We start from the raw sequence: 71773 nt of genomic DNA on the forward strand, positions 1-71773 counted from the left end.
CTGTTATGTATTACTGTACATTACAAGTACGTCATGCTAAGTATGTCATCTATTACATGTAAGTCAAGTCATGTAATATTCACTGTTGCAAGTATGTCATGTTAAATATGTTGTCTATTATATGTTATGCCATGTTACGAAATGTTTCTATCTCAAGTTGGTCATGTATTCTAAGTTATGTTCAAGTCACGTTATGTTACGTCAGGACTTCAGTCCTTTCGTATTCCAGTCACATTTCATCTTGAGTACATTATGATGTGTAGAATACATGGGGCCACAACAACTGTGGAGTATGTATTTAACTACAATTGTGATGCGTAAAATACATGGGGCCACAACAATTGTGGAGTATGTATTTTTCATGTTAAGTCAAGTTTGTGTAGAATACATGGGGCCACAACAACTGTGGAGTATGTATTTTTAAATGTTAAGTCAAGTTTGTGTAGAATACATGGGGCCACAACAACTGTGGAGTATGTATTTAACTACAATTGTGATGCGTAAAATACATGGAGCCACAACAACTGTGGAGTATGTATTTTTCATGTTAAGTCAAGTTTGTGTAGAATACATGGGGCCACAACAACTGTGGAGTATGTAGTTTTAATGTTAAGTCAAGTTTGTGTAGAATACATGGGGCCACAACAACTGTGGAGTATGTATTTACACGTAGAATACATGGGGCCACAACAACTGTGGAGTATGTATTTTTCATGTTAATTCAAGTTTCAGAGCAAGTTCATGCTAAGTCAAGTTTCAGATCAAGTTCATGTCAAGTCAAGTTCAGTTCATGATTCAATTTAAGCTATGTCAATTATGCTATGTTGTACGCTAAGTTATGCTTTAATTACTTATGAATTTGATTATGCATTTATGCTTTTACTGTCATACATGCATCATTAGTCTGTATGGAAGTTTTTTGTTAACTTGCTAAGATTTGTAATCAAATCTCACTGTGGTAGTCCCAACTACCATTCCCCCCGAATGGTAGATCTTGTTACAGGACCTGAAGGAAGATCAGGAGCTGACCAACTAGACACAGTCGACTGAATGACGGTGTGTCGTTAATGTTAATATAGTAGTTAAATTACTATTTGTACGATGGAATTGCATCTCCAGTACTTTTGGATCATAACTATTTTGGAATAGTGCTGTGATCTTAGTTATTCAATGGATCTTTATGTATGAAGTATGTTTTAAGTATTGGGATATTTTCAGTTTGGTGCATAGTATTGCTAAAAAAAAAAATTATCCGCTGCGAATATTGCATAATGTTAGATGCATGTTAGGATTATTGCATCTTATATGTCATGAACGGGGGCAGGTAACCTTGTGTTGCATGTCTTGACGCTTCAAATGTCCGTCCAATCCCAAACGGAATTTGGGGGCGTCACAGGTTTCTCCTATATATTGTCTTTCCTTTTATAATAAAGAGTGAGTTTTCTCATTTTATAAAAGAGAGTATTGTCAATTGTGCTCTTCTTATTCAAGAGAGAAATTCTTGTAATCCTTTTGCTATAAGTAAAATTTTTCTACAATTAGAGTTCTTTATTATTTCTTTTATTCTTTCTCATTTCTACTTCAGTTGTAATTGTATGCCCCGTACCACAAGCGCCTAACAGATTGTAAAGTTAATTGAAACAATATTGAGGTGGCACGTTAGAAACAAAAGACATTGTTTTGAAAATTATATAGGCAATAGAAACAAAAGACATTTGTTTGATGAATAATGATTCAATGATTAGTTGGGAATAGGGTTGTTAGCAAAGTCAAACAAGAAGCTGAATGAATTCGGGGATGTTCCATAGTTGCTCCACCCTTACTAAATGCTCGATATCAAAAGAATATTTTTTTAGCTGAACATGATTGAATACGTGGTGGGCATGGATTTACATTGAAATACCTAGTTCATCCAAATATTGTAGAAGATTGAGGCTTGTGAAGTTGGAATATATCAAGGAACTCCTATTCCATTTTGTTAAAGGATTTCTTCTCCCCCGAATTATTTTTTATTGCCATTTTGATTGAATTATCTTGTGCTAAATGGCAATAATGAAGGTAGATTGCAATGGGAATATGGTTTTGTGGACTATTATTCACAGTAGACTGGCTAAATAGTAGGATTGGGCGGTAAGGTAATGCCTCCCCACCCAATACTTTCCAACATCCACCTAACTAGGGCGGGGGATCCTGTTCGCAGATGAGGGCCTATGGGCAAACGGCTGCACATAGTTCAGAGCCAGGAGGGCCCAGGCTAGAACTAAGCTCGACGAGGGTTTACCCCATCCACCCAACCTTATCCATATATATATACACATGTATGTATGCAAATATGATTTTTTTTTTAATAAAACGACGTTCTTGTATCGTAAATTTTATTTTTTTAAAAATAAAATGATGTAAATGATATCATTTCAAACCTAACCGTCTCCTCTCGCCCCCGTCTCTTTCTTTACTCTCTCCCTAGCTCTCTCAGTCTCTCTTCCTTCTCTCGTCGCTATCTCTCTTTCTTTTTCTCATCGACACAACAACACACCTATCCCATTCTCCTCCTCCTTTACTTTTTCTTCTCCTCCTTCTTGAAGCAATATTGGTAGTAGAACTATGGTCACAAATGGTTGTGAGTTTGCAAAGGAACTAGCCATGAGTGACTATGGGTTTGTGAGGACCAACAACCACTCATGGCTTTTTTTATTTTTTAGATTTGCTGTGTTTTGGATTTTTTTTTTATTTGTTCTCCGATTTGTTGTGAATTGTTGTTATTTTGAATTTTTTAGTGTTTTTTGATTATTTTTCATGGTGGGCAGGCGGGGTGGAGAGGTCTATCATGGGGGCTAATCCTCTCACCGGCATTCGGATGGGGGTTACTACTTGCCTATTGGAGGTAGTGCTAGAGTACGGGGCTCAAACTGTCCTACCACTCATGCGGGGCGGGGGAGGGACAGGTGGCACCTTATGGGGGGTGCGGGTAGCATCTGTACAGGATAGATGACAAGGTCCTTTCACACATCTTGAGTTGCACATTTGGATGGGGGGCGGTACGATAAATGACATTCCAAAGGCAACGAGTTGGTAATTGAAGACCTATTGTTGGGCTAGTGAGGTTGGGAATTATGAGGACAACGTTGTTGTACATAGTTAGGTCCTTTAAAAGAAAATAGAAAAAATCTATAATAATGAAAATTTTATTCTTGTTGTAAAATAACATTGTAAAATTGTATGACCACCTTGAGCTAGAAGTCAAACGCACAGTATGCATAGTGCCAGCATAGTACTGCATAGTAACTAGCATAGTAAATGGCCGACATCGCACAGTGCGCATAGTGTCAGCATAGTACTGCATAGTAACTGGCATAGTAAATGGCCGACATCGCACAGTGCATAGTGCCAGCATAGTACTGCATAGTAACTGGCATAGTACATATGCATAGTACTACATAGTAACTGGCATAGTTCCCTTTGTACGCCTATATATATCGTTGAATTCTTTAAGAAATTCATAAGTTTCATAACTTCTCTGAGTTCTATCTCTCTCTCTCTCTCTCCTTTCGATAGTTTTATAACACGTTATCAGCACGAAAGTTCTGACAATCTTGAAGCTAATAGTCCTCTACTTCAAGTAAGTTTTTCAATATATTTTTATATTCTTGATTTATATATGTAAAAAATGTCAAATCTTACAAAATTAGAATTCGTTGCTCTTGACATTTCTGGGAAAAATTATTTATCTTGGATCCTTGATGCTGAGATCCATCTGGATGCGATGAACCTGGGAGATACAATTAAAGAAGGAAATCAAGGGTCCCTGCAGGACCGTGCTAAGGCAATGATTTTCCTTCGGCACCATCTTCATGAAGAATTAAAAACTGAGTATTTAACGGTGAAAGATCCACTTATTTTGTGGAATGATTTAAGGGAGAGATATGAACACCAGAAAACTGTAATCCTCCCAAAAACTCGTCATGATTGGATGCACCTGAGGTTGCAAGACTTCAAGAGTGTTAGTGAGTATAACTCTGCACTCTTTAAAATTAGCTCACTATTGAAATTATGTGGTGAAAAGGTCACTGATGATGACTTGTTAGAGAAGACATATACTACTTTTCATGCCTCGAATGTGCTCCTGCAGCAGCAGTATCGAGAGCGAAAGTTCAAGAAATATTTTGAACTTATATCTTGTCTTCTATTAGCTGAGCAAAATAATGAGCTTTTATTAAGAAATCACCAGTCACGTCCTACTGGTTCTATATCATTTCCTGAAGTGAATGGTATTAGATTTACATCATTCCCAGAAGCGAATGGTGCATCTTTTCAAAGAAAAAGAGGACGTGGACGTGGTAAGAAAAACTATAGAAGTGGAGGTCCTAGAAGTGACCACACTAAAAGGGATAATAATAGATATACACCGTACCACCAGAAGTGGTTCAACTCAGAGAAGGGCAAAGGTCCTCAAAACAAATTTTTAAAGAAAGATGAAGATGGATGCCATAGATGTGGTATGAATGGACATTGGGCTCGTACCTGTCGTACAGCCAAGCACTTGGTTGACTTATACCAATCTTCTATAAAAGAAAAAATAAAGAAATTTGAAACAAATTTTGTTGAACCATCATATACTTTAAATTCTATAAATGGAGAAGATATTACAAGTCTTGATATTTCTGATTTCTTTGAGGATTCTAGTGGTAGAGTTGATCATGAAAGTGTTCCTTTTTAATTAATGTATTTCCTTTATCTTATTATAAAATATTTTTATATTCTGCAATATTTTGTAGTAATGAAAGTTTTATTTATTCTTTTATACTTGTTATAAATTATTGATGATATGATTTATCTGAGAATGGAAATGGAGCATCCCTGAAGGATCGCCCTAAATCAATAATTTTATTGAGTATCTCATATGAGTGATACTTGTACCAAAAACTCATTATGATTTATGCACCTGAAGTTGCATAATTGAAATTGTGGAAAGAATATATATTTGAATGAACGTCTCGAATGTGCTCCTGAAGTAGCAATATCGAGTATGCTCCTGAAGTAGTAATATGAAATGCAAACGTTCACAATATATTCTAAATTTGTGTCAGGTATTTCAGTGACTGAGCAAAATAATGAGTTTTTGATAAGAATCATTAATCACGTCTTACTAGATCTATATCATTCCCTGAAGTGAATGATAATGAATTTATATCATTCTATTCCCTGAAGTAAAAAGAATGATTCGTTTCATTCAAAGAAACTAAGAGATTGGACGTGATAATGAATATCTTTTTGGGCCAGAAACTCGTATTGGAAAAGCTGTAAGCTTTCTCTTTGAGATGATATTATACAAATTATTGAATCAAATATTATGATGCATCAAAAGATGATATGATTCAAAATATTTGTATCTTTTCATGGTTATCTTGATCATCCAAAATCAATTATGATAAGTCGAATGATTTTCATATGGACGTCCATAAAAGAACCAGAAGATTCTTTTACTATAAAGTCTTACCACCAGAAGTGAAAAGAAAAATTTGCTTGAAGCAAATAAGATGAAATTATTCAACATTATCTTGATTATCATATGTGAACCAGAAGTTCAGATGATAATTAAATTTTGGATGCAATAAGATAAAAATGTCTCATATTCTAACTGCTAAAATCCCAGCGAGGATTGAAGTCCCTGTAGGACAATTAAGAAATTCAGCAGTCTAAAAACATGTATAAAGGCATGTGAGACTTATCGATACAAAAGATAGAGTATCTCAAAAGAGAAAGGCACAAATAATTTGGTGCTCCTGAAGAGACCATACCCACAAAACAAGCAATAAAGTCCATCCAAATTCTTTGTATAAAATTCTCCTATATAAACTCTTGAAGAGTGCCTCCTGAAGAGGTTTTTCATGAAAATGTCTTCCCTTGAAGAGGGACAGGTACCTGAAAATAACGAGATCTCGAATAATGGAGAAATTATGGATAGACATAAAATCGTTGTCGACAACGTATTTCCATATGAGATGGCAATTGACATTACCAGAAATAATGGAGAAAGTGAATCAAGAACCGTCGAAGAAGACCGACGTAAAATATTGGCCAATATTTGAAAGAAACAATTCCTACAGAATTGATTCACTAGTAAAATATGATGCATCGGGACTTATAGTCCAAACACCTAAAGAGGTGATGCTTGTTGAATGTCAGTGGGTATTTATGGAAAGGAAATAAAAATGTGATATATAAATCACGAGTCAGTTTCTCAATTCCTACAGAATTGATATCACTAAGTAAAATGTGATAAATATGGACTTGAAGTCCAAACACAAATGAAACAATATTGATATGATTTTAAAGTGGTTAAATCATATTAAGATTTTTATTAGCTTGAAAGTTATCGAAAGTTTGGATATGCATGATTAACTGCATATTTATATGGATCATTGGATCATGATATATATATGAAAATCCCTGAAGGATAGGAAATGTCTGAAGCTTCTAATATGAATACATCTGGAAATATGTATTCTATCAAGTTTCAAAGATCCTTATATAATCTAAAGCAATCCAAACGCAAATGAAAACAAGCTATTATTGCAGTTTATATATATGATTTAAATGTCATTGAGGCTCCAGAAGAGCTCATAAAAACTGCACATATTTGAAATATAAATCTGAAACCCTTGCGGCTTCAAGGGGAAGATGGATGATGTTATTAGTCATGAAATACCATCTTTTAATACAATTAGTATTTCAGATTCATATTATGTGTTTGATATGAAATGTGCATTATTAAAGAAGAAATAAAGCACACAGAACATTTACCAAAAGATAGAAACACAAATATGAATATTTGTGAAATATTATTTTATTATCTTGAAACAAGAATTACAGAAATTTAAGGCATTTTGCCTCATTCTTCAAATGCTCTTGTTCTTCAAGAATCTGCATGGCATCCCTATCTAAAGCGGTGGGCAATCGAAAAGAAGACTTAAGCAAGGATTTTAAATTCCTATTCTCTTGCTTTATTGATTCTATCTTCATGTTGGACTCCAGAAGAAGTCGCTGAAGTATAGCAATATTCTCATGGAGATCGTCAACTCCACAAGTTCTGGATTGCAGTCGCTGAGAAAATGCGACAATGGATGATGAGTATCGGATACCGAGACTCACAAGCTCATAGATAGCTTCATTATCTGCCCTACGAGTCAGATCATTATATTGCATGATAGCACCTGTGGTAGAGGCAGGAACAGCTGATGAACGAGGTGCAGAGTACCTCATATATTGGCTATGAGAAGATCGCTGAGCCATTGCAGAGTAAAAATGCAGAAAGAGATTGCAGAGTAAAAATGCAGTATGATTACAAAAAAGTGAAGAAGATGAGATGTGAATGAAAATGAGCTGAATATCTCTTTTATAGAGAAAATTATGATACAACATCTCTCGTGAAGCAAGAGAAAAGAGACGAAATATAGCTTCATAGCTCTGCGGCGCTTGACAGCATGTCTGACAGCTGCGATGCCTGACAGCACGCCTGACACCTACAGAGGAGTTGAAAATCCGCGGTGCTTGTCTGATCTTAAAAGGCTGGCCACCGTTTTTATTAAAAAATGAGGTTAGCGGTTTAATGTTGATGAATTCTCCACTAACTGTGTTATTTACAAGAACTCCAGAAGAGTACAACTCCAGAAGAGTAGTGATGAGCAGAAAGATCTAGTTGTGATTATTTTATCAACATGGATCAAGTCCACAGTTAGTTGGATGTACAGATGCGAGTTATCTTTCAGATACACACAAGAAGATCATTGCAATTCATGAGAAGAAAGTTGAAATTGATATCAAGAAGGTACGGTCAAGTGATAATTTGGCAGATTTATTCACAAAAGCATTACCAACTGCAACATTTAAGAAGATTGTACAGAACATTGGAATGCGGAGACTTGAAGACCTTTTATCATGCACTTTTCAGGGGGAGTAACGTCTTAAAGACTTATGCTGATTGTACTCTTTTTCCTTCGCTAAGGTTTTATCCCACTGGGTTTTCCTTCGCAAGGTTTTAATGAGGCAATCTTAAAGCATTTTACGGTACACATGAATATTGTACTCTTTTTCCTTCGCCATTGATTTTTTCCCACAGGGTTTTTCCTTGGCAAGGTTTTAACGAGGCATATTCATTATATGTGGTCATCCAAATGGGGAGTGTTGTAAAATAACATTGTAAAATTGTATGACCACCTTGAGCTAGAAGTCAAACGCACAGTATGCATAGTGCCAGCATAGTACTGCATAGTAACTAGCATAGTAAATGGCCGACATCGCACAGTGCGCATAGTGTCAGCATAGTACTGCATAGTAACTGGCATAGTAAATGGCCGACATCGCACAGTGCATAGTGCCAGTATAGTACTGCATAGTAACTGGCATAGTACATATGCATAGTATTGCATAGTAACTGGCATAGTTCCCTTTGTACGCCTATATATATCGTTGAATTCTTTAAGAAATTTATAAGTTTCATAACTTCTCTGAGTTCTATCTCTCTCTCCTTTCGATAGTTTTATAACAATTCTTATTATTTTATGAAAAAAGTAACTTTTTTCCCATGCTGAACGGAGACACATCTTGAGACAGCAACCATATCATGGTTTTGATATAGATTATGACGTACAAAGGAAGTGGATGGAGGACGGTGTTCTGGTCGGAGTTTGGGTACGTTCTATAATTGGTAATTACACGTGGATTCATCTGAACAACAGCTTCTGTCGACAACACTGCTGCTTCTGACTTGTGAAACTTCGTGCGCCGACAATCTTGGATACTGTTATTAGTTGTTATTATTTATTTCCTCCGAATTTTAAGGAATAAAGACATAAATTATAAAAAAATTCATTAGAATAAAGACATAAATTGGATATTTTTATAAAAACCGTTACTCATAATCTAAATAATAAGTGCAAACAACCCATCTTAATTAAATTCAAAGATAATTTCTTTCTTTTATTGCATCATTCACAAATACGGAAATACCGTTTCTTTACCCATATTTGTTACACCTGAAATTAGCTCAAGACCTTACATCCATGGAGGACCCGACGGCGGCGGCGGCGGCGGCGGCTTCGACGAAGCTGAGCATCTACAAAGCAGCGAGGACAATAAAGCGGAGAGAGAACACGCTCTACAACGCCTTGAGATCCATCTACGATGACTCCATCTTTGTGGGTGAGATCTCCCAGCTATGGCCCGACCTCCCTCTCCTCGCCAACCTCCGCTGTGGCCTCTGGTACTCTCCCAACTTCCACTCCACCTGTTACTTCAAATCCACCGACGGTCACGCCAACAACTGGTCCTTCAGCACCTCCCGACTCAACCTTCACGTAGCTCAACTCGCCGGTATAACTTAGCTACCTTGTTCCGCACCACTCTCTTCCCTATTTGGTGGTTGAGAGGTCGGTGGAAAAGAAAAATTATTTGGGAAAGTGAGGGATTTTACACTTTTTGTGTGTATTAGAATCAATTGGGTTTGAAGTTTCCATTCTTTTTGGCTTGATTATGTGTTGTTGTTACTCATTTATTTATTTTTGTTGGTGTTGGGAAATTGAGATGTTTTAAATGCTTGCTTTTTTGATGGGTAGGACAGAAGGGAGGGTGCATTATAGTTGATTCCACTAGAAGAGGGAAACGGTTTCCAGACAGCATGTCAAAGACAATACCCATTTGGACTTGTGTTTTGAATCGGTCCATTCGCAATTATTTGAACAAGATGCTTGATAGTACGGTGCCAGGGAACCGGGTGAGTGCTGCTATATATAGTTCATGCACGATAAGTTTGGATCTAGAGTTCTGAAATTCTCTTTCACAGTCTTGCTTGACGCAGAAGGGCGATGCCCACTGTGTTAAATAATGCCTCAATGATGCCTTAGTTCAATGAAAGTGTGAAATTTGGGCTTGTGTTCTTCCTTTTTGGTTTGTGTCTAGTTCTGGCTGATTTGTGTTTTATTTTCTCTGAGCATGGTGATTTTGCATTATTGTTTTGTGATCAAGTTATTGAATTCTTTTATATGACTCTGTATATTTGCGCGTGTTGTTCATTTATTCATCTAACATCATCTCCTTCTACTTAAGTTGGCAGTAATGCTCGTATGTCTTAAAGGTCTTCACATTTCTCCATGAACTGACCTGATTTTGAGCAGGAGTCAACTATTTCTGATCAAGATGATGACAGTAAAAGACAGGACTCTCTTGAATGGGATTCCTCGCTGCACCTTCCCCTCTGGGTTTCTGAAACAGAGAAGGCCAATATTGAGGGTCGCTTAGAAGAATGGACTAAACAACTAGATGCTAGTGGTGCTGATATTGCCTCTCTAGCATTGTGCTTGAAAAAGCCCCTACGTCCTCTATGGATTTCGCAAAAAACTGTCATCTGGTTAAATGAAGTGCCTGATCATGATTCATGGGATTTCACACCCATCATACTTCTCTCTGCCTCTTCCTCAAACGGAATAATTCAACACAGGTCTATCTCAGAGTTTAGCTGGAATTATATAGCAGGAGCAGGAGACGATGAAGAAAGCTGGGCAAGAGGTTTATCACCTAATCTTTTCTGGGGTCATGCCTATGATCTTATAAGTGCAGGGCCTGATTTATGTAATCAGAAGGTGGCAGATATAGTTGAAAAGGATAGAGTTTATCGTTCACAAAGGGGACAAAATGTGCCTCAGGTCACAGTAAAGGCTTCAAAAAGCTTAGTTCATCTTTCACAAGGAGAAGTTCCAGAATCGTTGGATATTCCAAACATTGGAATTGACATGAAGTCTTATGATGAAGATTGTGGAATTTCCTGGTTGGGTTCAGCAAATCTTGCAGTTGGCAGATCCCAACTTGGTATGCTAAATAGCAATTATCTATTTTACTTTTAGTTCTGTCTTTTTTTTTTTTATCCACTAGGGCTGGTTATTTAGATTTCTGAAACTTCTTTTCAATTTATATATAGTCACTCTGCTAGTGGGAGTTCATATCTTTGACAATCAATGCTTTGTTACATACTTAAAAAGGGGAAACTAGTTTCAACTATAAATAAATAAATACAAAACATGAAAGAACGTTGACCTAGGACAAAGTGCTTTGACAACAATTCTGATGTAAGAGATGGGGGACATCAGGCATCATATCTAAGGTCAGGGGTCAAATAGGTTCATGAAAGTTTGAATCTTGACAGGGTTAAAGACATTAGGAAAAAAACAAAAAACAAAAGTCTTGACAGGGTTGAAGGAGCTGGAAGAAGAAAGCAAAGTTGTTGGTTCTTCTGGACAGCAACTTGTTGTAGAGTTTAGGAAGAGCTAGGGTTTGTTTATGGTGGTACAGAGAGGTAAAAAGTTAGGCAAGATGTGGTTTGTAGTAAAGCAGGGGGGTAGGACAGGGTTTGGAGGTAAAACGGCCAGGAAAACTCCATTTTAAGCTGCTGTTCTGGGTGCTGTGGACAGTCGCTGAGAATGGTAGAATTGAATTCTTGGGTAGCTTTAGAATCTATTCTTGGGTAGCTAGAATCTAAACAAGAAGAATTTTAGGAAAATAATAGGCGCAGAACCAAAAAGTCTTTGGTCAGAATTTGATGGGAAATTTATGGCATCTTGAAAGGAATATGTGAAGAAGTTATGTTTAGGCAATCACACCTAATTAATTAAACCCAGGCATTGCACCCTGTTTCCCTCAGATCACAACTTGGAGAAAGAACCACAGAGAAATGCCAAGCATAATTGCTTAAAGTTCTCATAAACTTATTCTCTGTTGGACAGAAAATGTTAAATCAAGTTTTATAGAAAACTATCTCTAACCATTATAGTGTAGTAAAACCAACAAATAAGACCTAAGTTACAACACATTCTAGAAATATATAAACTATGGGAATACACCTGACTCACACAATTAAATAAAAACCATTCAAAACCAGAAATGAGAAGAATATACAGCTTTACCTTGCATCTCCCAAGTCTCTCGGCATGGCCATATGGGCACGTTCACGTTCTTCTGTCCAGTTAGATATCTACCAGTATTTTCTTTGCTTGACTGGAATTATTGGACTTACACTGGCATCATTATAGTGGTTTTAGACCTGGATATAATATTTGAGGTGGAAACGAGTCAACACTATCCCCCCCCCCCCCCCCCCCCCCCCCCCCCCCCAACCCGCAACCCGCGGCCTTCTTCTGAAAACAAAGAAAAAGGTTTGGAAGTCCCATCTAATAAAGTGACTTATAAGTCAAAAGTTGATAATGCCACCTCACAGATCAAAATTGATTTGGATTTATGTAGTTTATTTATTTTGCTAGGCATTAAATGTTAGTTGAGGGGCCTCATCCCCAGATTTCTATGCTTATGAAAAGGATCATTTATGTTGGGTTTCTCTTCATCCTTTTGTTTGGGTTTTTTGGGTCTCTAAATGCAGGTGTTGCACTTATTGTTAGTCCTATATCATCATATCCACTTATTTTCTCTCTTTCCTATCTTAGTTCTGCCAGCAACATTATTCAATCTGTAATTCATAATCTCAAATGTTTCACTTGGCTCACCTGCAAATTTTCATGCTTTTGTGCAGCTTCAAAGATATCTAATGTTGATTGCGTATTGAATTGTGACCAAGAGTCTATCTTTCTCTGTCTTCCCGATTCTGAAGCACATTTGCATCTTCCCATGGTGGTGAGTCCAATAGAAATTAAAAGATGACACTTTTTATTATTATTTTGTTTTCATTTTTGGAAATTATTCTGCTTACTTTGTCTCTTATTGACCAGACGTCAAAATTGGACCGATTTTCCTTATTAAGCAATCTTCCTTCTGCGGTAAACTTTGCAAAGTTGAAACTTAGTAAAGGGAAGACACTTCTCGTTTGTTGCCATAATGGTAAAGATTCTAAGTTCTCTTTCAATAGTGGTAATACATATTTATTAACTTGTTGGGATTAGATGTGCCAAGTTATGGACTGATATCCATGGACATGAAATCATTTGATTTAGCTCGAATGTGTTTTTATCATATCATTTCAGTTGGTCTTTGTATTCATGTTTCGTACAGGATTCATCCTCGAGTTAAAGAACATTTTTCTCTTGTTTCTGGAATTATGAGTATTGTTGTATTAAATTTTAATTGTTACTATCTGGTCCAGAACTGATTTTCTGCAGACCCTCTTGTTTTTAACCCTGCTTTTTCTGAACTCGGTGGCCGTCTGCATGGTCAAAACCTAAGAAAATGAAAGGGAGCCATTTTCTTTACAGAAGCTTCTCAAAATTTTGCTAAAGGTGTCTGCTAATGTATTTGTGCGTCTTCTATTTCCAGGGGAAGATATAAGTGTGTGCGTTTGTCTTGCTATCTTGACATCATTATTCAATGAGGAAGGTGCGTGGCCTTGTTCTGCATTTGTTTTCCCTCACTTTTCCCTTCACTAAATTTTGATAGAAGTTAAAGCCATAACTTTCTCTTACCTTGAACTACTGTATCAATATGTTCAGAACTGCAACATACTGCATATATTTTCTTAGGACGTATCATATGTAATGACCAACGAGTTCTAACGAAGCTGTATTCTGTAGCATATACGAAGTAACTGCTATTATAGTCTGTCTATGCTTATATTCTGTATTGAAAGTTGAAACTTTCATTAGGAACATTTGACCATGGGAAATCCTTCAATGAGACACGGATAACTAAATGGGATTTGCGACGCCGACTTGTATATCTATGTAAATTTGCAACAAATGCTCGGCCATCGAGAGGCAATTTGAAGCAAGTTTTTGGTTTTCTAAATGGTGGAAGCATCGGTTCAGTTTGATGGCATGCCAACGGAAAAGGATGCATGTTTCAATGCCTCTCCAAAGCTTACAGAATTTGTAGCCCATTTATTTATGAAAATATTTTCTGAAATATTGTAACTGGCAGCAATATTTCATGTATATGAGCTTGGACTGCAAACTGTGCCGAGTCTCTAAAGATAACATATGCAGATTTTGCCGTTGAGATATATATTAAATGCTCAATAAATATTGTAGGACTTATTTTATTAGTTTATCTCTCTTTTCCGCTCTAAACTTTAGGGTTTGGGCAAATACCGCTAGGGATCTCTAAATCCATATTGTTTTGTCCAGTGGGGGAAGACTCGGTATTTTTTTTCTGAACAATACAATCACCACAAGAAAATTGCCTATATGTGGCTAGTGATTTTCTGGTAAAATTATTATTTTTTGTTAAAATGGGTTTATTTTTATCACAAATTACTCGTCATAAATACTCTTTTTCTCGTAGTGAATATTGATGTTTAGTATGCATACTGTCAACATATATATAAGAACCTTTATTACAGACTAAACAAAGAAATAGTTTCCCAAGCTAGGAGTAGGAGACATTAAGGACCAGATCTTAAAACATATATATGTAGCAATAGCAAGTACGCATGCAGAGAAAAAATGGCTGACTATATATAGTATTCATTATTATTTCCAGGGACTCAAAAATCATATAGTACTACTCCCTCCTGCACTTGAGCGCTTAGATAACCCTGCAATCTGAGCTCGATGCGTCAGCTGCAAAAATAATAAACCCACAAAATAAATAAATAAATCAGCCTACATGCAGCAATATATCACTTAATACTTAAGGGAACCAAAAAAAAAAAAAAGAAAGAAAGAAGGAAAATGGTCTGTATGTGAGCGGCGTGTGTGAGACATGAGAGAGATCAAGTACCTCTATATAGGCGTCCAGTCTGTCCTTCAAAGTGGTGTACTCCTCCTTTACCATCTGGAATGCAGCCTTACTCCTGCTATGACCTCAAGGTGTTACTTCAATCTCGAGCATAATGACTAATCTTTTTAAGTATAATTTCTTACATCTGAAATAAAGATAATTAAACCGAAGCTTGGGGGGATGGAGAGGGGGTGGTTAAGTCATGAAAACATTACCCTTCCTTGTCGTTTGCGTTGCAACATTCCAGAACTTTATTAATCTCAATGGGCAACCTTTGAGCACCAAATCTGCAGATAAAACAGATAAACCAGTTAACGCTAGCTGTAAATTAGCAAAGAAAACAGAGAAAAATTAACCTGGAGCAGCGTTTGAGCAGATTTAGAAACTCATCCAGCTTGGCTAGATCGAGTGGGGCTTCCTCCCTACGTACACAAATATATAAAGCATGCTGTTATTACAACTATTTTCAACTCATCATGCAGATCAAGATCTCTACATGAATTCCTCAGTAAATATTCTACACATCAATTCCTAATTATATTATCAATCATTAATATTTTCAAACTGATTAGCTAGTAAGAATTTTGCCTCATAATTAAATAATGTTTATAAAATTCTTATAAATGTAAATTAATGTTATTTATTAATCTGTTTTTCAATTAAGTGTGGAATATTTTCGCAGAAAGTATATAAAGAAAATGAAAAAATTAAGAACAAATTATACATTATTATATATTGATGATCGATCTACTCACATAAGTGCTTGTTCTATGATATCGATATATTTTGACGAGTCATCAAAATACACGATGATAATCGTCTCAACAAAGTAGGGCGTGAAAATCTCCTCCACAAGACTGAACTCGTCATTTAAGATTTGCTGCAATAACATTCATCATGAATTCGATGTTAAGATCAGTATATATTTTTTGGTTACAGATATTCCAATATTGCGTGTTCACATATACAGCTAGCTAGCCGCCCTTGTGCTCGGTTTTTGACAATAGAAAACATGAAAAAAATACGAAGTGAAAGATGAAAAAATAAAAAAGGAAGAGGAAAATTAACCTCATCAAAGAGGGATTTCTTCACGGAGGCAATCTGTTGTGCCAAGGAATTAACATCCATTCTCACAAACACACATGCAGGGAGAATTAAAATGAAAAATAGTAACTAAGATCATTGCAAATGAACACCTCGATTGGAACCAATAAATTAGGAGTGCGTACGTATATACACATTAAAAAAGTATGACCACGACATAGAAAGCATGTGATAAAACAATGATTTTGATAATTCCAGACATTAACATTTGATTAATTATAAGTATTCATCTAGGAAATATGAGGGAGCTGGTTGCATGACAAGCTGCATGCGTGTATGTCCTCTTTATTTGATTCTTTGTCTCACTTGCAGTGGTTGCATGGAGGATAATAATGAGTAATGTTATAACCACAAAGAGATTACAAGAAAGTAAACACACAAACTTTTATGATGGTTTCATATGATACATTAGATCCACTTTATAATAAAAGTAACTTTACAATTTAATGTACTATGTTGAATCACTTCAATTTATAAGTTTACTTTTGCACATAAGATCTTTTTGTAAGTAAAACATTTATCTTTCAGCTTATATATCAATTAATTTTCAACAAACACCTATTAGAGAAAGATCAATGCTACTCATAATCCATTTTGTTATCATTCTCTCATCATCCCGTAACGTAGCATTAAATAATTAGAAATTATTTACTATGCTTCACTAGTGGGCCTATTATTTAATACCATATCAAAGAATGCTGGGAAGATAATGATCAAAAGAATGGTAAATAGAAAGGAAAAAACTCAAGGCCGCATGGGTGACTTTTCAATTTTTACACCCACTAATAATGTGCTGCCACGTAGGAAATGCAAGAAACTCTATTCTACACTCACATGCATAATAAAAAAATATTCATTTCTTGCCCCTCCCTCAAGCAGTATCCCCTCCTTTCTCCTCTGCCCGTGCCAATTTCCTCTCCCCAGCGGCCATTTCCCCTTTCTCCCTTTCCCCAGCACCAATTTCCTCTCTTCAGAAGCCATTTCTGCTCCCCTTCTCCATTTCGTTTTCTCCCAAACGCTCCCACAATAAGATGTGAAACATTTTGATAGAAATTGTTTTGATGCTTTTTGTTAGTAGAAAACGATGAGAAAAATTCAAACTAAAAGCAATTAGTGAAATATTGCTTGTAGAATTGCAATTAGAAACTACAATAAGTTTCAACTGAGTTACATCAAGAGGTCATTACATATGTATATAATTTTGCAAGCTAAAAATCCAAAGAGCAAAAATCCACATCATAGAGTGATCATGGGATGTGCAGGTTCTAGAACTCAAATAAAAAGTGAGTCTAATCTTACATAATGTTATTTATATGAATGAGACTGAATGTCAGCCGTGGAAAAGGGAAAAACAACGAATACAGCTACAACAAAGGAAGTCGCAACAGTCCAAAAAAATCCCACATTTTCTAAGCAGCCAAACAGAAATCCTCTTTTACTCAACACCCAAACAAAAAATAAAAGGCAACAAAATCAAAAGACAAAAAGGCTAAACCGAGTATATTCTCTGAGAGAGAGAGGGAGAGAGAGAGAGAGAGCATGTGACTGGGGTGTTTGAGGTGGGGGGAAGGGAGGTCGACCCAATGCTGCCTGTAAACTTTTTCAAAATTGAGACGTGAACCTTGGGTCCCGATCCGACACATTACTCTTCGGTATGCCGTACAGCCGCACTATGTCTTTTATGTACAAGCGTGTCAACTTACCCAATGAATCAGTGTTATTGACAGGTAAGAAATGAGCACTCTTTGTTAACTGGTCAACAATCACCCAAACAGAATTCTTCCCACTAGTCCTCGGCAAGCCCACTACAAAATCCATCATGATGTTGTCCCACTTCCACTCAAGAATAGGGAGAGGTTGGAACATACTGGCGGGTCTTTAATGCTCGGCCTTGACTTGACGGCATGTGTGGCATTTCTCGATATACAAGGCAATATCCTTCTTCATTCCAAAAACGTATCACTTTCCAAAACTCGCCAAAAGTCTCATTTGGCCCAAAACCAACTCAATCCAATATCCAATTAATCCGTATGCACCATGACCTCCCATAGGGGTCATCCGCACACCCTGGCTTCTGTGCCACACTACAGGTAATGACCACGCGTGTGACACCTAAACGATACGATATCGAATAGTCTTCCCTTTGCCCTCATGTCATTCAACTTTGGTTGAACCGTTTTCCCATTAATGCCTCTGTAGACCGTATTAATCATGGTCATAGACAGCATGCCAAAGTAGCAGATATTACAACCTCCATTTTATGACTTAGTCAAAGGTAAATAAAGGACATTTAAAATATGATACTCACACAGTGAGAAAGTAAGGAACTATTTACTCATTTACTCATAAGGTCGAATAAACACATATAGTATTAGACACATGCTACAGTGGATTTCTCTTTCTCAAAAAGCATGTCTATATCAACACCATACGGATCTTATTCTAGCTACTCCTTACGCATCTAATCCAAGTTCTTCTATTTGCTCACCTCCAAGGTGTCAAAGAGGATCTCGCATCTAGCTAACTACATGCTACATAGATTGTAGGGTAACCCATGCATAGTCTTCTCAATAGACCTTATTTTAGCTCCTACTAAGGCAACATATCTTTGTGTCAACCAAATTATCCCTTTGGACAATTACCTAAGGACACAAGGTCTCATCTCTACTCGCTACCCAAGCGCTAGAGGCGATTGCTTGTGTGAGTGAGTCGATCTAAGCCTGTTGACATATGTTGTATGTGTGTATTAGAAAAACAATACGATAAAAACAAGAATTAAATCATATTGTATTAATATCCTAAAGGAAAGGTTACATCTCAATGTTATTTGAAACACAAATTACATTTACAATCTATGTAGTCCTAGATTCCTAACATGAGCCTCAAAGACATCTCTTACTATAGGCTTCGTTAAGGGATCAGCAACCATGCGACTTGTAAAAATGTGTTTCAGAACTACTTCCTTTTGCGCTACTATGCCTCTGATGTAGTATATCTGATATCTATGTGTTTGGTTCTTCTATGGTACTTATAAACCTTAGCATGTGCAAGAGCAGTCATGCTATTGCAGAATATTCTCACTAGATCTAAAGTATCCGTGCCAATGTCTAAATGCTTGAGGAACCTCCGTAACCAAACAGCTTCTTGAACTACTGCAGAACAAGCTATGTATTCTGACTTAATAGTGGATAAAGCTCTACAGGGTTGTTTCTTACTGCTCCATGTAATGGCCCCATTGTTGAGCAGAAAGACATACCCAATAGTTGATTTACGCTCATCTAGGTCACTACCCTAGTTTGCATCGCTGTAACCTCTTAGCTGTAAATCTGAACCCTGATAGCGCAACACATAGTCCGCAGTTCCCTTGAGATGTTGTAAAAATGTGTTTCAGAACTACTTCCTTTTGCGCTACTATGCCTCTGATGTAGTATATCTGATATCTATGTGTTTGGTTCTTCTATGGTACTTATAAACCTTAGCATGTGCAAGAGCAGCCATGCTATTGCAGAATATTCTCACTAGATCTAAAGTATCCGTGCCAATGTCTAAATGCTTGAGGAACCTCCATAACCAAACAGCTTCTTGAACTACTGCAGAACAAGCTATGTATTCTGACTCAATAGTGGATAAAGCTCTACAGGGTTGTTTCTTACTGCTCCATGTAATGGCCCCATTGTTGAGCAGAAAGACATACCCAATAGTTGATTTACGCTCATCTAGGTCACTACCCTAGTTTGCATCGCTGTAACCTCTTAGCTGTAAATCTGAACCCTGATAGCGCAACACATAGTCCGCAGTTCCCTTGAGATGTTGTATAATCCTCTTGACTACTTTCCAGTAAGCCAGTCCGAGGTTAGATTGGAATCTACTCACTAAGCCAACTTCATAGCATATGCCAGGCCTGGTACACATCATTGTGTACATCAGACTACCCATAGCATTAGCATAAGGGACACGGGCCATCTTTTCCTTTTCTCTTTGAGTATTAGGATACAACTCTTTAGATAAGTTTCCGTTTTTTGCAATAGAGATGTCAATAGGTTTACATCCACTTATTAGAAAGCGCTCGAGAACTTTCTTTATATAAGTCTGTTGGAACAAACAAAAAAGTCTATTTAAGTGATTCTTATAGATTTTAACTCCCAGAATGTATTCTGCCTCACCCATATCCTTTATCTCAAAATTGAAGGTAATCACTTTTTTGTGGCGATTATCAACCATTTATCATTTTCAGCTAGTAGTATGTCATCAACATATAATGACAACATAATGAAACTTTTATTGGACCTTTTGACATAAACACAATGGTTATCTGTGATCATCGTAAACCCATTTGAAAGAACGACTCGATGAAATCTGAGGTACCATTGTCTAGATGATTGCTTTAGGCCATATATAGATCGTTTGAACTTGCACAATTTGTTCTCTTGACCTTTGACCACAAAACTCATTGAGAAATGCTGTCTTAACATCCATTTGGTAGAGTTCCAAATCCATATTTGCTACTATAGTTAGGATTAGACGAATTGAAGCAAACCTCACCACTTGTGAAAATGTTTCCTCATAGTCTATACCCTCTTGTTGGGTATATCATTTCGCCACTAAGCTAACTTTGTACTTATTTATTGATCCATTTGACTTGCATTTGACTTTGAGAACCTATTTGTTCCCAATAGTCTTACACTATGTCGGTAGATCAACCAGATCTCATACCTGGTTAGTCTTCATAGACTTAATCTCATCATTAAGAGCTTTCATCTACTCATCTTTAGTAGAAGATGAGAGAGCCTCATGAATTGTCCTAGGCTCATCATTATCATGCAAAGCTACCATAAAAGCTTCCTCTTCAATCTCAAAACGACGATGGAAAATACTTTCACGTGTGATTCTACGCAACTGAGGTTATTGTGATTGATTGACAAGTGATGTGCTTCCACTCGGATTCAAGTCCTTTTTATTATTTATAGGAGTTTGAAGAATTTTTTCCTCATTCTCAACTAAATTCCTTGGAACACTTTCTTTTTGTTCCACAATCTCATGAAGTTCTAAACTCCTATCAACCTCACATTTACTTGGAAACTCATCTTCAATGAAATCCATATCTCGTGACTCAATCTCAATCACACTTCCATCAGATTGTTCACCAATTAACATATACTCTTTAGAGTGTTCTGAATACCTTATAAAGATACACTTCTTTCCTTTAGGGCCTATCTTCCCATACTTATGAGAAAGATCGTAAACAAAACCCATTGAACCTCATGGCCGCAAATTACTCGGTTTGAATTTCTCACTGGTCCATAGTTCATATGAGGTGGAAGTTACTAATTTAAATGACACTCTGTTAAGAATGTAGGCAGCAGTCAAAAGTGTATCCTAAAAAAAAAAATTGGTAGGTTTTCTTGCGCCATCATTGACCTAATTATCTCAAGTAGTGTTCAATTTCTCCTTTCTGCCACGACATTTTGCTCCTTTCAGCATCGTTAATTGTCTTTTGATTCCTTTTTCATCACAGAGTCTTTTAAATTGCTCAGAGAGATATTCTCGTCCTCAGTCAGTTCTTAGAGTTTTTAAACTCTTGTCTAACTGATTCTCAACCATTCTTAGATGTCGCCTAAAACACTCCTATGTTTCAGACTTATGGGAGATTAAGTAGACATGATCGTAACGTGAAAACTCATCTATAAATGTTATGAAGTAGACACCTCCGTGTCTAGCTCTCACACTCATTGGACCATATATGTCTGAGTGGACTAATTGCAGTGGAAAAGATGCCCTAATGGCTTTTTCAAACGGTTTTTTCTTAACTTTTCCCATTAGATAATGTTCACATATGGGCAAGATGACCCTAGCGACGTTGCCTATCAGGCATTCTGTAGCTAACCGAGCCATTATATCTTACCCTATATGGCCAAGCCTAGCATGCCATGTACATGAATCCAAATTATCAGCAAATGAAGAAAGAAAAGAAATAGATTCATTCATATTAGAATAATCCGAATCCAATATCATAAAACCGTCTTGCAGAAAAGCATTGCCATAAAACACATGACCCAAATAAAAGGAAACATAATTGTTTTAAAAAACAATTCGAAAACCAAGTTTTAACATAGTAACAACTGAAAGTAAGTTTCGTTAGATCTCGGATAGCACATTGTGGAGGAAAAGAGTGCAGCCACCCTGCAAGTCCAGCTTGTAGGTACCAAGTCTCAGTACCTCCACGCTAGCTCCATTCCCTACCTTGATATCACGACTCCCAGTTGGAATCCGGCGATACTCCACAAATCCGACTCTGTCTCATGCTATGTGCTCGGTCGCTCCTGAATCAACAACTCACACAGGATAGGAGTGAGCAACCATCACATGGCTAGTTACAAAAAAAAAATACGAGAACAGTTAGAGTGTAACTTCTTCGGCACAGTGCAATCACGAGCGAAGTGACCAATCTTTCTGCAGTTGAAACACTTTAATTTTGACTTATTCTTCCCACTCTTGGCCCTCTTGGTGCGCTGAGAAGTTCCTGACACATTTTTAATTTATCCAGCAACTATCCCATTCTTGGACTTCTTGCGCTTAAACCTTAATGCCTTGCGCGAACTAGAATTAGTCACACAGGCCGTATGATGGGGCTTAGCAGCCTCTATGCGCTCAGTCTTCAATTCCAAGTCATGCGAGACATCATCAAAGTCTTTGATATTCTCGTTATGCGTCAGGTTTTGGCTCATATTCTCCCAAGAATTTGGTAGTGATATTATCACTGCCTGCACTTGCTGTTCATCTGTCAGGTTGTTTCCTGCCGACCTAAGTGCGCGGATCATAGTTGACATAGCCCTAAGATGCTGCTTCATCGTATGGTCAGAGCGCATCTTATAGAAGTCAAACCTCATGGTTAATCCACGCAACCTATTGGCTGAAGTTCCACCAAATTTTAATTTCAAAACCTCCTGCATGCTTTGGGTAGTGTCATAGACCTGGAACTCACATATTAGATCATTGTGCATGCTGCTTAACATTATTATGCGCGCGCACCGATTTTTCTTAACCCATTGAGTATAGTTTAGTTGATCTATCTTGTATTGTTCCGATTTCCTTTCCCCAGGCACAGTAAGAGTGTGAGATAAAGCCTCCAAGACCTTTTACTCATCTAAGACATATTGGATCTTGTGATGCCAAATGTCATAGTTTTCCCCATCTAATTTCTCCCTTTTGTTTAAGTCAGCAACAATATTCTTGAATGTCATTTTACTACAATAACTAAAGAAAAAATATTACACACACCTAAGAAATCTGCCGCGTCCTTTTAAGCTAGAAAAGGAATAATGTAGACAGGTCGCAAGATCGAAAAATTCCTAGATTTCATAATCATTTCTTGTGCCACAATATCCAATTATTAAATTTCTAACCTAATTCCTGCACAAATTTAAAACAAAAATGGGAGAATTTATTATCATAAATTTCAACCATACTCCCACTATCTTAAGTAGTCTCCTAGTCCTAGTTATGCATAAAGACAAATCCTACTAAAATCGCAATAGCCTTTTGGACCAGTCTATAAGGACAGCTACCCAGACCATAGCAACCTGTTGGGCCAGTCTACAAAGATAGCTAGACTACAGCAACCTGTTGGGCTAGTCTACAAAGATGGTTCATATAAGACCATTACAGTCTATTTTTCTCGTTTCATAGTGCATTTACAGTTCTTACTGGGGTCACCATAGTCTTTTGGCTATACAGTGTATTTACAGTTCTTACTAGGGTCACTGCAATTCTTTCAGCCTATCATTCACACTTGACAATTCTAACTAAGACTACTTAATGGGAATTTTCTATTTTATCACTAAAAAAAAAAATATAGACTAATGTCTAAACATTTAAGCCTAACATTCATAGATAAAATAATCACATATCCACATGTTCGATACACACATACATGTAATCACGTTTAATCCAAAAAATTAAATAAAAGATCACATGTAATATAACATTATGAAATTAAAAATAGCATGAATATAACCATATATTCACATGTAATCACATTTAATCTAAAATATTAAATAAAAGATCACATGTAATATAACAATATATCTAAGCATATATTAAATCATGCAAAATATATATATATATATATATATTAAAAAAAATATATTATAAATACATTTAAAGCCCCCACCTAAACCAAGGGAAAATTGCAGCCCAGTGGTGTGCCCATCTCTTTGGTTTAGTAGGTGGTCTTGGGTTCAAAACCCTAATTTGCCATTTTATTGTCTCTTTTTATTGTGTGTTTTAAAATTATTATTATTATTTTTAAACAAAAACATAGTGGGCCGAAGGACCCAAGCCCAGTTTTTAAGCAAAAAACACAGTGGGCCAAAGGGCCCAAGTCCAACCCAGCCTATCCCAGATGACTATTTAGTCATCTTCAAGCTTATGCAGGGTACTGTTCACGTACCTCACATAGCAAAAAAAAAAAAAAAACAGCCACCTTTAGAGAGCCCACTGCCATCATAGTTTGCTGGAAATAGCTTCCAGAGGAAGCTGGGTGTTGCCGCAACACCTCTCTAGTGCGCACAGCACCGAGGTGGTGCTTGCAGCACCTCTCTGGTGCCACCATGGTGCACAGAGCATCATGGGCTGCCTATGGTGCGCGCAGCACCGAGGTGGTGCTCGCAACACCTCTCAGGTGCATGCACCACCTTCCACGGTGTGCAGTGCACCACCCAAAGCGAACCAATGTTTTTTTTTAAACCAAAAAAAAAAAAAAAACCCACAGAACTAGGATGGTGTTTTCAAAAAAAATTGCAACACTTCTTGTACGCGAACAACTTTAAAAATAAAAAGGCACGTTTATAGTTTACATGCATATGCAAATAAAAAAAAACTGGAAGCAACTATAAAAGTTCTGATACCAATATAAGAAAACACAGTAGAAAAATACATCAAGCTCAGCTTATAAAATTGTTCCACAAGTTTCTCCAAATCGACAAATCTTAAGCATTTCTTCTTAGTGGTGAAGTATATTATGTAGTATAAAACTAGAATAACACTTAATGAATTCATAGTCTAAATACTATTTCAAGAGAGAACAAAAAAGAGAGAGATTTCACTATTCAGATGGTCACCAAGAACCAAATGAGGGGGGCTATATATAGCCCACCCTACACGGCTGGCCTTAAAGGCTAATCTTTACTCTACAAGTAACATATGGCCTAAAAGCCACGCGTTAGACGTTACAAGCCGTGTAACGCATGGCCTTAAAGCCATGCATTACATGGGCTTGTAACGTACAGGAAGGGAGGGGTGTTGGGGACCTCGGTCTAGTCCCCAAACATTAAGGGTTCACGGGTCTCGCGTAGTCTTATGATGACCAATTGTTCCCCGTTGTCTTACTTGGTCTTAGCTAGGATATGGCAATGAGGGTTCCTAGGTTAATGAAGGTATGGTGTTTAGTGATAGATTTGATGGTGATGATGAGTTCGGGTGATCTAAGTGGTGAGTTTGTGTGTTTAATACAATGTGGAACGACTTGATGGTTGTCCTTGATGTTGGCGCCACTTGGATGATGCTTAGGGTTGGTATGGTGAAGTGTAGCTAGGGTTTTGAGTGGTGGCTAAAGGGGATTATGAAATTGGGAAGTGATGTATTAGGGTTGAGTTTAGGATGGGTTGCTAGGTTTTGGAAGGTGTTTCAAAGAGTTTAGGGTTGCTCCTTGACTTTATGGATTGGCTAAGGTAAGATGAAGAATATATGATTTGAATATGGTAAGAGGATGAAGTTGGATGTTGTTTGAATGAGTCTTTGGTAGTTCCTAGAGTGTAGGGATTTGGAGATGGAAGATAAGGTTCTTATGATGGATAAGGTGGCTAGGGTGTGATCCTAAATGATAAGATCGATGGGAGTTGTTTAAAACTTGAAGTTTGACTAAGGCAAAGGATATATTTCGAGTTTGGATGAATTGGAAGATGGAAGATGAGTTCCTAAAAGGTAGGAAATGATTGAGGGATTAGGGTAGGCAAGAGTGGAGAGAGGGATTTAAAATTTGAATGATTTTCAGGTAGTTCCTAGAATGAAGGGATTTAATATGGTAAGCGAATGAAGGTCTTTGGTAGGATTTGAAAAAATGGAGATGATTGAGGGAGTTGAGGGATTGTATTTCCTAAAATGTTGGGATTGGAATTTGAGTTTGAATTTGGGAAAGCGGTTGGCCGAAGATGGAGATGTCGGGATAGAATTTGATTTGGAAGATGAGATGAGGATTCCTAAAATGTATGAATTATCTTGTGGGAATCTAGGTAGTTTCGGCTAGGGTTTGTGAGGATGGAAGGAGGGCACTTTGGAAAGTGTTGGCCGAATATGGACTATGGGAAACAAGGTGGTGAGCGTGTAGTGTTTGGAAAATGGATTAAAGCTATAGAAATGATGAACATGATGGAAGGATATGAAGAACACGCATGAACAATATGAACAACTAGAAAGTATAAGAACATAAAAGTGTTTTTGGATTTTTGAATAGAGAATAGAAACATGCAAAAGATTGATAAATGGATGATATGATGATTGAAAAGAAAATAAACAAGAACAAAGATAGGTAATTGAATGAACAAAGGAAAATACTCATAAGATTGATAAATTAAATCAACACCGATTCACAAATTGCATGGTGATGATTCTCTCATTGGGATTCACGAATTGCACCCAAAAGAGCCCAAGTGCAAAAGCACTGAATGATAAATATAACCCTAAGGCCGGCCAAGCAAATGCTCCAAATGACAAATGATCAAAGATGCCAAATGAAATGCCTAAGGGTCCTATTTATAAAGCTTACAATTTGGAAACTCCCAAAAGGCCCATAGTACAATAAATTAAATAAATAAATAAACTAAAAGTAATAATAGAGTGATGGACGGGCCATGGTGGCTCATGGGGTGCATGACGTGGTGCCGTGTATGGCTTGATGGGTGGCACAGCTTGGGGCCGTGCATGGCTTGTTGCTGGGCGTGGCATGGTGCCACGCATGGGCTGCTGGATGGCACGACTGCATGGCATGGCATGGGCCATGCGTTGGTCTGGTGGTGGACACGACATGATGCTGTGCGTGGCCTGTTGATGGTGGGCATGGCATGGTGCCAAGCCTAGGCCTAGTGGTGGGCACAGGGTGGTGTTGTGCTGCTATTGTGAGACCCAGTCAAGTGTTTTGGGCGGTGGTCCTGCATGGCTCGGGCTGGTGGCCTGGGTGATGAGCATGCATGGCCCAAGCTGACCGTATGGGAGCTGAGACTGCAAGGCACAGGCTGGAGTCGTACGCTGGATGTCATGCCTGGTAGGCATGCCACTAGCCTTGCCTGCAAGGCACGGGTTGGAGTCGTGCACTGGGTGGCGTGCTTGTGAGGGCACCCCACTATTCTTGCTAAGTGGTGCTGGTGCTGGGACACGCATGCATGCGAGCAGGTGCACACTCAAGGGAATGCACATGCCTACATGCATGGTCTGCGAGCGGCCAGTAGTCTCTATAGGCGCCGGCTGCGTGTCAAGGCATGAGTCAAAGCATGCAAGCAAGCTAGCCATGTGAGTGTCCTGGGCGTGCCATGGTATGAGCCATGACATGTCTACGACATGTCTGTGCGGCTGACATGAGTGTGCCAAGGCAATGGGCCACGGCATGCTAGCGATGCTGTCAAGTGCATGCCATGGCAGGGGCCATGGCCTATCTGTGGGTCCGTCATGCACGTGCCATGGCAGGGGCCATAGCATGATGGTGGTGCTGTCAGGGGCGTGCTGAGGGGTGACTGGTGCTAGCCATGTTGGTGGCCCATGGAGCTATCAAGACATATCAGTGACAGTGTCAAGGCAAGGCCCGTGGGGCTGTCAAGGCATGTCAACAGGAGTGTCAATAGGCTATCAGGGCTGAGTCATGGCTTTGTCTAATGGAAAGATGTGAGCCATCTTCCAATTGACATGTGCCATTCCCGCACTCTCCCTAGGGCCTGCACTAGATCCTTAGAGAAGTCCTCCAAAGCTAGGCTCGACCTCATATGTGGCTCAATCTCGGATGTCTATGCATGTCTAGGAGCTTGTCCTAGGGCAATTTTTGTTAAGGTTCGACAAGGGGACTGCCTACATGGGCACCCCTTAGTCCAACAATAAGGAACCCAATGTCCAACAAGCTTTGCTAATTAAAAATCTTGGATTTCTTTTCAATATATATATATATATAAGAAAACTCTACAAATCACTCTTATCTCACTTTCATTTTATTATAATGAGGCGGCATTATCTATCAACATTTAATTTTATTATTTAAAAAAATAAATAATGATCCAAAAGTGATAAATTAAAATATTACATTTTATCTAATAAGATGAAAATAAGATAAAAATATGATTTATGACATTATTCTTATAATATATATTTAAACTTCTCGACCCCTCTTTTTTATTTATGGGACCAATCTCTTGGGGGGTGGCGTTCAAGTCATGTGTCGGCAGATCTAGCATGACGTTGTCGCAACTGCAAAACACCCAAACACGGAAAAAATAAAATGTCAATTTTTAACCTACCTAGATCATCATCAACCTGAGTATTTTCTGTGTGTATGTATGCATTTTGAAGAGAGAGTGGAGACCTGCAAATAAGCTTGGAGTCTGTTCTTCAGGGCGTTGTAGTCTTCTTTCAATATCTCAACTTCCGCCTTACATCTAGTACTCCATGAAAAAATGTCTCTTGAGTATGTGAAAAGGAAGTATATATATATTTTTTTTAATAATGGGATATATGAAACACAGTTTAGGATAAAATTCTATCCTGTCTAGAAAAATTATTAACTTTGGAATAAAAAAAAAAAAATAGATAAGATCGAGAGTTATATATTTGGAAACTCATACAATTAATAGAGTAAATAGAAACTTAATTACCCTTCCACATCACCCTTCTTGCAACATTCCAATGCTTTATTGACACTTTTCAACACCTTATTAGCACCAACGCTGAGAATTATAACAATAATATAAAATTCTTTAAAACATTATATATAAGGAATATTAATGAAGAATCGTGATTTCTATTTAATTAATTAGAAGCTTAATTTAATATATAATTAATTTACCTGGCACTGCTGCCTTTTAGCCGATGAAGCTTTATGTCCAGCTTGTTGAAATCCACGAGTACTTCTTCACTCGGCCTACATTCAAATTACATATAATCCAATTGTAAAATAATATAAATGATATTTACAATTATAAAATGCGTAAATGTCATATAATTTTTTTAAAAAAATGAGTATATAAATAAGAGATTTACATGATGAAAACAAAAAAATAAAAAACAAAAGAATTACGCTATGCTTGTTATACATTCCATGACTATATTTAACATTATCCATATACATACTTACATGAGTATTTGTTCTATGGTGGCGATGACCTTAGGTGCATCATCGAAATACAAGGAGAATAGTGTTTCCAGAAAGTTGGGGTTGTCTTTATCCTCAAGTTGCTCCAATTGCATGAATTGCCCCATGTCGAGGATTTCCTGCAACAAGTAGTCGTCTGATTCTTTAGGAGTACTGTATTTCTTTATATATTAAAGCTTCCATGCATTTTGAGTACAATTTTGTATCATAAAAACGTTTTTTCAGATCAGAATCTGGATAAATAAAGCGCATATATATATTATATATATATATAATATCGAAAATAAATGAAAAGCTAAAACTATAAACAGCATTTCTTTGCAAAATAAGAGAAAATACCTCAGAGAAAAGGGATAGCCTCGCAGTGGCAATCTGTTGCTTCAAGAGCTCCATTCTTAAGGAAAACAAATAATAAATTAATTAAAACAGACTCGAGTGCTGAATTATATATAAGAGAAAAAAAAGTGGATAGTTTAACGTTTAAATTTCAAAACTAACTAGTATTTGAATTGTTTAAGATAAATATATATATATATATATATATATATATATATATATATATATATGGTTCAAATTTCATTATCTTAGTCAACCATTTTAATTAAATGGTTCAAATTTCATTATCTTAATATTTGCCATCTCTAGTGTTCATTGATTTTTCTGTGATCACTTAGTAAGAAAAATGTTACTCTGCCATCTGTATTTACCGTTAATATAGATCCCTTAACTTGGCAATGCCACATGACACTGTCATGTCATATTAAAAGAAAAGATAAGCAGAACATGACACTTGTTTTTTTTTTTAATCATAAGGCATATTTTCTTTGGATCCATTTCTCGTTATGTATTTTTATTAATATCAATGATTATAAAACAAGGCCCATTAATTGTAGGTTGTGATATTTCTTTGACACAATAAAATAGAAATGAAATTATGATTTTGGAAACAAGAGAGATTGATCGAAACTTCAGATAGTATTATTGTTTGGTAATAAACTGAATGCGTTTTATGAAGGGATTTAATAATTTTTTGTAATTAGTGAATAATTATGCATATACTTACTATTATGATAACAACTTAATACTAGTGACAATAAGAAAAATATTGAGTTTTACCTTCTGTTTCCTTTTTTTAGGAATGTCCGGTCCGGTTTAGTTTTGAACAAAATTTAAGACCGAACCAGTATGTACCGATTTTACATTTTTCAAAACCGATTATACATTGGTACTCCAATTTTACTTGTTTCATATCTGGTTTGGTCCAATTTTTTAGTTTTAATATATTATATATATTATATATAGTATAATATATTATAGTATATAGTATATTATAATATATTATATAGTGATATATTATAATATATAGTGATATAATATTAGTATAACTATTAATACAATAAATTATAGTGATATAAGATTTTAAAATTTAATATTATACTAATTAGTAATTTATCATATAATACAAAAACTATTATATATAATTATATATTATGTATAAAAATTATATATAATATAAAAAATTAAAAAATATATCTATGAATCAGTCCAGTTCTATTTTAAAAAAAAGAAAAACTGGAACCAAATCAAATTTAACTAATTTAAAAAAAAAAAAAAACAGGTACCAGACCCAACCAATCCGATCTGGTCTGGTCTGATTTACCGGTTCACTATTTTATTTATTTATTTATTTATACCCCTAATTTTTTTAAATATGACATGGTAGTATCATGTGGTACTATAAAGTTTAGTGGTCTGTCTGAGTAGTAAATTGAGATGATCGTGTAGTAGCATATTTATTTAATATATATATATTGATGTGGCATGTTGATTGTGTATAAATACGACATGCGACCTCTTTTGATCGGTTATGAGATGGCATATAAGTGTGATATTAGCTTTTTCCATGAGTAATTAATTAACGGAGTTTGGATAAAGAGATCCTCTTGAAATAGAAATCCTGCCGAAGAATCGGTTTAAATTTGGGACCACAAGTACTCCTAATTTGAAAAAATTCAAATCCGATATATCTGAAAAGTAATTTTTCTTAATTTTTATAGGGTGTTTTTTGTCCTTATTTTTATGTATTTTTTTTTTTTTAACTTTTCACTTAAACTTATGTAAATGAATGAAAGAAAAATTAAAATAATTTTATTTTACATGGAAAGATGTTTGAATTGAAGTTTAAAATATTTTCTTAAGTTTAATTAAAAAAAAATTAACCAACCATAACTCCCTCATCTCTCTCGTCATGCACCTGCGTGGCCTTTTAGAAGGCGGTGAGCTGCCTCAGGAGTCGCGAGTGCCAAAGCCCATCTCTAGTCGTGAAAGTGATCTCAGGCACTGGAATACTTTATCCATGCCCCTGCTAATACAGATCCCCTGAAACGTATTGAGGTAGACTCCGAGAAAGATCCTTATTATTGCTTGCTGATATGATATAATTCGGTTTGGTATTTAAGAATTTTTATTTTAAATTTTAAATTTTCATTCTATCAGTATAATTATTTTAAAATTATTATATAAAATATAATAAATAATTTAATTTTTTCTTAATTTTTTTAAATTTTAAAATAATAATATTTTAATATTTCATTTTAAAACTAAAAATTTTTATTTTAAAATTTTTTCTACTAAACCAAACCACGTGTGGAATTCCGGACCTTCTATTTTCACCTTTTTGAAAGGTTGCTATGCCAAAGTGGTTGGAAAAAGTGTCGAACCTGATATTTGACCAGTTTGCCTGCTTACATATTATATAACCCTCAAATTCCTTTAACAGAGGTGAGGGCCTATCAGTTCAAATTTTTTAATCTTTGAAAGTCAAGGAATCACTCCCAATTAAAGAAAGAAACTTTACTCTCAACCCTTTTTTTACTTAATAAATTGGGAGGAATATCATGGAACCAGAAGCTTATAGATTGAAACAGAAAAACAAGTCAGCCCACACAAGGGCCGGACTTTATGACAAATTGCCCATGTTGCAACAACTATTGTCCCCTGCAATCTGTCAATTAATGTTCCAAATTAAATGACCTGTCTTTTTTTTTTCTTTCTTTTAAAAGAAATCAGATGCAAAAATGTCAATCTGGTCCCAGTTCTGAAATTGGCAAATTTAATAAACATGTCTCAATTTAAAATTTTTATTTCAATTTAAAATTTTTATTTTTTCATTATAATTTTTTAAAATTTTTACATAAAATATAATATACAATTCAATTTTTTAAATTATAATATTATTTTTTAAAAATTTAAAATATTTAAATTTTCATCTCAAATCAAAACTCTGATCTTAGTTACCAAACCTGCCATTCTCGAATGGCAGTCCACCGTAGATAGAGTTCTGTACCCACTAGCCAGCATACAGGAACTTTCATTGTTGCCTTTTCCGCTTTATACATAGCTTTCTGTTTCTTTTCCATTTGTCTATTTAAGGCCAAGAACTGTACAGTTTTCTCACACACCAACCTCTTTCTATCTCTCAGTCTGTCTCTTCTCTCTTTCATCCCTTCCATGGCGGCTGTATCTTCAGAATCTTATACCATGACAAACTATCCGATAGATCTACTTTTCGACCTCGACGAAGTTCTCACTTTGCCGGAGGATTCAGGCCTTCAGAGTACTGCAGAACCGACATCCTTGGTGATCATGAACATGCCAACGGTTACTACAACTGAGGTTTGCTCAGTCTGCATCGAAAGCTTCCGGTCCGGTGAGGGTGGTAAACAAGTCCCCTGCGGCCACGTATACCATGAAACATGCATCGCCTCGTGGCTCTCCCGCCATAACTCTTGCCCTCTCTGCCGCTGCGAAATCTCCGGCAACGTATGACCGGAAAACCAGCTCCATGTAGAAATTAAACAACTATTTTTTAGTTCACTTTCGATGTCTCTGTAGGTGCTGTACTGGGATTGTTAGTACTTCTTTTAATTTCCTTGATAATTACCTTGATCTTTTTGTGAGATTTCTTTTCTTATAATTAAAATTCCCATCAAAATTTTGTCTAAGATCTCATACCGTATATATCGTCCATTAATTGCTCCACATGCACATTAATTATCTATTCCAGCACCAGGTGATTTGAATGGTCAACCAGTAAAAAGCAACTCAATTAGGTTTCGAAGTTTGGTAGGTAGAACATTCATTATGCTTTGCACGTCACAAGAATGAAATCAATGCATATTTCATTAATTAAAGTAAGTGTTGTAAAATTATCAACAGCCCAGAAGATCGATCGATGATCACATGATGATTTCAACGCAGGTTTCTGATCAATATTGTGCTAAATCATGATCAGCATATAATCAGACTGGTTTTACGGCCAAAATCCTTCGAGTTCGCGTCCGTGATCCGAGTATATATGAATTAATTCAAGATGAACGAATTTGAGAAAAAAAAAGAAAAAATCGCAGTCTATCCATATGTACACACTGTGGAAGAGCTGGCGCATTAATTTATCGATCGGCATGATGAGAGCTGGCGCTAATTCTATCGTTAACCGTACCTCTTAAAGGCAAACCACCTTGTTGTCATTAATGGAAGCTGTTTACACGGTCAACTTTGACGGTGCTTTAAAAAATTAGCAAGACAATCGCGTGCACGCAAGTTGCCTATTGGTCTAATTGATATATGTTTGAAGTTTTAAATTAATTGGACAATATTAAGATTAAATTAACATGTATATTAAATTATCAAATCAGGAGAAATTAATATACTTTTTAATTGGATGTGATGTACTATTTATAATATTTTAATAAGATTAATGTTAGATACAATCATAAATTATATATGTATTACGTATTTTTTTTAAAAATAGTAGGTTTCAGTAATGTTAAAAAATTAATTTTTTTATTTATTTATTTTATATAAATCTAATATTTATTATTTTTTAAAAAAAAAATGCATGACATTTGTGTACTATAACTATAAAGATCATTTACCTATCCATTATATAGCTGACATCAACAAATTAATATATAAATAATAGATAATAAATTATTTTTGGATCATGACATATAAGAGATGATGAAATGATAATTGCTAGTTAAAAAGATGACAATTGATATATATATTAATAGTAAAATAAATGACCAATAATAACAGTACTTATAATTATAAAAGTCTGAATGATGAAGTTTCAAGAAATATTGACAGAGATTTCTTATTGCTGTATTTGAAAGTTTTTCTCACACACTTTCGATTGATTTGAATCAGAGATATATACAAGTATTTACAATCTGTTTTAGGAAAGAAGCTAAAATTGAGCCTAACGTTTGCAAGGCAATTACATAAGATTTTTCCAGCTATAACAGACAGAATTTTAGCCTAGAAATCAGGTAGAATCAACTTGAGCTTGATTGGAGGAGTCTTCCCTTATACGCCCCCGCAAGATGGAGCTGCCATCGGCTAAGCCAATCTTGTTTTTGAGAATATCCAGGCATTGGCGTGACAGGGGTTTGGTAAGTAAGTCAGTGAGCTGATCTTGAGTGTTGACGTGTTGAACTTTGAGAATACCTCTTTGGACCATGTCACGAACAAAATGTAGATCAATCTGGATATGCTTCATCCGGGAGTGCTGAACAGGGTTGAAACTAAGATGTGTTGCACCCAAGTTATCACATAACAGTTTTGGTGAACCACATAATGTTAACCCCAATTCTTTGAAGAGAGATAATAACCACATAGATTCAGAGGCTGCATTGGCAAGCAATCAATATTCAGCTTCTGTGGAAGATCTTGCTACAGCTCGCTATTTTTTTGAGCTCCAAGAAATGGGGTTTGATCCAAGAAAACTTATATATGCTGAGGTGGAGGTACGGTCATCAAAATTCCCTGCCCAATCAGTATCTGAAAATGTTGTGAGATCAAAACTGGAATTTTTTCTGATGTGAATACCATGAAAGATGGTCTGTTTCAGGTAGCGGAGTAGTCTCTTGGCAGCTGCTCAGTGAGTTACCGTCGGTTTATGCATAAACTGTGATAACTTGTTTACTGAGAAACAAATATCAGGACGGGCGAGTGATAAGTATTGGAGGCCACCAATGACACTTCTGAATTCAGAGCTATCAAAAGATATTGTGCCATCAAGTAACTTCAGAACCGTGCTTGTGGACAGCGAAGTAGACACCTCTTTAGCACCCAACATATTTGTTTTGGAAAGTAGATCCCAAATATATTTGTGTTGGGATAAGAAAAGTCCTGATTTAGTAGGGATTACTTCCATGCCCAAGAAGAAATGAAGATGGCCCATATCCTTCAAGGAAAATTGAACTACAAGTTGTTCAATTATATGAGATAAGAAATCCAAGCTACTGCCAGTGATTACCAAATCGTCCACATATACCAATAAATAACACATAACAGAGTTCGTGTGGTATATGAATAGAGAAGAGTCAGACTTGGAATTCTGGAAGCCAAGACCCATGATTGCCATCTTTAGTGCCGAGTACCAGGCATGTGGAGCCTGCTTTAGACCATAGATAGCCTTGTTTAAGCAGCAAACATGATCGGGTTTGGAAGAGTCTTTGAAGCCAGGAGGTTGGACCATATAGACAGTTTTTGTCAACTTGCCATGTAAGAAGGAATTGTTGACATCAAGCTGTCTTAAAGGCCACTCGTGCATCACAGCAACAGTAAGAACAGTTCTAATTGTAGCTGGCTTCACTACAGGACTAAAAGTTTCTTTATAGTCTAACCCAGGCCGTTGATTGTAGCCTTTAGCTACAAGCCGTGCTTTGTAACGATTGACCGACCCATTAGCTTTTCTTTTTACCCGAAATACCCATTTACATCCCATTGGTTTACAAGTATTTGGAGGAGGAATCAATTCCCATGTGTTATGGCGCATAAGAGCTGCGAGTTCTTCTAACATGGCCAATCTCCAGTGTGATTCACGAAGAGCCTGTCCCGCACAACTTGGTTCTATGGTATTTGGAATGGGATGTTTAGTGGTAGAGTTCAACTGTTTGGGCTTATGAATATTGTTTATTGACCGTGTGGTCATGGAATGAGTGCGGGTAATCAGTGGTGCAGGTGGGTCGCATGGAAGATGGACAGATACGGTGTCCGAATTGGTGTCATTAGGGACGAAAATCCCATGTGAATGTGGTGTGGAGTGATTGGAATCATTCATCAAAGAATTAGGGCTTGAAACATCAGAGAATAAATGCTGGAAATTAGAGGATGAGGGAAAAGAGGCGTTACCTAGAGGTGGTGCGAACAGGTTATCCCTTGCCGTGAGTGATACAACCTGTTGGTTTGTGGATCAAGACATTTGTAGGCATTTTGGGCCGAAGAGTAGCCCAGAAAGAGGCAAGGGACAGATTTGGGCTATAGCTTATTTGTATTATAAGGCTGAGTAAGAGGGAAACATAAACAACCGAATCTTCTTAATTTTAAATAATTTGGAGGTTGTTTAAATAATGCCTCAAAAGGAGATTTTTGATTTAGAAGGGAAGTTGGCTGTCAATTTATCAGATAAGCTGCCGTGGAAAATGCATGAGGCCAATATTTCAAAGATAAGGAGGCATCGTGTAAAAGAGTTAAGCCCGTTTCCACTAAGTGAAGGTGACGACGCTCGGAAACACCATTTTGTTGTGGTGTATGAGGAGCAGTGGTGTAATGACTTATTCCATGAATAGAGAAATATTTTTTTAAAGCCACGAATTCACCACCATTGTCCGAATAAATGGATTTGATTTTTGATTGGAATCAAGTTTCCACAAGGTGTTTAAATTGAGGAAAAATTGTGCTAACACCGGATTTGGTTTCCATAGGATAAAACCAAATGTATTTTGTGAAATGATCAATAAAAATCAAATAATAGTGGGATCCATCAATTCCAATTGAATTGGAGGGACCCCAAACATCGGTATAAATTAAGTCAAGTGGTGCATGACTTTGAAAACTGTTTTGCCGAAATGGTTGCTTGTGAGCTTTATTGATTGAACAAGAAGAACAAAGAGAGGAAACATTATTTTCTTTTATTGTTGGAAGAGAAAAAGATTTAACAAGATGATGAACAATTTTCTGAGACGGATGTCCAAGGCGTTTGTGCCACCCATCAACTAAGGTCCTTTCATGCACATTGGCAACCATTTGTGTAGAAGGCTTCACCATAGACTCCGGAAAGGTATAAACGCCATTTTCACACGCACCTTTGAGTAAAATCGCCCCCGTGATTAGATCCTTAACAAGAAAGAAAGAAGGATGAAATTCAACAAAAACACGATTTTGAGTGATAAAATGGTGAACAGAGATGAGATTTTTTTTAATATTGGAAATTCATGACAGCATTTATATATACAAGTATTTACAATCTGTTTTAGGAAATAAGCTAAAATTGAGCCTAACGTTTGCAAGGCAATTACATAAGATTTTTCCAGCTATAACAGACAAAATTTTAGCCTAGAAATCAGGTAGAATCATCTTGAGCTTGATTGGAGGAGTCTTCCCTTATACTGAATATATATATATAGTACACTCGTCCAATTTGAAGGAGGTTGTCACGAAATCTTGATGATAGATCTTGACAAAGGTAGTAAATAACATACACTTGTCTGTTTTTGTCTATAAGATGAAAGAAAATACATAATTAAATAAATAATGTGACATAATCTTGAGGATTGTAATTATGTTAGCTTTAATAGTTCAGGATGCAAAAACGTACTAAAACATTTGTTAGTTCAAGATCAATGGCAAGAGAATAGAACCAAAGTACGTAAAAGAATCCAACAAGCTTCTATATATTAAACTAATGAAAAGGAATGATCATGCAGTACTAAATCCAAATAAAAGCAATCTTTTTTTAGTCATTTTGCTCGATAGGTATGGACTGATTTTATTATATCTTTGAGATCATTTAAATGATTAATATTTCATTAGGGCTTAAAGAAAATACCGAATTGTGAATTTTGTTTTTAAATAAGATATTAATTAGTAAAGATAAATAATGGGAATTCATGACGGCATTTATATATATATATATATATACTAGGTGGGAGTAACGTGCAAAACACGTTTGTCTAATTTTATGAAATGGTTATTTGTAAAAAAAATATATATTTTATAAAAATTATTGATGTCACTTAATAATTTAAGGCATATTGGAGAAGATAAAAAAAATTAGTTCAAAATATTATATAATCCAATACATGTTTATAACATCCATAATTTTAGCAAAGATGCATACGAAAAATTTAATAAAAGTCCAACACAAACGGTAGTTTAAACTATGTGTCTTTTGATGTTTGTATTATAATTCATCAATTTATGTCATCTTGTAGACGATCAATAGAGACAACATTGAAATTTTTATTTTGCTGTTGGTTGAGTCGATCAGGATCAACATAAAGTTAAAACATAATCTTTTTATAAAATTTGTGGTATAATATTTTCTATATATAGCATATATATAAATCCTAAAATATATTTTGAAGTTGTTAGCCGAATTTACTCTATCTTGATTAACTCAAAGATCACGGCCTTTGTCACGTGCACATCATAGCAAGTCCACGCGTGGAATATGACTTAGCGGAAGTTACGTCCTACTACCATGAAAAAAAAACACTTTGATTAAACATACTTGTATTATATATTATATGATATTTTTAAATTTGGAATACTCAATAATCTGAGTTAATAAAACGTCTAATACACGTGTATTATATATTATATGATATTTTTAAATTTGGAATACTCAATAATCTGAGTTAATAAAACGTCTAATACACGTGTATTATACTTAGTGATTCACGTCTTATGCACCTAATACACGTTTATATGTTAAGGAAAAAGACAAAAATATAATAACTAATCTTTAATTACTTATTATTATATAAACTATTAAGTATTGTAATTATTGTGATTAATAAATCATATAACAACATTAAATGCTATTTCTCTCAACATTTATGTCTTCATTCTATATGCCGATTACATTTACATGTATTTAAACAAACGGTGTTAACTTTAACGGAAAAACAAGAAAAACCGTTAAAACAAGATTTTCCATTTCATACACACTTTTTATATATAGAAGATATATATAGCCTGGACTTTGACTTCGCCAGCAGTACCACTGCCACCAATTTGAATCGATGAGATAATGGTTATCGATCAATGGATAAGGTCGGAGCACATGTATAAGGAAGACAATGGACATGTCCAAGACGTCAACCTCAATTAAGCTAGACCTAGTTTATTTGTATCATGCTTAATTAGACAAATTATTAGTCAAAGAATGTCGATCATGACAGCTTATATATTTATTTATAATTTATTTATCAAGGTAATGCATGCACAAAATCTCAAGCGTATCTTATATATATATATATATATATATATATATATATATATATATATATATCATGTCCAAGGCGGCCTAAACCATGTATAACATCATGTGTCATGTACAACATCAATTAATTAATAATGTAATATCAAAACGTACAACTACTTTTGAGAACTGCAACTACTTCTGTAACGAGATTTACCATTAATGAATCGATCGAGCACTCGGCCACCAAGCCGGATTGCTTAGCAGACGGGGGATCGATCTTAATCCGAGCATTAATTAAGTTACCTGGCTAACAAACATGCATGCATGATTTGGCTATGATTTGCTACTTAATTCATCAGTATTATTTATATTAAAGACAACTAGAAAATGCTATGTCATATATATATATATAAAATATTGTTCGCCCACCATCATGTCCGTTAGCACCATTTGTCAACTATTAGGTATTTGCTCACATTTTAATAGACAATGAATCCGTGTGTAAAGGAGAGATCAGCGATTACGACAACAAAAGGAAAACAAAAAACAAACAACGAAGGGGATATAATTATTAAACGCAAAAGCCGGCAAGAAGCTTAATTATTTGACCTTCCAAAGTTGATAAAAGCATTAACTGTTCTACATGTAGAGGCAGAACCCTAAGAAAACAAGCTTAAGGTGTCGGGCGGTAGTTTTCATACTAAAAATGGGCCGGTCATCTGTACCTTATAATAAAGGAGAGATGGTCTAAATTTTCAATGGCTTGGCCAGAACGTCCTGACAAATTAGAGGTCCGCAAATCAAATTATTATTATATATAATATTCACCAACCATAAAATTCTTATAAAAAAATGGTTTGGTTTGACTAACTAATATTTTTCAATATTGATCATATATATCATGCATGCATGATCACCACTGGCTATTATCTGTTCGGATGAAGTATCTCATTGCATCGATAGATCATGTACAGATCGATCATGACAAGGTTTCTGATCATCATGTGTGGTATGTATTTAATGTACGTACGTTGTCTTTCAAATAATGTGAATATTGCTGCGTGCATGAATATATATTTAATACTGTATATATCTATCTCTTTAAAATAAAAATCCCAAATAAAAAATTGAAGAGATTTAATTAAATCTATTAATTTTAATTATCTAAATTAATAAACGAAGAAGAAATGAAATTAAATATAAGATTGAGGTTATTTTTCATTTATTTTTTGAAAAAAAAAAGACCTTCTAGGATTTGTGTAAAGAGGGTTTTTTTTTTTTTTTTAAATCTTTTGGGAGGAGAACTAATAGTCTTTAGAACTCACTCTTACTACAAGAAAAATAGATTTTTGCGACTAATTTATAACAACGAAAAGATTATTAACAATTAATTTTGATTGTTAATAGTCTTTTCATTACTATAAATTGATCGTAAAAGTTCATTTTTCTTGTAGTGTATATATATATCATGAATCATTTACACTAAGTATATGCTCAAACAATAATGATAGGTGTAATTTTTCTTTTCTTTTCATGATTCTAAGCATGATTAATTATGAAATAATAATTTTTTAAAAGAGTATTCCACCTTCGGAGACGAAGGATGTGATCCACTGGAGATAACTTTAATCAAGTGACCGGACATTAATTTTCTAGCAAGTTGGACGTGAAATTAAATTAAATTAGATTTAATAGATTGGGACTCAACTCCTAGCAAAAGTTTTCATCCCATTATGGTGTCCATTTCGTCCATTAAAAGTCAAGATTAAATTTCCTTTACAGCAACTTGTGCAAAAACATCAAACTAAAACGTTTAAATCAGTTCATGAAATTAGGATGATGACGTAATTTAATTGAAGTCTTTTAAGGTAGAATAGTTGTATTATAAGAAATATTCTTTGGCTAATAGTGTATACAATTATTATTATGTATTTTATGTATTCTATTAATATGATTGGTTATATTAATTTTTTTTAATATATAAATAATTATATCACTAAAATGTATAAAAAAATATACAAAATGACTACACATAAAATTTTTAATATTCTTATAAAATAAACGTCATTTTTAATGGACTTTTTTATCTGTCAATTTTAAATAAATAAATTATGGGACACTTTTTAGGATTGTTTTTCTCATTTAAAATAAAAGAAAAAATTTAATTACAAGTATAATTATATATTTATATGCATATCAATTTAATTTAATTAGTTAAAAAATAAATTTTATTAAAAAATAATATTTATTTAAATTTAAATATAAAAAATTAATATGTAATTTTATTATATTTAATAAAATTCAAAATAAAAAACTACTTGTGATCAAAGAAAGAGAGAAAGGCACGTCGAGTCCGTCCACTTTATGACCAAGAAAAAGAACACAAAAGACACGCCAACGTGGCAAAGAGCGAACGTTCCTCGTGTTTGTGCGGTGAATGTTGTGGAATTCGTCGTTCGTGTACTTTTCGTTACTGTTCTGTTCCTTAGACTAATGTCCCAAAGTTTCTCATATTTACACTTCCGTTTCACCAGCCATTCCTTGTCAGGAGTCTTTCTCCGCGTGCTATAATGGTTCTTTTCAACGATGGCTACCTTATATTTCGATAAATTTATTAATAAATTTTTTTCGGGGTCATTAAAATTCGGTGAAATAGTATATTTTACACTAATACTTTTACATACATAAAAAAAAATATAGAAAATAAATTTATAAACTGACGTGAGTTTATAAAATCTCTTAGATCTTATTTATAATAAAAGTAATTGAACTTTACCACTCATAAGCTCCACACACTACACATTTTTTTTTTTTAAATTTTTTTAAAATTCTTTTTAGATTTATTCTTTTTAAGTTAATTAAATTTTTCTACTCATTATTTATATACTAAACAATTAGTAAAAGAAAAAAAAAATTAAAAAAAATGTGTGGTATATGCTATGTGAGTTTATGTTTAGAATTTTTCAAAATAATTTTATAATCTGACGTACCACGTTATGTCAAATCAGTTTATAAATTTACTTATATATAATTCTTTTGTAATTAAAGTATTTTCTTAATTAAAAACCAACTGATCCGTCTTGTTGACTTTCAGAAAACTCTCATCTCATCTCATCTTAATCATTACAATTTTTTTAAATTCATATATAAAATAAAATAAAAAATTCAACTTTTTCAAATTTCAATATAAAAATAATATTAAAACAATATATTCTAATAAAATTGTAAATTTTTAACTTTAATCTAATGATTTGAAAAGTAGAAAAGAAGAGAGTTCAAAGATTTATGAGTTGTACCCATTCAGTATTTCCAGGAGAATGAAAAGTACAAACCAGATAAGGTGAGATAAGCAGAGGCAGAAGCACTATTACTCATATTCATCATCTCCTGTTGTCCCTCCCATTTTCACAATCTTTGAGTTTGAAAACGAGAATATATTGCGTTATGTTCCAAAATCAAGAACTTCTTCAACAGAGATATTTTTCCTAATTCACCATATAATGGTATAACTCTCTTCAAATTCATCTTAGAGAGAGCGTGGGCAAACAGTGACGGTCGGAAGTTCTAAGTTTATCCGAGTGTGATAAATGAAAATTTACATTAATAAGCCTCATACACACACACTGCATATCACTCTTTTTATTAATTTTTTAATTTTTAAATAACATTTTTTACCAAAGCTTTTCAGAAATTTGTTTTTTTTTTTATAAATTGAAATTTTTTAATATTTATAAAAAAATTTAATTAAATCTATTAATTTTAATTATCTAAATTAATAAACGAAGAAGAAATGAAATTAAAGATAAGATTGAGAATATTTTTCATTTATTTTTTGAAAAAAAGACCACCTAGAATTTGTGTAAAGAGGGTGTTTTTTTTTTTTTTTTTTTTTAAAGCGTTTGGGAGGAGAACTAATACTCTTTAGAACTCACTGATCTTCATGAATCATTGACACTAGCTAATACGCTCAAACAATAATGATGGGTGCAATTTTTCTTTTCTTTTCATGATTTGAAGTATGATTATGAAATAATTTGGGAGGCCAAATAATTTTTTAAAGAGCATTTCACTTTCGGAGATGAGGGATGTGACCCACTAGAGATAACTTTAATGAGTGGACATTAACTTTCCAACAAGTTGGACGAGAAATTAAATTAAATTAGATTTAATAGATTGGGATTCAACTCCTAACAGAAGTTTTCATCCCATTTGCTACCATATAGTGTCCGTTTCGTCCATTGAAAGTCAAGATTAAGATCTCTTTTACAACTACTTGTGGAGGGCCTCTTTAAACCAAAAGCCCACTCTCTTATAAGAGCCCCAAAGAGGAAAAGTCCATGGTAAGGGTCGAGAATGAATCGAAATCATAGATATACCGTGGCATTTGTCACGGAAAAATATTGAACTCATGGAGTTGTACGATCATTCAAAATATTGAATAATAATCTACATTAATAAATTTTGAGTAAGATAAATATTATGCATAAACTTATATATATTCGGTAATCTTAAATAATAAGGGATCAAACTCTCTTTTTTATTTCTGAATTCTGTGGTTTTATTTGCTGACTTTGACATTGAAACTTTTTTAAATAGATCACACCAGAACCTCTTAATCGTACAAAGATATACGGCTGCATAAGAGAAGTGGGACACATCCTTAACAACTTGTACAAAAACATGAAATTTCATTATCATTATCTTCAACACACAATCCTTTGAGAGAAATGAATATTGTGAATAAATATAAATTTATTATGATCAAACATAGAAAAGTTTTATTTATATATTAGTGTGAAGAATATATCATCCGTATTTACAAATTGGGTAATGATACATCACCAATCCATTCGTAATTTATACATAACTTTAAATATAATAATATTTTTTAATTATATTTAAACACATTAAATCAAAAGAGAAGTCAAAGTAAAATTTTAAAATATATTATTTTATTACATAATTGTATACAAATTATTAATTAGAAATAAGTTTATCATTTTTCTTCACAATTAATATAAATTTAAAATTTAATTTTTTAAACAATTTTTTAACAATAGAATTTTTTGAAATGGATAAATCTATTTGTTATCATTTTATTATTATCATCTCAATATCTTATAATGTGACGTTAAATAACAGGTTTATAAATAAAATATAATAAATAGTATCAAATTATTAATATCATATCATAAAATAATGAAAATATAATGATAAAAGAGATTACGATTACGTCAAAAGAAAATGAGTTACAATAAACATGAATTTATAAAAAATGATCAAAAAATAATAAAATCAAAACGTTTAAAGAAGTTCACGAAATTAGGATGATGACGTAATTTAATTGGAGTCTTTTAAGGTAAAATAGTTGTATTATAAGCAATATTCTTTGAGTAATTTTATTAAATTACTAATTATATTATTTGAGTAATTTGAGATAATGACGTAATTTGATTGTATTAAATTTTTTTAATATACAACTAATTATATTAATAAAATATATAAAAAAATATAAAATAACCGTACATAAAATTTTTTATATTTCTTTAAGATAAACATCATGTTTTTAATGGGATTTTTTATCTGTCAATTTCAAATGAAATAAATTAGGGGATACTTTTTAGGACCATTTTTCTCGCCCAAAATAAAAAGTCACTTTTGATCAAAGAAAGAGAGAGAGGCCCGTCGACTCCGTAGTCCGTCCACATTTTGACCAAGAAAAAGAACACAAAAGACACGCCAACGTGGCAAAGAGCGAACGTTCCTCGTGTTTGTGAGGTGAATGTTGTGGAATTCGTCGACCACGTATAACATCCTTCAAGGAATCGAAGTCGTTCGTGTACTTTTTGTTACTGTTCTGTTCCTTTGACTTAAATGTCCCAAAGTTTCTCATATTTACACTTCCGTTCCCCAGCCATTCTTTGTCTGTTTGTCAAGAGTATTCTCCTCGTGCTATGATGATTTTTTCAACGATGGCTACCTTATATTTCGATAAATTTATTAATAAATTATTTTCAGAGTTATTAAAATTTGATAAAATAATATCTTTTATATAAATACTATTATATACATAAAAAAATTATACAAAATAAATTTACAAACAGACGTAATTTTATAAAATATATTAGATCTTATTTATAATAAAAATAATTTTATAATCTGACATATCATATTATATTATATCAATTTATGAGTTTACTTTTATATAAATATTTTTATGATTAAAATATTTTCTTAATTAATAACCAACCCATAATTCTTTTACTATCACACAAAATGAGTCAAATATATAAAAACATCGAAACTTCAATATTTAGATATTACAAAACGAAAAAAGAGTGCTACGTCCCCAGTGGGTGGTCCAAATGGCTCTAAGATGAGAGGCTCGGGTCGGCTAACCACTCCCAACCTCCCTATTTTGGACGCAACCAGCCACCTTGGGGATGGTTTTAGGACTTCTTTAATTAACAATATTGGGTGGTTCTGCATGCAACCAAATCCAACACGCTTGAGCCCTGTGGCATGTATGGCCACCCTGATGGGTGGCAATCACCACCTGATGGCCAGATCAGGCAGAGTTAGCATTTTATTTTTAATTATATGGTGTAAATTTCATAAAAATAATAATAAATAATATATATAATTATAAAATACATAAAAGTTGTATATTCCTCTTAAAAAAAGTGAGTGAATATAAAACTCACATAAATAATTAATTTTTAATAATAAATCATTCTCTTTTTTTAAAAGAAATGCATAGTAATTACACAATTTATAATTATATTTAGTATTATTAAAAAATAATAGAATCTTTATGTATCTAGCATTACTAAAATTTTAGATTTCATCTATCTTTTCATGTCTGTGTTTCTAATTTTTTTTTCAAGTGTACAAAATAAATAGTATAAATTAGGGTTATAATTACTCCTTAATGATATTCCAAACACGCATGAAACATATCGCTCGGTGCTTTGTAAACAAAAGAAATTCTTAACCATGGAGGAAGGGAGAACAAAAGGGCACAAGGCGTAGGGGGTTAGATGATTTGTTTAGGAAGAGATATATAGAATCATAGAAGTTGGAGAAGATGTTTGGACAGATCGATCAATTAATTTTGGAGGTGCTTTGTTTTTTCAGAAATGCATTTTAAGGCATAATTCCAAAGTCCATCGTCTACATGCTTTGGGTGGGGGTATAACTGTAGAAGAATATGCCCACGACACTGTGCATGATTGCGAAAGAGGTAAGTAAAGTGGAACAACGTAAATAAAATAAATAAAAGGTTCAGCCGCCAAGACATTTGGCGACCAGGAAAAAAACGAAACAAGGGATTTGCTCCATTGCTCAATTTTGCTCTATTGAGCTAGTGCTCCTCCTCCTCCTGAGGCCCGCCCTTTCGTTTTTTCACTGGGAAATGGAAAACCAAAGTGTGAACGGCATCGAAGCCGGTAAAATCTCTGTCCTCAATTGTATCGATCTCTCTAATCCTGACATTCACCAATCCGTTTCGTTGCTCAAACAGGTGCATGTCCCCTTTCAATTTCCTAAAAGATATTATTTATTTCTGATATTATTTATTTGCAGTTTTTTTTATCATTGTTTTTACGATTTTATCTTCTGTTCTAGGCTTGTTTGGATTCCGGATTTTTCTACATTGTAAACCATGGGATAAGCGAGGAATTTATGGACGAGGTTTTCGCACAGAGCAGAAGGATGTTTGGTCTGCCGTTAAGTGATAAAATGAAGCTTTTAAGGAACGAGAAACACAGGGGCTACACCCCTGTTCTTGACGAGATTTTGGACCCTGAAAACCAAGTTCACGGTTTGTTTTTGTTACTCATTTCCACTTTTGTTTTAATTGTCTTGGTTCTTATTTCTCCATGATTTCTTGCATGCTTGGAGTAGGAGATTACAAGGAGGGATACTACATAGGAGTGGAAGTAGCTGAAGATGACCCGGCATCGGAAAAACCTTTTTATGGGCCAAATGTTTGGCCTGCACCAGGTAACTCCTACAGAAGCTCGATAATTTTGAAGGAATACTTTTTTTTTTTTTCCTTTTTGTTATATAGGTAAAACTTCAACTCTACCTGGGGACTCAAGTAGACGATTTCTCATTGTTCTTTCATGATTCATTATAATAATGATAATAAAGATTAAAGAATCAAAAAGTAATTACCCAAAATATATTTTTTATTGTGAAAATAATGCAATAAAAAAAAAAAAAAACAAATGTTCCATTACTGCATAGATTTTCATTATTATGAAAGATTAATTCTGCCAGACTTCGTTTGAAAGAAAGCTGCGTTGATGTTTCATTTATGGCTCTTTCTTTCTCGTGGTTCTTTTGGCAATTAAAGCCTGTCACTTTTTTCCCCTTTTGTTGGTTTTGGAAAGTATATTACCGAATATTGAACTTTATTTTATTTTCATTTTTTTTTAAATCTTTTAGGACTGTTGCCTGGATGGAGGGAGACAATGGAGAGGTTCCATCAAGAGGCTTTGTAAGTTTTAACAAACATAAAGTTCCTATGATGGGACAATTAATAAAGTCTTTATATACAAGCAGTATGTGTAATTAAAAACAAAGTAGAATCGATTCTTGAAAGATACTTACCTCTTATTTTCCCCTCTTTCATTTTGTTTTCTATAATTCATGCTGTATAGGCGCATACGTATCAATCTATCGATAATGGAACTGAAGATAAGAGTAATGTCTAATGGGGATGAGAGTAACCTTTTGTTAATGAGCATGTTGCTACCCAAATTACAGCGGGCCCAAATTACAGTGTTCAGGGTTTTATAACCATCCAAAATGTAAATAGATTTTATTTTGAACGTGAAGATGAGGGTCTGACTTTTAATTACCAATTGCTGTAGGCAGTGTGTGAATGACAGTGTGTGCCCAGCAATCCTAAATTATTGTGCGTTTATGTGATTTTGTTACCATACATATGTGGGTTTTAAACACTGTGATCCCATTCTTAACTGTTTAATTTATGGTGGATCAATTTTCTCTAGAATGGCTGGCGTTCAAGGATTCAGATAGTATGAGTTATGAGCTATCTATTTCATTCTTGCCTTTTGAATTGATTCCTTATGTTCATTCAGAAAGGTTTCAAGAGCAGTTGCCAGGATAATAGCTCTTGCACTTGATCTGGAGGTTGATTTCTTTGACAGGCCACAAATGCTTGGCGAGCCAATTGCAACCTTGCGCTTATTACACTATGAAGGTTGAATTTAAGTTCTGTTCTTGAAGAAAATGTTGAACCTGGCCTTGTTGTGCTGTTGCTAATCTATGTTAGGGTTTTTTTAGGTCAAGTTTCTGATCCCTCAAAGGGAATATATGGAGCTGGAGCTCATTCTGACTATGGTTTGATTACCCTTTTGGCAACAGATGATGTCATAGGTCTCCAAGTAAGAATCCTGTAACGATGTTTTTTTTAAGGGTGAATTTTTTGTAACGTGATTGGCTATTGCAACCATTTTACTTTTTCATCCAGATATGCAAGGATAAGGATGCTAAACCTCAGATATGGGAATATGTGCCGCCATTGAAAGGGTGAGTAACTGTAGCAATTTTGGAGGTTGAGATTCTTCAACTTTAAAACAAATTGAGTCCTGGTCGATGCATAAATGCTTAAGTTTAGTTTCTTTTGGTCAAACCTTATTCTCAAATTTTGTATGAGTTCTATTAATTCATATTTCTGAAAAAAATAGATTCTTAGTTCCTTGCCACTTAATTAAATATTATTTTTCTTTTCTTACTTATCAAAAAATATATATATTTTTTCTGGAAGTCCCATTGTATATCATTTGATAAGTTGAACTCTCCCATCTTGCATATTAATTATTAAGTTTTCTATACACTGCGATTTTTAATTATAGGAAGATTGTGTGTTAAAGAAAAAAAAAAGATAACAAACATAGATACAATTACTTCCACTTGAGTGTCATTATATTTTTCTTATACGTTGTTTTTATGTTCTGAAGGATAACATTCTAGAATGCCACATTTTTGTTGCACATTGTCCAGCTGCAATCCTAATTAACATGCAATATATATATATATATATATATATATATATTTTGACATGCAAGATATTTATGTGAAAAATGTAATATGGATGTTTAGATCGGTATGGTGACATTCTTTTTCTGTTGTTTATCTTTGACAGAGCATTTATAGTGAATCTTGGTGACATGCTGGAGCGCTGGAGCAACGGTATTTTCAAGTAATATAGATCTCTTAGCAGTAGCCTTGATCAAAGTTGCAGATTTGCAGTTTTATCCCATATAAAAAATAATAATGTTTCTAAAGAATCGTTGCAGTGCATTTATGTTCCCAAATTTTTTTATCCTTAATGGCATCTAGCATTTAGTTGTGATGTCTTACTGTTGTTTTTGCCATAGCCTAGTTTGATGGTGGCTATCATTGATGTTAGAAACACTTCTTGTCTTCCAATATGACATATGGAGAAGTTTCCCCCATCTAGAATTCTTAGATATGATTTGAACATGAGCTTAAATGGAAAATCTAAACTTCAAATAACTCACTGGATTTTTCATAGAGATAAGTACAAAAACTGTCTGGGTTTTACACATATATCTTTTCACTTATTGGATTTTCATATCAAACCTAAAGCGTGAACGATAAATTGAAAACCCAAGGATTGAAAAAGATAAACATGTAAAACTTAGGGACTGTTTTTGTACTAAACCCTATCTAAAATGTATTTTCTATGAAATTTGTATCTCCAATGAAAGAAAAAAGACATTATTCAATCTCATATCAGAACAAATTGCAGCCGTAAACTATAAACTGCTGACGAATTTTATTGTTGTGCCAGAAGTGGTGATTATACTGAGCTGTTAAATGTTACTGTTAGGAGAACTTGCATTCCAGATTGAAGTTTGTAGGGTATAGATTTTCCCCAATAAATCATCCTTTCCAAGCGGTAGTCATGAACATATTTTTGAAGTATGGCAGTCATGAACTTACAGCTGCATTGCCATTGCTGCTTTGTTTTTCTCTTTATAATTACATAAAAAAAATTATTACCGTTCTATGCTTTCTCAGGGCTTTGGCCAAATCCTTAGGTTGCCCCCCATTTTCTGCGGAATTCCTAACTCTTGCATGACTGAAATTTTGTTACTCAGGTCCACCTTGCACAGAGTTTTGGTGAATGGTCAAGAGAGATACTCTGTAAGGCCCCTGTTTTTTATTTTATTTTCCTTTCTTTTTCAAATAGTTTTTTGAAGGCTCACCACGAGCTTTCAGATGATCCACAATGATGGGTCACCAGTTTTGTAATGTCACCATATAAATTACTCAACTTTATCTTTTATATGTTCTCTGTTACTATTTATTACATTTATCTGGATTTATTTATGCAATAGGACCTATGTTACAATTGGCACTTATGGTTTCGCCATTTGAAACTTTCACTACTTGGATCTCCTTTGAAGTGTTCCCCCTATTAGTGAAAGAATCAGTATAGTTGTGGCCACCGGGAAGGCAAACTGGGTTGCTTAGAAATTTGAGATCAAGTGTTCTCCACACTTAATATTTTACCAAGCCAATTCGACTGTCAGTAATATCAATATCTATAGTGCACAAGTTTCTTTCCCTCCACTTTTGGTCTCTCTCACTAGCCCCTGGTGACTTCTTCCTCGGTTCTGAATCTAAAATAAGACACAAAAGAATGTATTTGACTTCTTGCTGTTTCAAAGAACAATCCCAATGTCTTGTTGCATGAGAAAGCAGCCGGGTTGTAAATTAAATTGTTAACTCAGTGAGGGGCTCTAATTTGTTGAGGATTGATTGGGCAGGAGGTTTTTGAGTGGGTTGGGGGACGGCACCGGCCCCCTGGATGGCTTCCTGATTCCGGGTCTTCCAATCTTATTCATCCTATTATTGGATGACATTTTGCTTCCAAATATTTAGCTGAATTCCTCGAGTTGCTTATTATTATTTGCATAAATGCATTTTCTTTTGAAAGTAGTCCTTAGTATGTATGTCTCATTTCCCTTTTCCTGTGGCAGATTGCATATTTTGTGGAACCAAGTCATGATTGTCTTGTTGAGTGCTTGCCAACCTGCAAGTCAGAAAATAATCCTCCCAAGTAAGTTTGTATTCGCACAATATTTTTATTTTCTGTTTGAACTTAAAATGTAATTTTTTTTTAATCTCTCCCACACACAAAGTGAATGGGCATTGTGCTGTGGGTTTTTGTCCAGCGATTGAAATGGAAGAAACAGGTAAATAAATTCTAAAATAGAGGATGCGCAATTATTGAAAAATATGGACTACACATGATGTTTTAGACTTTTAAACTAAAATTCTAAAATATAAAGCATGAACCCTAAAATCCCTAATGCTAATCCACTCAGGGGTCACTGGAATCCAGAGGACCACCCCCAGAGGTGTCCTAATAGCCATTCCGGTTTTTTTTTTTCTTTTCAAGTTTTAATTTTAATTAGTTTAATTTTGAATGTGTAAATCTAGTATGGGTGTTGGTATTTTATCATCTTATAGAAAGCTGGCGTAAAAGAGGGATGTACTCCGTATCCTATTTGAAATTAAATTTTAAAGGGTAAATAAAAGCCTCAAATTGCTGATAACAGGGTGACACAGATGGATGAGCTTCACTTTTATGTCAGAAAATTGAATATTTTAGTTAATAATATTTTGCTGCAGTTTTCTTCTAAAATAAGTATCACTATGCAAGTAACTTTTTTTCTTGCCTTCAATGGTCCGGCATTAGCTCTGCTTTTAAGTGTTTATTATCATGAGATGCAGTGATCACAGCTATTAAATAAACTATTTTCTATTATTCTGCTGTAAGGATCAAGTGTTTCTAATATGAGATCCTTAAAATGCTCCTTGGCTTCTGTTTAAACTCGTACACGTTACTCGTCTGCCTATGATGTTAAATTTCTAGATCATACAAAATGGTGCCTGGATAATTAGCTGGCAGTTATAAATGTAGAATCATTAGCGTGAATTTGGAAATATCATAGACAGCAATTTAAATTCTCAACGTACTCTTCTAATTCTGTGTTGCATTTCTCTGTTTTGCCAGGTTTCCTCCCATCTTATGTCGAACTTACCTTAGCCAACGCTACGAGGATACTCATACTGATCTGAGTATATACAACAAAACTGAAGTTTAAGTTTTGCCCCAGGACGCTTTGGGAGATCTACACACCTGAGCTGCCAGAAATTTATTCTACCAAATCAAGTTCGAACGATATAATCAGACCAGTAGAGGTTTCTACATAGATTTGCACTTGTTTCTACATGTTTTCTATATTATGTTGCTTTAGGTAAAATCATAAGGCGGGTTGGCTGTGTCGGCAAAGAAAATGTCGATTCCGGATGTATAACCATGCCATTTTAGAATTTCGGTTGGCCATTATTAGAGATATGGTGTCAGGTGTGTAACAAACGGATGTATATAATTAGTTACTGGAAAACCTTTTGGGGGATCCTCAACCATTTTCGGATTTTCACGTGCATGGGTGCTGTCCTTATGACATGGTCCACAGGACCGCAACATGCCAACTCTGGTCTAGTGCCCCCACATATAAAGAATGAACAGTACTTATCGATCGAGGGGAAGCAGACCATTCTTTGATTTCATTTTCAAGGGCATGAACAACACCGCTTGGGGATGAACCTGGACCATGTTTTCGTTAAGAGAAGATAAAGTTTTCGCTGAAGTGATACAATTATAAAGAGATCTCATAAAGTAAATTTATAAATTGACATAATTTCATATGATACAGTTTATAGATTTACTTGTCTGGTTAAAGCATCTCTTTGGTTAAAAAAGATATGGTCACAGCTGTATCACGTTATTAGAGGGACAAGAAGAAGCAGGATATATATAAATATATATATATATAAATATATTTGCAACAGATGGTGTATATACTGTAGGAGGAAATTGAGGGGGAGGAAATTGAGGGGCCACAAAGAGGATTGTCGTCCACTCATGTCTAGATTCATTTTGGGAGCACTCTCCTACATTATTGAATCGATAAGGTTCTTTTATTTAAAGCCTGAACAACCCTATCTTTATAGTTAGATGGCTTCCGAAATGTAGTTTCATGTGTTCTAAAGAAAGCTATTAATCTGTATTTCAAATCATCTAAGAGAGTAGAAGGAGCAGCAGTAGACGAACTCCCAACCAGATCAAGTTTTAACCGTGGAAAATGTCTTAAATGCTGAAAATGCTTTCGAAACCAGCACTAGCACAGCTTTGATCGTTATTAGTTCTTATTGTTTTAAACATTTGTCTCTAACCATCATTATCGAAATGACGTTCTGGGAATGATTTTTGTAAGTCGTTTTCATAAACATGTTTTTCTTAATATAGACCCAATCATACCCAAGATAGCTCTAGAGCCATATTGCTTCACGCAATGCCATTCTTTTCAAGTTTGAACCCCATTCAGCAACAAACCAGAGGAAATGGGAGAATATTACAATTTTATTCGAATCAACATGCCCGTCGGATACTCGCTTACGAAAAACACATAGTGGGGTACATAGTGTTGATAATATCCAAAAGTGACATAACATTCCAGTTTATAGAGACAAGTTGTAAACCATTTTTGCATGAAAGCTATTTCCAAACACACCATAAGCAACATCCAGCTCGATAATGAGGTTTTGACATGGTATAAGACTCAGCAATTATAGGGAGCATTCACCGATAGTTTCGGTAGAGTGGACTGTACATGCTACCCTCGGCGCATTTCACAAGATCCATGGGACGAGGGAGACGTGTAGCCAAGCCTACAAAAGCACGATAAGAAAGATAAGAAATCTTAATTACATGTTTGATCAGAGTTGAAAGTTGGACAAGGATACTGAACGAAAATGTTACTTACCAAGATCGTATGCCTTGGCAGCAACATTAGCAGCTATATGAGCTGAAATCTTTCTTATAGCAGAGAACGGTGGGTATATCAAACCCTTATCAAGGTGCTCCTGTGTCACTTGCCCAGCCAAGGCTTCCGCTGTTGTAGCGGAGAATGGCAAAGATGTCAGTCAAACCATCTTTACAAGATTTCAAAATTAAAAATCCATATGTTTGGAGTGTTTAAGCTAAAATCATTGTTAACTAAGATATCCAAAAGAGAATACTCTTCCGCTGAACTTGCTCCACATAACAGAAGGATAGTGTGCAGATAATAGTATACAATACAAGGAACCTATAAATGTATAGGCCTTTCCCACCAGACATTGGTTTACCTTCTAGATACTGCAATAGAACTTTAAAGATAAAAATACAGAATATTTTTCTGTGAATATTTTATTTTTGTGCATTTAATCATTCCTACATGCTACTTACAGGCTGCCAGAAGCATTTCATCATGTACACGGATTGCTCCTGAGATCACAACCCCCAAGCCAAATCCAGGGAAGATGTAAGCATTGTTGGACTGAAATGACAAGGAATGCTAAGCCTCAGTCCGGGATGTACAACTGATTGTTTAGGGAACTTACTACAAATATGAAATTATCTTACCTGGCCAGGGACAAAAGTCTTGCCATTATGTTCAACAGGATCAAATGGACTTCCACTAGCAAAGATTGCTTGACCCTACAATTGAAAAAATAAATAAATAAATAAATAAATAAAGAAAAAACATAAAGCGTTAATGGTACTTGAAAAAGGAGAAGAACCGAACATCTTTTGTCCGGTAAAGACCTGAACAAAGTTGAGACACGAGTTGTGAGTTAATTTTACCTTACTCCAAGTGTAAGCTTCCTCAGCTGTGCACTCAGACTGTGTAGTTGGGTTGGAGAGAGCCAAAATGATAGGTTTCTGCAGGTCACTTATTCCAACAAGATTGGTTCTATTTGCTTCGAGTAATAGTTGTCAATAGAAAAGACATGGACAAAATTCTGTCACACCCACACACACAGAGGGAGAGAGAGTTTACTTGATTGAAAGAGGACACTGCTTCTATCACTTCCTTTGTGAATGTCTTTCCAACTCCAGATGTTCCAACCAGAATTGTTGGCTTAATTACCTGAGAAGTAAGAGAACAGGATGAGAGACCAAGAACTTCATATAGATTACTCACCATACCTCAAACAGTGACACATTTTCACACCTTGACAGCACTTAAGAGATCCTTAACAGGTTCATGGTCATGAGCCCAAGGCTGCTTGAAGCGTTGAAGTGATTCCTTACGAGAACTAACAATCAATCCCTGCAAGAATATTTATGTGATCTTTTAAAAGAAACAGCTCATATATATTTTATGGGCAAGGGGCTGATAAAGCTTTTAACTACCTTTGAGTCCACAAGCCAAATTTTCTTGCGGGTCTCTTCTATAGGAGCCTTTGCCTACAACGGCAAATGAAAATAATAATAAATAAATGAACACTCCAAACTGCATGTAATCATTAGACGAGTAGACAAATGGCATGAATATGCTAATTGTAAATTGCTACCTGTTTTGCAATCTCATGAGCTATAAGCTCAGCTATTCCAGTCCCTGCCTGCAGCATGAAACAAGAGAAGTTGGATACAAAGCTTGGCTACTAGTACATGACAAGTATTTCCCAAGAATAGGGTAGTAGAAAGTAAACAGCATCACCAAAAGGAAAGCATGAGAAGTGCATGCCTGTCCAAAAAAACTTAACAAGTCCTATTCTATTGTTATCAACTGAATTGAATTCTCTAGGATCATTTATGGTGCGCTCCACTATGTCAAGAAAAACCAGTTACAAAGTACGGATGTAAAAAACACAATGGGCAGAATCTTACTTCCCCAGCACCAAGGAACACAAATCTCTGGTCAGCTAGGTTACCCCTCAGTAACTTCATAGCTGCAACAACACCAGCAAGGACAACAGCGGCAGTCCCCTGAACAAAAGACAATATAAGCTAGAATGTACAACGTAACTCCTTTAAGTACAAGGTCCCCATTAATGTTACTTCTTGCCTGTATATCGTCATTGAAAACGAGATGAGTTGTGCGGTATTTTGCAAGCAGCTCAAAAGCATTGTGATTGGCAAAATCTTCATACTGAAGAAAATGTTAAAATGTATTAGATGACATGAGAAGTGCTTGAAAATCTCATACCATGAAATTTTGTCAATCAAGGATATAATATAGCTAATGCAAAACCTGTGTCAGAACTTTTTCTCCATAGTTCTTCTTGACAGCACTCATGAACTCATCAAGAAGTTCATAATATTCCTGACAAGGATTGTCAAGTGGTAATTTAATTGTATTAATAAAAATCTATGAATCTAAACTTGAGCAAAGTACAAAAGTAAACTATGAAACCTGGCCAGTTGCCCTCCTCTGTCTAAGCCCAATGTAGAATTCATCTTTGAGCAACTCCTCATTGTTTGTCCCCACATCAATTGTAATAGGCAAACACTAGCACAGGAAAGTCAATAAAATCATTGATTAGGAGGAATTACAGTCAATGTTTTTTTATCCAAACTTTGCTTTAGGTTGCAACTTAGCAGAGTTGTGTTAATTTTCTAAGAAATATCTTCTACGCTTTCAAATGAAGTGCATTGAGTGAATTATAATTTTCTCATAATTTACAGTGCAGTAAAATGAAGAAGAGAGGACTTTTATTTGGAAATACTTACTGCAGAAGGACGAACTCCTCCAAGTGCTGTGTACAAAGCCAATTTTCCGACAGGAATCCCCATCCCCTGAAATATTAGACGTTTTCATGTCATGTGAAGGTTGTTAGTTCACTTCTACAGCCAAGTAATTATATCCACAAGCTTTTTTCAGAATGTTAGATTCGAAAAAGATGATTCACCACATAATTACCTGACAGCCAAGATCCCCAAGTCCCAAAATCCGCTCACCATCAGTGACAACAATAACTTGAATACTCCTCTCAGGCCAGTTCTTCAAAACCTCAAGAATCTTACCCCTACAAAAATCCAGGTTCTTTCAATTATACCAATATTAGCTCTTATTTGAACATAATTACATCAGAACAGAAATCCATACTTCTCTTTCAAGCTTATGTAAAGACCCTGAGGGCGCCTGAAGATGCTCCCAAATTTCTGGCAAGCCTCACCAACAGTTGGGGTATAGACAATTGGGAGCAATTCTTCAACATTATCAATGAGAAGTTTGTAGAACAGCCTTTCATTCCTTGCCTGAAAACCAAAAACAAAAGCCGTATTATTTTCCATCTTTGTAGTTGAATAAAAGGTACTTATCATCAGATAATATCGAAATAGGTCCATTTGTCTTTATACAAAGGCTCATTAAAGAAGGGGGTTGATTACAGCAACAAAAGAAAAGGGAGAAAGACGAAGAAGCATCCAAAAATACTTGTTGTCAATATCAAAAACTTAATTCATAAAATTCCCAACATCTCAAAATGATCATAACCCTGGGAGTACACAGTCATTTCCGAATGCCATGAGGCACAAGCCAAGTCATTTTTTAATGCTACATAAGATATTATCAAACGATTCTTCTGTATATGGTCGCCACATGCAGATAATATACTACAATCAACACCACAGATAAATTGGATGAAGGTGAAACAGCTACCTGAAGGTCCATCACGGCCATGTATTTTTGTAGCGGGAGTTGATATTGTCGTATGCTCTGTATCAGTTTCTTCTCCTGAGAAGAGTAAAATAGAAAAGGATGAGCAAAAGAATGGGAATCGAAGGTAATGAATTAGATCAAAAGGTTTATACATAGACTTCAGACGATAATCACAAATACAACCTGAAGCGCTTGAGACAATATTGCTGGAGGCAGAAGACCCCTCAAGTAATGGGCATCCCTCTCTTTCTCGTTAAACGCAAGGCCTTTGTTGTACTGAGGGTCCCTTAGCAAATTATACCCACTGCGCCACAAACATGGGAAAATTAATAGTTTAGGAAGTTTGTGAACAGATAGTATACTTCTCGCTAGCAACAGTGTCATAGACCATTCCCATCCCAAAGTTCCATTCCTAGCTTCTGCAAATCATCTATAGATGGACATTACATCTAGAAGCTAGCAAGTGAAGCTCACTCAAACAAACAAAACGATTATGATGAGTTAAAGCAAAACTACTTTTTTGGATTAAGTAAAACAACTTCAACCAAGCAATCAAAACTGAAACGGATCATGAAAGAATTGTAGATGAGAGAAAGAGAGCTAAACCTGGCAACCGAGAAAGTCCAGGGGGTGACGAGCTGGTCCTCGGAGGCACGATCCTCTCCGTAGAGATCCTCGACGCCTCCATCGGCACAGTGTTTGGGATAGTTCTCCGGCACCGGCTTGCCATCTTTGAGGGTGCTCGTCATCCTGATCACCACTTTAGAACCTCTGACCAAAGTCAACACTCTCCTGATCTGCAATACACACAACACAACAAGAAGCTACACTCAAAAACAGATGACACCCAAAACTCTCTCTCGCTCTACTATATAGATACCCACCAAAACACAAGGCTGCAAAGACGTTGGCTGTTTACTTTGTTGATTACAGATAAATAATAAAAAACAGGCCGGCCGTCAAATCGGGAAAAAGATGAGGTGTCGTTTTCAATTTGAGAAACGGATTCAATTTTTCTTTTTGTAAAGTATGGATAAGATTTGTCGTGTTTTTCTTTTTTCTTTCAGATTGTTTTGATTGCAGTAGAAGTGGTGGTAGTCACTGATCATGATCGACAAGGAAGATTGGTGGGTGTGGATGGATAATCCTTTTATTATTTACAAGAACATGGCCTGCAATAGACGGATACGGAGCTCATCACGGAGACATTGTCGGTAGCGCCTCTCTCTCTAGTCGGATCGACTTGCAAAACTGTTTTTTCGGTTCCTTTCTTTTCTTTCTTGTAGCGTTCATCAAAGTGAAAAACAGGACGGGAGATGTGTCAGGGCTTTCCATCCAGTGTTGTAACCTGTAAAAGGTCAAAATTACGAGTAATACCATGTATACTGGTCAACTCAACAAGTATCGTGGAGTTATTTTAAAAGAGTAAAATTTATAATAATTTAAAGATAATATTTATTTTTTTATAAATTAATATAATCATGATATTTTATTAAAATTTATTTAAAGCTTATATAATTATATTTTATTAAAAATAAAATTATAACATAATTATAAGAAAATTGTAATTGTATCACTCCTAAATCCATTGAAAAATATAAATTATTTTAGATATTCTACATTATATATTTTAGATATTATGTTATTAAATGTATTTTCGTAATACTAATTCTTAATAATATGACATCGGTGGTCAGAAAAAGAGTGTTTCATGTATTCTTGTTTTTTGAAAAATCTATATTTAGATAATTCTTTTGAAAATACCTATATAATAAACGGTACTCCCGTGAGACACGTGGGACTTTCTCCACGTGCATTCTAACTGAAAGTGCTTGACACGTGCAACCATCCACGTGTCCTACTCAGATCGAATTATCTATAATTGATCACATCGCGCAATATTTGCATGGTGTCTACATCTGGAGGAGTTCAGATCTAATCACAATAATTAAAAGAAAAAAAAAAACCCTCAAACGCTGTAATTATTTAATAAAAATTTTATAAACAGTTTGATTGCATTATTTTTTAATATAAAATAATTATTTTAATTAATCAATATCTAACTTATCTCTTTAATTATTTATTAAAACTTTGGAGCGATCCAGAAAAAACTGTACCCTCACCGAGCTGTGATGAATAAGTAGAAGGCTCTTTTTGTTTTTTAAGAAAATAATTGAGTGTTGTGTTGTTTGATCTGCTCAAACTTTTTTTTAATTCTTTTTTAATTTTCTGTCGGTCGAAGGTGGAAGGATATAAAATAATAGAAAATTGATAAAATAACTAACCATTAATAAAATTATATAATTGATGATTGAAGGTAGGTGCTGGCGAATATTCTGAATTGATTATTAAAAAGAAAAAAGAAATTAGCAGTAAGCTGACGTTCATCTTTTAACATGGTTGGGCCCCCATTGTGTCTATATCCACGTTGAGTTTATCATAAACCCTAATCATTTGATCAATGTAAATATCTTCATTCATATCTTCAATTTATTCCATGTATTCATCATGTCATCTTTACTAATATTTAGTCATGTCAGAGAGAGAGAGGTCTCATTATTGTTTCTTCCAGCTGCCTCCACCTTGAACTGACAAGATTGGGAAAATCATGTCTCTCCTTTTCTAATATTGATACACATCTTTTTGAGTCCAAGAAATATTACTTAAAGTTATATGGTGGAATTATAGACTATAGTTATGGTTTTATCAGCACTTCCAACTTCTTCAAGTTTTCATTTCATTTCATTTGTGGTAATCAACTCTATGTAATAATCTTGTTACATTGAATGCTGATTCTAGAGGGGGAATCTTGGATGGTGATGCAAATTAGGAGGATACTCTATAATTAGTGAAGCTATTTTAATTGATTGTTATCTTTTCTAATTTATTACTTTTCTAATTAGATTAGTATTTTCTAGTTTTATTGACAGAACTAGTCTGGTGAGATGTCAGGAATCTGTTAATTTATTTTCTTAAAGAGATTTCACTTTATAGGGAGAGATTTTGTACTTTTCTCTTATTAGCATTGACGTGAGGTTGAACTAAAAAGTTGACACCAGATAATCTGCGGATTTGTTTTATATATGTTGCAACAAATAAATGTTGTGGTTAATACTAATTCCCGATTGTTGGTTAATTGGTGGAATGGAGAGGGTGATGAACATTGGTCTATGAAGGATTGTGAGAGAATTGTCTATTTAACAAAGATTTGAATCTAGTAGTTAGACACACATATAGAGAAATAAACCAAGTTGTTGATTTTCTTGCTAAACAATGTGCCAATAGACATATGAAAGATTTTGAGATGGCCCCAAAAAAGATAATAGGTTTATTGAGACTAAATTACCGGTGATACGTTATAAGTAATAGATCTTATTTTTCATATATGTTTTTTTTCTTTAGCTTGAGGCTTGTTTCTATAGTATTCATATGTCATAAGTGAGAGTTTTAATAAAATTTGGGTCTCGTTCTCTTTCTTTAAAAAAAAAAAAAAAACTATTAGATGGGTACTGTCAAGGGTAGTCACTCAATGATCCTTGAGTTATTCTAAGTGGTTTGACACTAGGTATTGGGTTTAAATCCAAATATGCATTTATCTTAAACTTTAGTATTAGCTGCCTAGTGGAATTAAAGTCTAAGCTGTGGCTCAGACTTGACTCGAGGGAGCGTCTGTTGTTTCTCACCGTCTAGACCCTTGTTCTGTTCCAAGCGGATAAGGCGTTATTATGGTCACGCCTAAGTATAGGAAGCTACCTTCGATTGCCCCCTTCTGCCCTTTTCATTCATTTTATATGTAAATATATATATAAAATAAAAAATAAAAATAAAAAGCCTCCTTACATGGGTCATTGTATAATTCAAAACATTCTCATGTAAACAATTTGATCCCCCTTAATCAATACATTAGGGGAGGTTTGGATATAAAAAGTCTTTTAACTCATCTCATCATTATAACTTTTTCAAATTCCCACACGAAATATAATAAACAATTTAATTTTTTCAATTTTCCAAAAAATAATAATATTAAAAATAATATTATAACAATATTTTATTCAACTTTCAACTTTCATTTCAACTCATTATCCAAACCTCACCGAAAAGTATTAAAATCTTAAATTTTTTTTTTTCTCTTTATACACATCTTTCTATTCCTATGCTTGGATTATTGCTCATGAGTTTATCAATGTTTTTGGAGTTCTAGAGTACAAATGATTTTTTTTTCCCTCCCATTCTTCTAAGCAAGCAAATATCTATTAGAAACGGAAATGATGATACATGAGGAGGGGGTGGAAAGGACGGCATTTGATGGTCTGATTTGCGGTCACTCATCTACCTCCCCGCGCATCTATGGTGGCGTGTGGAAGCGAGGTGTAGGTGGAATGGAGGCAAGGTAGGCCAGATTTTGAAGATCTCAGAGAGGGGAGTGTGTTGGAATGGCATGTGTATCCGTATGAGGCGTCATGGTGCGGCAGTGCTTGAAGAACACATGTGGAAACAAGCCATGCGTCGAGATTTTTGGCGCGATTCCACATCGCCCCAGTAGATTAGCAATTGGTAGAAGGAGTGGTGGGGTGCATGTACAAATGAGTTCATTTGTGGACAAAGTTATAAATAGAAGAGACCAGAATTTCGAAGTTAATATATCATAAAAACTGAATAAGTCACTCAAAAAGATTATAAGTCAAGTTTAGCATCAATAAATATTTTGCAAGATCTTAAACTAATTGTACGTAATCATTTACTTTTATATTTTATTTATATGTAATGATTGAGCGCTCAAAATTATTTTAGATTTTAAAGAGTTCTTCAATTAAGCTGTCACTTCTTCACTAAATCTATAAGGTTTTGTTTTTTCCAAATTTATTTATCTTGGTATCTGATAAGTTTTTAAATCAATCATGTATAATTGTGATAAAAATACGTACTATTCACCTGTGTATGTGCATTTCAAATCTGTCCCAGCTAGACATCTCTTTTACCAAGAAAAAAAAAACTGATGAATCCCACCATATTTCAAACTTCAAAAGATATTGGAACACTTTGAAACAAGTTTGGATTTCTGCGCCCTTCATATGATCCATCGCATACCTCTTTGGTTGAATTCACGCAACTATCGGTTAGATTAACAATCAAAGAGATGTTACAGCAAACGAATGATTACCATGAACAGAAATGGCAAACTAGCTTTACCTTCCACTTCCAGAGAGTGTTGGAAAGTGATGAGGTTTGGGATAAACATTATATGAACAATTACTGTAGACCAAAATCCTTGGAATCAACAACAAGACCAGAAAACTTATAAACAAGCCAATCTAGTGTCTTTAAGCATTTCCAAAATTCTTACATTTCAAAAATTCAACTCCAGGCAACAAATACTTACAGAGCTTGGAAGTGGTTAAAGCCTATTCATAAATAATGCACAAGAAAAGGTAACATATGGTAAGTTTTTATTTAGGAAGACGAAACAGGAAGCACAGACAAAGCAACACATCCTGAAACAACAAACAAACTCCCAAATCAAAAAATGATATCCTCATCCTTCTCTGTAGCTGCAGATAATAAGTTGTAAGTTGAATTTATTGAAATCCCTTTCTGCAAAGATACCTTCTCTGCAGACTACTGCTAGGCAAACTACTTGGCAGCTGCCAATTGTCTCTCAATTTTTTCTTAGAACCCTGTATCTTCTTTAACTTGAAGAAATCCTCCATTTCCAGCTCATCCAACTCCCCCTTAATGTAATTTATGGTGTTCTCCAACCTTGCCTTGTTGTGCATTAACCCTTCGATTAGTGATCTTAATTGCCTCATCAAGTGTTAAGAATGATGTTTGAAGTGAAGCAAGCTCAACAAGAACCTTGATTGCTTTCACATAAGCCACACAACATTGCTGAAATTGTTGTCCACCTCTAGCCAATCCAGTGAGGTCATTCTTGATCTCACCACCAGTAAAATATTCAAACTTGGGCAGCTTCATGCAAACAACATTTTCTTGCTTTAATAAAACTTTAAGAGATGCATTTTTTACATTCTCAAGCATAATTTGCTTGATGTTCTCTCTAGCAACATACCTGGCTTCGATTAATGTAAATGAAGAGGTCTTCATGATCTCTCCCATAGACTCTTTTGTGGAAACAAAGAATCTGACAAAACTGCACAGTTAAAGCATCACTCTTCTTTTTCAGAAGAGCATGACCTCTTGTGGCACCAACAAGAAGTGCTTTCATGATCCCAAGTATTGTTACGATGGGAACTACGTTCAAGCGTTGGCTTGGGCCAAACATCTTTTCAACTATCTAAGGAAAACATACATATTGGTTCAACATGTATATACAATAAAATTGCTTAATATAATATTGAAGAATAGAAGGGTATGAAAGAACACCATAAAACGTCACAATTTCTATAATTCATTAGTATGGTAAAAGCAATACAAGATAGTTTATAACTTTAAAAAATCTCGTCAATGCCACAAAACAAAATGCATTCAGGAAGATATGGAAGCCATCAGAATAACATCACGCATTAGGGAAACATTTCCAATCTTCATGCGGAGATAACTACGCATTAAACTCAAATTCAAGAAACATTTTAGCATAAGATCTTCTAATTGCAATCAAACCATTAGAGCATATTTGATTTTGAAACCCAAACAAACAGAATGGGGATGAAAAAGTGCACAAGTTCCAAGTTTTAATGCATAGAGAGTAAAGGGGCTCAACAAACTAAAAAATTGTAAAGCTTATTTTGCATATGCTTTCTAGAGATGACGATTATGATCAGCTAAGTTGCGCAAAATTACCTAAGAAAAAATCTACCTATTCAAATTTAACAAATTAGATGGAAAATTCCACTCCCCACACACATGAAATGTATGAAAAAGATAAGTTCATGCTAACAAAATGAGATTTAGAAAACAAAATCGTCATCAAAATGCATTAGAATGGGTTAGACTACATACCTAAAATGGTTCGATTTAATGGAGACACCCCACAATAAGTTGTTGGGAAGTTTTGAGTCTCTCAACATTTTCAGGTGATATTCTCTCGAAACATCAAAACGAGAATCGAATGGAGGCAACGAAAGTGTACTGGATCCGATGGCATGCAGCTGAGGTGGTGTGCCATGTCTAAGGCTGTCAGGTTGGTAGCAATTAGTTTATCCTCTCATTGTGAAATCTACTTTCCCAGCAAAGACAAAGAGCAAGGCAGGCAATGAGACAGAGAAAGAAGACAAGGGGAGGGAGAGTGGCTTGATCAGGAGAAGGGAAGACTTGATATGAACCGAAAAAAGAGGGAAACAAAATGAATAATTTTTTTTTTTCTTCTCATAGAAAGTTGACATAAATATTTATTACATCAGTCTTATTGTGGTCGTTTATTATAAAACCATATTAAAATGGCAGACTTTCATTTAAACTAGGTTTTCTCCAATTTATTTAAATAAGAAATTCTTGGCCTATACACAAATTTTATAAAAGAAATTTGATACAATGACATGACTAAATTTAATATAAAAAAAATTGTGTAAAACTTGTCTATATACTACTATACACTTCTCTATTTAAAAAAATGTCATACATCCATTAATGAAAATGGGACAACCATATACGTGATACTTTTTAAGTTAAAATTTTAAAATAATGTGTTTGTTATATGCTCAAATGACATGTCATTTCGATATATGGATTGAGGAAGTTTTTTCCTACCTAGGGAAACTCTGTCCATAACTAGAATATTATTATTTTATTTTAAATTTATCATTTATTCATAACTACACTTAATAATAATCCTATAGCAAGAAGTTTGAGCCTCCAGTCTGGAGACTAAGACATGTCAAGAGGGATGCAAACCGAGTTGCACATGGGCTAGCAAGGGAAGCATTGTTGTTAGATGTAGAGAAGATTGATATTGACCTTGTTATTCATTGTATTTCAGATCTTGTAATGGCTGAATGTCAACATTATCCTTAATATATTATAAGTATTTCTACTTCAAATATATATATATATATATATATATATAGCAAGAAGTTCGTAATACGATTCGCAACAATATTTATCTTAACATTTTCAGTCACACTTGTTTGATATGATATATTTTAAATGACTTTTAACATTACTCACTTACATTATAGGATTATCATAGGAAATTATTCTTTAAAGGGCATTTGAGAAGCTAAGAGAAAGCCTTACATAGAGTTGTATATAGATGGTAGGCAATTATCCAATGTTAACATTTGGAATGATAACTGACTTAAAACAATAGTCACTTTTAAAGTCACCACCGCATGAAGATGTAGGATTCTCATATAAACTTGTTACTTTGAGCAAGGCACGAGATGGTGGAATATATAAATAAAAAAAATGTATTAGGAATATTGCTTGAAGTTCAACTAATATATGAGGCCCCCTTTACTACAATGTAACCTACAAAAGTTTTAGGTACCAAAAAGATCATAATAAATAGTTTTGATTCAGAACAGATTGGGTACCAAATGGGGTTTAACACCCCCAATAGAAAGAGGCCACGTCAGTGTTATAAAATTTAAACAGATAAGGATGATCGCATGGAATTCTTACCAAAAACAAAAACCTATGAGCCCATTCTTCCCATCTATTTATCTTCTTTCTAAGGCTTGATTTTGTGGTTGTCTTCTTGCCTCATAGTTTATCTTTCCACCACTTGCTTGGTCCCACCCTAACCAGTCCGCTGTCGCTTGGTGCCATTGCAACAGTCCATTATTTTTTGGTATTGTTATTACTTGGTGCTTGAAATGGTTTTTTTTTCAAAGCATCTCTACATTGAAACCAAACAAAAGCATTTCTATATTGCAACAATGAACTCACCTTCCAATCACTTGTCTCAGTTTTCCTATTTTGATTGTCTCTTTTTTTTTTTCTTCGTTTATTGTTCCAGTCTTGGAAATTATAAAAATCTAAATAACAACATTTTCGACAATCCTCCAAAGGGAATATCACACCTCATAATAATGAAAAGGCTACAAAATTCACAATTTCTTTTAACCCTTCATATATGTGGAATGGAACCTTACATCATGTTTTAACCCATCAAAACAACTCATTATGTCATGTTGTGTATCCATGACATCTACACTTTGGTCTTTCTAGTTTTTATAATTTCTTAAGTATCACTAACATGTGATTTATGGTTTTTGTGCATTCTAGTTGTAATTTCTCAAGTAGTATTTGTGGAAATTCTGAAGATATGTTTGCTAATTGTGATTTTTTTTTTTTTGCACAAATTTTAATATCTAAACATCAAGTAGGATTTTTTGCACAAATTGTGATATTTTGTTGATTGGTAACTTTGTGTTTATTTTTTGTTGAGTGATTGTATTTCAAGTTTAGATAGTGATGAAATTGTAGAAGTTGAATGTAATATGAATATCGAAGAATAGTGTGATGCCAATGTGAAAGATGGAGTGAATGTGATTTCATCTTCCAGTAGTAGTTCTTTGGATCCATTTGTTAGTATGGAATTTGAAGATGTAGAAGACGTCCAAGCATTTTACAAGATGTATGCAAGATGAAGATGTTTTGTAATATAGACCAACCATACTTGATTGTCAAAAGAAGGGACAAAACTAATTGGAGTAAACTGTATTTCGGTGTGAAAGACAAACAAAAAAATGAATAATTATTGAATCTATTAAGACAAAGATTGGATGTAAAGCAATAATGACAATAATAATAAAAAAAGATAATGAAAAGTGGACAATATACAAGTTTATGCCATTACATAACCATGAGCTACTCACACTAAGAAGTACTAGTTTGTTCTGTGGACATCGAGGAATAACACATGTTCAAAAAAAATCTCATTCTTACTTTGAATGAGTCAGGTGTACTGAAAAAGAAGATAATGACGGTTTGAGTAAAAAATCAGACAATAATTTTAATGTTGGTTTTATTAGCAAGGACGTTGCATTACTTGGAAAACAAAATAGTAAAATTATTTGTAGAGAGAGATTCACAACAGTTCTATGTCTACTTTCTTGATCGACAATGTAAAGAATCTAAATTTGTATACTCCATACAAGTTGATGAGAATGGATATATGAGAAATTGTTTTTGGACAAATGCAAGATCAAGAGTTGCATACCGATATTTTGGGATGTTATCACCTTTGATACCACGTACCTAACAAATATTTATAAGATGTCATTTATGCTATTTTTTGGAGTTAACTATCATCACCCATTCATAATATTTGGTTGTGCCTTGTTAGTTAATGAAATAGCCAAAATCATTGTATCCATGAGATAATAACAATTGATGAGTTTGAGCATAAATAGATTTCAATATTAGTGAAGTCTGCGCTAATGGGCTAATAGATAATAATTGGTTATAAAATCTTTACAATCGACTAAATAAGTGGGTTCCGGCTTACTTGCGTTCAAATATTTTTTCCAGTATTTCAATAACTCAAAGAAGTGAAAGCATGAACAAACAAGAATTATGTTCTTTCAAGCACTATGGTTAGTGAATTAATATGAGAAAGCCTTAAATGCACATTATTTTAAAAAGAAAGAAAAGAACATGCGAATAAAGCCTACACAAGCGATATTAAAAACATGTCACAAAATTGAAGATATAGCCATATTCTATACAAGAAGGTGTTTCACGTATTTTCAAAATGAATTTCTCAATAGTCAACAGTACAAATCAACCAAATTTCACAAAAACGGTGAAAGCAAAACATATGAAGTGATACCTCATAGCAAAGAAATATCTCTTTATTATGTGACATTGGAGAATGGAGAAGAGAAAGCAACATGCACATGCCATATGTTTGAGTTTATAAAAATTCTTTGTAGGTATATCTCATGTGTCTTTGGCAAGAAATCAAAAGTAGATAGGTTGCCACAGTATTATAAACTAGAGAGATGGACATTTAATGCAAAGAGTTGAGCTATTCTTGACATACCAAGCTCTCTAAGTCATGTAATACACAAGATGATCCTACGATGAGAAAAAGTGAGTTAATAATGCAATTTTACGACATTACAGAACTTGAACACGGGATCTATGATGATGCAATTGTATTGGAGACAGTAGCTGACATGTAAAGAACTAGTCTCCAAGTGGGAGATTGTTGGGTTGTGGAGCATAATTGTTTTTTAATTAAGAAGACGTCTAGCCGAGAGTTCACTGAACTCTTGCTTAACAAAGCACTCAAGCAAAACTCAAGCAGTGAGTTTGCTTGAGGGGCGCTCGACACTTTACTCGAGTGAATAATCTAATTTTATCGCAATAGGGTTTCCTGGCGCCGTTTGTTATATATATATGTGTGTGTGTGTGTTATGTTTTGGAACAGAAATGTATTAGATTAAGTAAAAATAAGCAAGAGGCATGTAGAGCAATATTGTGTGTGTGTGTGTGTGTGAGAGAGAGAGAGAGAGAGAGAGAGAGAGAGAGAGAGAGAGAAATCCTTAGAGAGAGTTGAGATTTGTGTGAGTAGAGTGAAGCTCTTGTAACTCACTGTGTGTGATTGTAATATTCTCTAGAATAAAATCTCCTAAAGTTCTCTAGACGTAGACCTATTGCCGAACTACATTAACTTCTGTGTATCATGCGTGTGTGTTTGATTTCTGTATTTTTGCATTTATTTCATTGTCTGTCTCTTTATCGTTGTGTGTGGGTATAGTATTTTTCACAACAATTAGTAGTAGAGCTCCAAAGTTAGAATTTGGGACTAAACAATGGTTGCAGAAGACAATGACACATATTTGGTTAGGAGGATGTAGATCGAGGATTTTGGATATTGGGAAGAGGTGTGGTTTTGTCTAATATATATGAAAAGCTGTTAGTGAATAACAATGTGCATTTGATGAAGAAATTGTTAAATATGAGAATGGGTAGCAGGTACGTCTGTGGCCCAATATTTGAATGATTTTAATACAATCACAAATCAATTTTCATCTATTGAAATTGAGTTTGATGATAATATTAGAGCGTTGATTATATTGATATCGTTACCAAATAGCTGGGATGCCATGACAATGGCGGTAAGTAATTTAGATAGTATATGAAATTGAATTATGATAATGTACCGAATATGATTCTCGTTGATGAGGTACGCAAGAAAGACTCTGGGTAGTTTTCTAATACTAGTTTAGCCTTGAGTGTTGACGATTGGGACAAGAGACATGATAGGTCTAGGAACATGGGCATGAGCAAATCAAGATCTGGGCAGCACATCACTTGTTGGAATTGCGGCAAGTCTGTCCACATCAAAAGGAACTACTGAAATCAGAAACAAAATGAGGATGACAGTGTGAATGCAGTAGTTGAAGTAATATAAAACGCTATATTTCTTGCAATGCACAATCAAATTGATGATTAAATGTTGGATTTAGGGGTTTCGTTCCATAGCACGTCATATCAAGAGATCATGCAGAACTATATTATTGATGATTTTGGAAAGATGTACACGGCTGATGGAGAGGCACTAAATGTAGTGGGAGTGAGGGATGTGCATATCGCATTTCCAACTAAGAGTATGTGGACTTTGCAACAAGTTAGACATGTTCTAGACCTAAAGAAAAGCTTGATCTTTGTGTGATAGTTTGATGACAGCAGTCATACAGTAATGTTTTCTAAAAGAGCGAGAAGGTCACGAAGGGTGCGTCACTCTTGGCACATAGTAAGAGCAAAGTTTTGAATATTGTTTCGGTGGCCGTTTCGGTCAAGGTACTGAAACGAAATATTTCGGTACCGATATCTTTTCGGAATAGTCTATACATGTATAAATTATATATATACACACATAAACTATATTCTAAAATAACAATAAAATAATTCATAAATTCAATAATACTTATCAATACAAGTCTTAAATTTTAACAACACACGTGTAAAACTAAATAAGTTCTCAATCCAGCTATTAAAATAAAATCACTCATATTCATCAAAAAGACAATAAAGATCACCATTTGAAATGTTAATCAAAATATTTTCATCAATGTCACCATCATCATCACGATCTTCCAAATTTAGTGAGTTTAATGGCTCATCAATACTTGCATAATCCAAGTCTTCTCCATGAATAAGCTCAAATTCTTCACCCACCCATTATTCCATCAAGTCAATGTTTTCAAGGTTGATTGAATCCAAAGCATCTCTTCCTTTTTTTATGTTCCTGTCAAAATAAAAATCAAACATAAGTGAAAATGTTACATATTTTTCAACAGTGAAAAACATTAGTATTGAAAAAATTTACCCTTCTTGTAGCTTCAAGTTATAACGAACAAATACTAAATCATTCAAACGTTTATTCTCTAATCTATTTCTCTTATTTAAATGAATAAACTCAAATGTGCTCCAATTTCTTTGACATCTAGTTGTACTACAATATTGACTTAGTACTCGAACTGCAAACTTTTGAAATGTTGGAACCTCGTGACCAAAATTAGTCCACCATGCAACTATAACAATACTGTAATTATAAATTATTAACTAAATGCAAATAAAAATAAAATAATGCAAAAATTAAAGTACAAATTTACATTATTTAACAAATGATTTTGATAAATAATAATAGCTGGATTAATTTTTTCACGTTGGTGGATTGCTAAAGAATGTCCAAAATCACTTTCTGCATTCTTATACAATTCAAGTTTTTCAAAGATCTTCTCTTGATTATTGGGATCAAGTTCCTTCCTCATAACACAAGTCATAAACCCTCTTGAA

At 34.6% G+C, this 71773-nt stretch overlaps 5 protein-coding genes and 1 pseudogene across 9 annotated transcripts; 2 read left to right on the forward strand and 4 right to left on the reverse strand.

The window, feature by feature from the left end:
- Positions 1-8559: 8559 nt before the first annotated feature.
- On the forward strand, positions 8560-14032 carry LOC122304679 (tRNA A64-2'-O-ribosylphosphate transferase). Of its 2 annotated transcripts, XM_043116944.1 has the most exons (8): positions 8560-8691; positions 9046-9372; positions 9615-9772; positions 10173-10863; positions 12575-12675; positions 12771-12879; positions 13312-13371; positions 13638-14032. In XM_043116944.1, the coding sequence occupies exons 2-8, from the start codon at positions 9063-9065 to the stop codon at positions 13802-13804; spliced, it is 1596 nt and encodes a 531-aa protein (XP_042972878.1). In that variant the 5' UTR covers positions 8560-8691; positions 9046-9062; the 3' UTR covers positions 13805-14032. The 2 variants fall into 2 exon arrangements, with proteins under 2 accessions (XP_042972878.1, XP_042972879.1); XM_043116945.1 differs by lacking the exon at positions 8560-8691 and having other exon boundaries at positions 9229-9372; positions 9620-9772.
- Positions 14033-14280: 248 nt separating this feature from the next.
- Positions 14281-17368, reverse strand: LOC122305717 (pseudo histidine-containing phosphotransfer protein 2-like). 3 transcript variants are annotated; one of them, XM_043118277.1, is made up of 6 exons: positions 16651-17346; positions 15468-15592; positions 15069-15134; positions 14928-14999; positions 14713-14785; positions 14281-14552 (listed from the first exon to the last, which is right to left on the reverse strand). In XM_043118277.1, exons 1-6 carry the CDS (start codon positions 16795-16797, stop codon positions 14484-14486), a joined length of 552 nt encoding a protein of 183 aa, XP_042974211.1. In that variant the 5' UTR covers positions 16798-17346; the 3' UTR covers positions 14281-14483. The 3 variants fall into 3 exon arrangements, with proteins under 3 accessions (XP_042974211.1, XP_042974213.1, XP_042974212.1); XM_043118279.1 differs by lacking the exon at positions 16651-17346 and adding an exon at positions 15781-16198; XM_043118278.1 differs by lacking the exon at positions 14281-14552 and having other exon boundaries at positions 14715-14857; positions 16651-17368.
- Positions 17369-28178: 10810 nt separating this feature from the next.
- Positions 28179-29674, reverse strand: LOC122304089 (histidine-containing phosphotransfer protein 4-like). Its single transcript, XM_043116133.1, has 6 exons — positions 29561-29674; positions 29204-29340; positions 28916-28990; positions 28725-28796; positions 28436-28508; positions 28179-28320 (listed from the first exon to the last, which is right to left on the reverse strand). Exons 1-6 carry the CDS (start codon positions 29612-29614, stop codon positions 28285-28287), a joined length of 447 nt encoding a protein of 148 aa, XP_042972067.1. The 5' UTR covers positions 29615-29674; the 3' UTR covers positions 28179-28284.
- Positions 29675-46459: 16785 nt separating this feature from the next.
- LOC122304686 (2-oxoglutarate-Fe(II) type oxidoreductase hxnY) lies at positions 46460-52997 on the forward strand. The gene is made up of 11 exons (XM_043116951.1): positions 46460-47019; positions 47124-47319; positions 47403-47501; positions 47949-48000; positions 48608-48729; positions 48813-48913; positions 49000-49058; positions 49675-49731; positions 50657-50702; positions 51542-51621; positions 52582-52997. Exons 1-11 carry the CDS (start codon positions 46912-46914, stop codon positions 52670-52672), a joined length of 1011 nt encoding a protein of 336 aa, XP_042972885.1. The 5' UTR covers positions 46460-46911; the 3' UTR covers positions 52673-52997.
- A 979-nt stretch (positions 52998-53976) lies between these two features.
- On the reverse strand, positions 53977-59351 carry LOC122304689 (NADP-dependent malic enzyme-like). 2 transcript variants are annotated; one of them, XM_043116955.1, is made up of 20 exons: positions 58948-59351; positions 58670-58860; positions 58247-58367; positions 58064-58138; positions 57509-57660; positions 57323-57428; positions 57133-57198; positions 56816-56911; positions 56654-56725; positions 56468-56551; positions 56290-56388; positions 55974-56021; positions 55813-55866; positions 55631-55729; positions 55457-55546; positions 55261-55338; positions 55039-55113; positions 54862-54952; positions 54398-54526; positions 53977-54302 (listed from the first exon to the last, which is right to left on the reverse strand). In XM_043116955.1, exons 2-20 carry the CDS (start codon positions 58810-58812, stop codon positions 54214-54216), a joined length of 1767 nt encoding a protein of 588 aa, XP_042972889.1. In that variant the 5' UTR covers positions 58813-58860; positions 58948-59351; the 3' UTR covers positions 53977-54213. The 2 variants fall into 2 exon arrangements, with proteins under 2 accessions (XP_042972889.1, XP_042972890.1); XM_043116956.1 differs by lacking the exon at positions 58948-59351 and having other exon boundaries at positions 58670-58935.
- A 4229-nt stretch (positions 59352-63580) lies between these two features.
- LOC122304690 lies at positions 63581-64343 on the reverse strand (annotated as a pseudogene).
- Between the last annotated feature and the right edge of the window lie 7430 nt (positions 64344-71773).

This window comes from Carya illinoinensis, chromosome 3 (assembly GCF_018687715.1).
Source record: "Carya illinoinensis cultivar Pawnee chromosome 3, C.illinoinensisPawnee_v1, whole genome shotgun sequence".
Lineage (NCBI taxonomy): Eukaryota > Viridiplantae > Streptophyta > Magnoliopsida > Fagales > Juglandaceae > Carya > Carya illinoinensis.

Bases quoted from the DNA above. Each gene is read 5' to 3' on its own strand.
- LOC122304679 (XM_043116944.1), top strand. From the start codon at position 9,063: ATGGAGGACCCGACGGCGGCGGCGGCGGCGGCGGCTTCGACGAAGCTG. The intron at 10,864-12,574 runs GTATGCTAAATA...GCTTTTGTGCAG, and splicing joins AGTTGGCAGATCCCAACTTG to CTTCAAAGATATCTAATGTT. The intron at 13,372-13,637 runs GTGCGTGGCCTT...AACTTTCATTAG, and splicing joins ATCATTATTCAATGAGGAAG to GAACATTTGACCATGGGAAA.
- LOC122305717 (XM_043118277.1), bottom strand. From the start codon at position 16,797: ATGGCTTCTGAAGAGAGGAAATTGGTGCTGGGGAAAGGGAGAAAGGGG. The intron at 15,593-16,650 runs GTGAGTGTAGAA...ATGTTATTGCAG, and splicing joins AATATTTTTTTATTATGCAT to CAAATCTTAAATGACGAGTT. The intron at 14,786-14,927 runs GTAATGTTTTCA...AGGTCATAGCAG, and splicing joins AACGCAAACGACAAGGAAGG to GAGTAAGGCTGCATTCCAGA.
- LOC122304089 (XM_043116133.1), bottom strand. From the start codon at position 29,614: ATGGAGCTCTTGAAGCAACAGATTGCCACTGCGAGGCTATCCCTTTTC. The intron at 29,341-29,560 runs GTATTTTCTCTT...TACTTGTTGCAG, and splicing joins GGCTATCCCTTTTCTCTGAG to GAAATCCTCGACATGGGGCA. The intron at 28,321-28,435 runs GTCTCCACTCTC...GGTGTTTTGCAG, and splicing joins GACTCCAAGCTTATTTGCAG to TTGCGACAACGTCATGCTAG.
- LOC122304686 (XM_043116951.1), top strand. From the start codon at position 46,912: ATGGAAAACCAAAGTGTGAACGGCATCGAAGCCGGTAAAATCTCTGTC. The intron at 47,320-47,402 runs GTTTGTTTTTGT...TGCTTGGAGTAG, and splicing joins CCCTGAAAACCAAGTTCACG to GAGATTACAAGGAGGGATAC. The intron at 48,001-48,607 runs GTAAGTTTTAAC...ATGTTCATTCAG, and splicing joins AGGTTCCATCAAGAGGCTTT to AAAGGTTTCAAGAGCAGTTG.
- LOC122304689 (XM_043116955.1), bottom strand. From the start codon at position 58,812: ATGACGAGCACCCTCAAAGATGGCAAGCCGGTGCCGGAGAACTATCCC. The intron at 58,139-58,246 runs GTTGTATTTGTG...TACTCTTCTCAG, and splicing joins TATTGTCTCAAGCGCTTCAG to GAGAAGAAACTGATACAGAG. The intron at 57,199-57,322 runs GTAATTATGTGG...CTAATATTTCAG, and splicing joins TTGGGGATCTTGGCTGTCAG to GGGATGGGGATTCCTGTCGG.